This window comes from Pecten maximus, chromosome 19 (genome assembly GCF_902652985.1).
Source record: "Pecten maximus chromosome 19, xPecMax1.1, whole genome shotgun sequence".
Classification (NCBI taxonomy): Eukaryota; Metazoa; Mollusca; class Bivalvia; order Pectinida; family Pectinidae; genus Pecten; species Pecten maximus.
The window spans coordinates 20,251,071-20,323,159 of NC_047033.1; the positions used below are offsets into that span (position 1 = coordinate 20,251,071).

Consider the following 72,089-nt stretch of genomic DNA (forward strand, 5'->3'; position numbering starts at 1 on the left):
GAAGAGAGTACACTCCAGCTTTTTTATGTTATGACTGTATAACAGAAAAAATAATTAATGTTAATCCTTATAATTTAACTTCGTCTTATACACACCAAGATATTTCACTTTCTTTGGCGAACTCTTTTCTGCGATAAATTATTACGCAACGTCATCAGCCAATCAAAAATGACGTTACATTTCGCAACGTCAAAATTTTGTTATGGAGGTATAACAAAATTATTTCAGCCAATGAAAATGCGTGTTTCATACAAAATTAAATTATATATATATATATATGTATAAGACAGTAAGGTATATCTCTAAAATGAAAATTGATCAACCCTCCTCGGAAAAAGAAATCTAGCATGATTGCTATTAAATGATTATAACAGATGTTGAATTCTGATAGATAACTGCATATTTCTTTGTTATTTAATCGTCATAAAGAGGGTATTGAATGCTATCCTGGTGAATATATTACATATTTCACCAGTACGACAAAAATGGATAGTTTTCACTGGTGCTTTACGAGTGAAACAAAATCGGCATATTCTGTTCATTTTTCTAAAAATATGTTATATTCAATGGAAAACCATTCAAGTTTTTCTCAGTGATTCTTGTGATTCTAAATGATTCTTTGCGATTCTTGTGATTCTCAGTGATTCTTGTGATTCTTGTGATTCATTGAAATTTGTGTAATTCCTAGTGATTTTTAGTGATTCTTGTGATTTTTTAGTGATTCTTGTGATTCTTAGTGATTCTTGTGATTCTTAATGATTCTTGTGATTCTTGTGATTCTTTGTAATTCTTGTGATTCTTGTAAGTCTCGGTGATTTTTCTTATTCTAAGTGAGTTATAGTGATTTTCGTGGATCTTGTGATACTTAGAGATTCTAGTGGTTATTTGTAATTCTTGTGCTTCTTTGTGATTCTAGGTGATTCTTTGTGATATTTGCTATTCTTGTGATTCTTGTAATTCTTTTGATTCCTTTAATTGTGAGTGATTCTTCTGATTTTTGTGATTCTTGTGATTCTTAATAATTCTTTGCAATTCTTTGTGATTCTACTGATGACAAACAAGAGGTTTTTAAATGATTTAATGTCTTTAATATCACCATACCAAGCAATAAATATACACCGATGAAACGCACAACAGTACATTTAAGGCATCTCTTTATAAACACATACTTCATACCTTATATTCAACATGTTTTATGACCGGTGTCCATTTTAAGCTTCAACAACATCTTGATCTTACTTACTCTTTTTGCACCGTCAACAGACATAATCTTTCTTGGACAAAGCGAGTTTGTAGTAGTTAATGAAAACTCTTCTCAGCAATATAGCGCGGCTCGTTGATTGTGGTCCAAAGCCATTGGAGTAAAGTGACTTTGTAACGGACACATACATAGGCCGAGCCGTGATTTCGGATTCCTATAAATGTGTGATGACACATACCTGAGCTCCTCTTCAAATTGCATTGTCTGCAGATTTATCGACTGAGCTATCATAACATCCGGTAGGAACACTTAATCATACTGATTCTACCTGTTTAGTTGTACGCCATTTAACTCGATGTATTCATCAGTATTTGTATTACACAGACCTTCGCTTGGTTTTAAGCGTTTATCCTCTTTTCTATAATTTGTAATACCAATGGATTGAGTCGAATCAAACGAATAAGCACTTCGAAATGTCCACTTTTGTTTGTGGCATTTCTTGCTTTTCTGACTGTCTGAGCATGCGCAGGCACACAATTTGTTTCCATTAGTTTCTGAGCCGTCAATCCTTGTGCACTTACATGGAGCTAATGTCTGTATTATGTTTCCGCTAAATGCTAAATATATCCATGGGTTACAGCAACTGTTCAAACTCGCCAGCAACAACATTATCACCAGGGCATTGTCTGAAACGGAAAACAATTCTTAATGAGCAATTTCTGTCACAAATTGTAATTTAGGAAAGTAATTGTATTTGAACATAATCAGCATGACTTAAAAGTGTTCGTCCTATTGCGTCACATTTCATTTCAATTAGGAAAGCAAAAAAGTCAGAATGTAAAGTCTACTAAAGAACAATGTAGGCGTGCTTGTCATGACGGTTATGGAGCATGAGATATAATCTGACTTTGACCTTGATTTACATTGTGGGTTCGGTTATGAAACACCCGTACTCTTTCAGAACACTTGTTTTTAAATTTACAAGGTAATTCTATAATTCGTTGATAGTTTGCCATCGTTTTCGTTCGTTTGAGCTAGAATTAATTTTGTAAAAATATCTAAGAACAACCAAGTATTTTGTTTGTTAAATGGTTTATTTATGAAAAAGTGAGGAAAAAGTGATATTAAAAAAAAAAAGGTGGTCAGGCTCTGGTTAAGATTTTTTATGAGGGAAATATGTATTGGACTGGTTCTTATGCTTCAGTGGTACATTTAGAACTATATCTTGGGCAAAAGCAATGATCTCAAAAAGTACAGCATAACGAATGCATCAGTGAATGTATCGTAATATAACGATGGAACTTGATTTAGTCACTTAATTGAAACATTTATCAAGTAAATTGTATTAGGATATGATTATTTATGGTACATGTACAAAATGTATTTGAAAATAAGGCTTAGGCTTTAAGAATAGGATTGAAAGGGAACACAAAGTCAATATATTTCAAGTTTTAAATATTATCACAGAATGTAATTAGAATCTAAGCGGAATGTCATGTCCACGATTAACGAACACTTTCTCCTGTGGCGATGTAATTGTTTCGTGAACGACTTGAAAATGGAAATTGAGTGAGAAACATTACGAAAAAAACCTAGGAGATATCGAGATGTTTTGACTGACTCAGGTACATTTTTAAAAGGTAAATGTTTATAAACGTATCTACATTTTCCATTCAAAATTACAGCAGGGACGATAGCGAATGAATGTGTTTCGGTCGGAAAATGTTCGGATGTTTCCGTAATGTTCTGTGACTAATCAAAGCTGTGCAACAAATTCAAATGATAGACTTCATTCACAAATTGTATTTGGAACACAAAATCTCATTAATATTTTCGTTTGAAATAGATGGTTAAACATTTGCAAGGATTTAACAATTAATTACATTATAAAAGGAAAATTGTCATAATGTTTAATGCGGTTAAACCATTGCCACTAAAAGCCGGTTTTGGAGCTGTGAGCCAGAAAATTTGACATTTTGTTTAAATTCGTACTGAGATGATCAATAAGAATTACAATCAAGTCAAGGATGCTACAAAAATAATTTTGATTAAGGCCTTGTGTAATTGAAACCAGTAACTGAATCGAGCCCGATCGCGAATATTAACGAGACGAGGAGTTTGATAATAATAAATAACCCCCAAAGGAAATAAACCAATGTAATTATAAAATATTTTACACACTTCCTGATTGGCCAAAAATAAAGCCACATGACTCCCGATAAAAATTCATATTTACCAGCCAAAAATTTGAAAATATTTTATGAATTACTTTTTCTTGGCATTGTCCAACAATTTCTAACCAGTACATTCTAAGCAAACGAAACTTATCAGTAACTCTCAATGTTTAAACTTTTTCCATTGTTTTTGAATTTGAATTTATTTGTGTGTTGATAAAATATTCTGTTATATTTACAAATGCTTCACATATATGCTACTTGGATACACTGCTTCTCTTTCCTCTTTTGAATAGAAATATTTATATTAAAATAAAACTATCAAAGAATTTTGATTTCGGTTAAAACGTCGAACTTTGTCCTCGGTTAATGCTTTTCCGAAGTTGATAAATATATGCATGGACCTTATTAAAAGGTTATAATTGTATATTATCGAAATGATTTAGCTTTCAATATCTTCTAAAACAGCTTATCTATCTGTCTTCTGTCTACATTTGTGTGTGTCTCTCTCATGGTTTGCCAGTCTTTCTATCTATGTATATGTCCGTCCACTATCTCGACGTTTTTCTGTGTCTCTTGTTTAAATCATAACCTTTCTGTCTTTGTTTGATCCTGTGTTTGTCTTTGTGCTTGGTTTTAGGGATATGAACTAATTACTTTTTCAGAAAGTTTAGTTCTTTTATATTGCCATTCATTTGTTGTATATCATCTAAGAGGATAATTTGTGGTATATAAATCGTTAAAATATTGAGTATGACAGAGAGCAAGCAGGTTTCAAAGTACACAGGCACCAAAGATGTATGTCAATCAATCGTATGACAGGGACACGGATGTCAGAAGGCTAATACATATATATAGTCTATAATTTAGTGTATGATGAATCCATTTCGAAAAGTCGTTATTATATACACTCGAGTCATGATCGATACACGTATTACATGTAGATACACAGTCATGAATCATAGCCTCATTTTCAAAGACATCAGTATATAATAAGAATGCTCTGATTTCAAGCATGACTTTAACAGAGACACAATCAAAAGTTAAGGATTCCAAGACACGTGCAATACAAGCAAAGGACAGACCACGTTTATAACACTGGTACTATTTAAACCTCTGCTACCTCTAATACTTCAAATACCATTGATACCTCTAATACCACTAATACTACTGATACCACTGATACCACTAATACTACTGATACCACTGATACCTCTTATACCTCTGATACCTTTGATACCACTGATACCGCTGATACCGCTGATACCACTGATACCACTGATACCACTGATACCACTGATACCACTGATACCACTAATACTACTGATACCACTGATACCTCTGATACCTCTTATACCTCTGATACCTTTGATACCACTGATACCACTAATACTACTGATACCACTGATACCTCTGATACCTCTGATACCTCTGATACCTTTGATACCTCTGATACCACTGATACCACTGATACTACTGATACCACTGTTACCACTGATACCTCTGATACCTTTGACACCTCTGATACCACTGATACCTCTGATACCTTTGACACCTCTGATACCACTGATACCTCTGATACCTCTGATACCGTGATACCACTGATACCACTGATACCACTGATACTACTGATACCATTGATACCACTGTTACCACTGATACCTCTGATACCTTTGATACCACTGATACCACTGATACCACTGATACTACTGATACCATTGATACCACTGATACTACTGATACCACTGATATCACTGATACTACTGATACCATTGATACCACTGATACTACTGATACCATTGATACCACTGTTACCACTGATACCACTGATATCACTGATACTACTGTTACCACTGATACCACTTATACCACTGATACCTTTGACACCTCTGATACCACTGATACCTCTGATACCACTGCTACCACTGATACTACTGATACCACTGATACCACTGATACCACTGATACTACTGATACCACTGATACCACTGATACTACTGTTACCACTGATACCACTTATACCACTGATACCTTTGACACCTCTGATACCACTGATACCTCTGATACCACTGCTACCACTGATACTACTGATACCACTGATACCACTGATACCACTGATACCACTGATACTACTGATACCACTGATACCACTGATACCACTGATACCTCTGATACCACTGATACCTCTGATACCACTGATACCACTGATACCTCTGATACCACTGATACAACTGATACCACTGATACTACTGACACTACTGATACCACTGATACCTCTGATACCACTGACACTACTGATACCACTGATACCACTGATACCACTGACACTACTGATACCACTGATACTACTGATACCTCTGATACCACTGATACCACTGACACCACTGATACCACTGATACCACTGACACTACTGATACCACTGATACCACTGATACTACTGATACCTCTGATACTACTGATACCACTGATACCACTGATACCACTGATACCTCTGATACCACTGATACTACTGATACCATTGATACCACTGATACCACTGATACCTCTGATACCTCTGATATCACTGATACTACTGACACCACTGATACCTCTGATACCACTGATACCACTGATACCACTGATACCACTGACACCACTGATACCTCTGATACCTCTGATACCTCTGATTTCACTGATACCACTGATACTACTGATACCTCTGATACCACTGATACCACTGATACCACTGATACCACTGATACCTCTGATACCACTGATACCACTGATACCACTGATACCACTGATACCTCTGATACCACTGATACCTCTGATACCACTGATACCACTGATACCACTAATACCACTGATACCACTGATACCAATGATACCACTGATACCTCTGATACCACTGATACCATGATACCACTGATACCACTGATACCACTGATACCACTGATACCATGATACCACTGGTACTAGCGATACCTCTGATACCTCTGATACATCTGATACCACTGATACCACTGATACCACTGATACCATGATACCACTGGTACTAGTGATACCTCTGATACCTCTGATACCTCTGATACAACTGATACCACTGATACCTCTGATACCTCTGATACCACTGATACTACTGATACAACTGACACCACTGATACCACTGATACCACTTATACCTCTAATACCTCTGATATCACTGATACCTCTCATACCTCTGATACCTCTGACATCACTGATACCTCTGATACCACTGATACCACTGATACCACTGATACCACTGATACCTCTGATACCACTGATACCTCTGATACCACTGATACCTCTGATACCTCTGATACCACTACTGATACCACTACTGATACCACTGATACCACTGATACCACTGATACCTCTGATACCACTGATACCTCTGATATCACTGATACCTCTGATACCACTGATACCTCTGATACCTCTGATACCACTTATACCTCTAATACCACTGATACCACTGATACCATATATACCACTGATACCTCTGATACCTCTGATACCACTGATACCACTGATACCACTGATACCTCTGATATCACTGATACCTCTGATACCTCTGATACCTCTGACATCACTGATACCTCTGATACCAATGATACCACTTATACCTCTAATACCTCTGATATCACTGATACCTCTGATACCTCTGATACCTCTGATACCTCTGACATCACTGATACCTCTGATACCACTGATACCACTGATACCACTGATACCACTGATACCACTGATACCTCAGATACCACTGATACCACTGATACCTCTAATACCACTGATACCACTGATACCACTGATACCACTGATACCTCTAATACCACTGATACCACTGATACCATATATACCACTGATACCTCTGATACCTCTGATACCACTGATACCACTGATACCACTGATACCTCTGATATCACTGATACCTCTGATACCTCTGATACCTCTGACATCACTGATACCTCTGATACCAATGATACCACTTATACCTCTAATACCTCTGATATCACTGATACCTCTGATACCTCTGATACCTCTGACATCACTGATACCTCTGATACCACTGATACCACTGATACCACTGATACCACTGATACCACTGATACCACTGATACCTCAGATACCACTGATACCACTGATACCACTGATACCTCTAATACCACTGATACCACTGATACCACTGATACCAATGATACTACTGATACCACTGATACCATGATACCACTGGTACTAGTGATACCTCTGATACCACTGATACCACTGATACCTCTGATACCACTGATACCACTGATACCACTGATACCACTGATACCTCTGATACTACTGATACCACTGATACCACTGATACCACTGATACCTCTGATACCTCTGATACCACTGATACCACTGATACCACTGATACCACTGATACCTCTGATACCACTGATACCTCTGATACTACTGATACCACTGATACCACTGATACCACTGATACCTCTGATACCTCTGATACCACTGATACCACTGATACCACTGATATCACTGATACCTCTGATACCACTGATATCTCTGATACTACTGATACCACTGATACCTCTGATACCTCTGATACCTCTGATACCACTGATACCTCTGATACCTCTGATACTACTGATACCACTGATACCACTGATGCCTCTGATACCACAGATACCACTAATACCAATGATACCTCTGATACCTCTGATACCTCTGATACCACTGATATCTCTGATACTACTGATACCACTGATACCTCTGATACCTCTGATACCTCTGATACCACTGATACCTCTGATACCTCTGATACTACTGATACCTCTGATACCTCTGATGCCTCTGATACCACAGATACCACTAATACCAATGATACCTCTGAAACCTCTGATACCACAGATACCACTGATACCACTGATACCCCTGATACCACTGATACCACTGATACCTCTGATACCTCTGATACCACTGATACCACTGATACCACTGATACCTCTGATACTACTGATACCACTGATACCACTGATACTACTGATACCACTGATACCACTGATACCACTGATACTACTGATACCACTGATACCACTGATACTACTGATACCACTGATACCTCTGATACCACTGATACCACTGATACTACTGATACCATTGATACTAATGATACCAATGATACCTCTGATACCACTGATACCTCTGATACCTATGATACCACTGATACCACTGATATCACTGATACCACTGATACCTCTGATACCACTGATACCTCTGATACCTATGATACCACTGATACCACTGATATCACTGATACCACTGATACCTCTGATACCTATGATACCTATGATACCACTGATATCACTGATACCTCTGATATCACTGATACCATATATACCACTGATACCACTGATACCACTGATACCACTGATACTACTGATACCACTGATATCACTGATACCACTGATACCTCTGATACCACTGACACCACTGATACCTCTGATACCACTGATACCTCTGATACCTATGATACCTCTGATACCACTGATACCACTGATACCACTGATACCACTGATACCTCTGATACCACTGATACCACTGATACCACTGATACCACTGATACTACTGATACCACTGATACTACTGATACCACTGATACCTCTGATACTACCGACACCACTGATACCACTGATACTACTGACACCACTGATACCACTGATACCACTGATACTACTGATACCTCTGATACCTCTGATACCACTAATACTACTGATACCACTGATACTACTGACACCACTGATACCACTGATACCACTGATACTACTGATACCTCTGATACCTCTGATACCACTGATACTACTGATACCACTGATACCATATATACCACTGACACCACTGATACCACTGATACCACTGATACCTCTAATACCACTGATACCACTGATACCACTGATACTACTGATACCTCTGATACCTCTGATACCACTAATACTACTGATACCACTGATACCTCTGATATCACTGATACCTCTGATACCACTGATACCCCTTATACCACTGATACCACTGATACCACTGATACCACTGATACTACTGATACCATTGATACCTCTGATACCAATGATACCACTGATACCACTGATACCAATGATACCACTGATACCACTGATACTACTGATACCACTGATACCACTAATACCACTGATACCATATATACCACTGATACCACTGATAATACTGATACCTCTGATACCACTGATACAATTGATACCAATGATACCTCTGATACCACTGATACCACTGATACCATTGATACCATTGATACCACTGATACCATCGATATCCTATGTCCTATTTTAGTTGTTTTTTTTATGTGGTGTCTTACTTCAATATGATCCCTCTGCTACTTTGCTATATTGATAAGATAAGCCTTACTTCGCTTTGTTGTCTTTTCTGTTCCGTAATCATAATAAGAATTATAACATCCCCACCCCCATCCCCCAAACGGCGCTGTGAATAATATTACACACGTATGACATAAAGGGAGGCAACTACACTAAAGAACGCTATAGAAGGGTAAACACCATTAAAGTCCATGAAAGTTCGTTACTGAAGCATGAAGCAGGTGTCATTACGTTAAAATACTTTTAAAAATTGCTTTTGCAGTTTTTTTCTTTTGAACAGGTTAATCGCCACTCACGGCTCTACTAAGTGTTTTTTCACAATTTTGTGTGGAAGTTAAACTACATTAAATTATGCTGTAGTAGGTAATTACTAAGTACGTTAAGCTACGCTATTTAACGCACGTGCGACCTGGGTTAGATATATGACATATAAAACTTACTTGTAAGAGGTGCTGCTTCGTCATATAACCACCAAAGTTGAGAGACGAAAAATGGTGACCAACACACGATGTATGCCAGAATTATGACGAAAGTGAGTTTAACAGTTTTCAACTTTGCTCTTGAAAATCCTCTGAAGGAATGATTTCTTGGTACAAGAGTCACGTGATTCTGTATTTTACCATTCTGTAACGCAACTGACTGCATGTGGTCAGGAGTGTTGTCACGTGTGATATATTTCCCAGAATCCTTTGAAAGTCGGTACTTCCGCCAGACTGTATAACATATAGAACCGTAACATGCCAGAAGTATAAAAAATGGAATTATATATACAAACACCGTGAAAGACGTAATGTACAGCTGAAGCGTCCATGGAGGATCAAAATGAACCCAACAATCCATCACACCTGACCCGGCCTTTGTTTCTTGGTACTTAAACATTATCAACTGTGGTAAACTCATAATGGCAGCTATGGCGTAGGCGCCACCTATCATGACGTGAACAAGTCGGGGAGTCCATGTGTGGTTACTAAGAGGATGGCAGATCGCCCGGTACCTATCCACAGCCGTCATCACCAAGATATACGTCGACAGATACATGACAAATATCTGAGAATACTTGATGAAGCGACAGAGGAAGTCGCCGCCATACCATCTGTGAGTGATGTCCCAAATCAGCTGAGGAAGGATATTGAAGAACGCTACCTGCAGATCAGCTATACTCAAATGCATTATAAAGATATGCATTCGCGTGGATTTCTTCCTTCGGCGACAAAGAGCTATGAGAACACAACAGTTGCCGAGAATCGCAAGAGCGAATATAGCAGCTTGGACGGCGATCTCCACTCTAACAAGTTCTTCCTTCCGCTCGGGTGTGGTGGTGTTTCCATCCGGAACTATCGTCTTGGTAACGTTGTAAGTGTCATTTACCATTATATCAGCACCAACGAGTGTTTTCGACGGCCCCATTCTGAAAAAGAGAACGTTTACTTGTTCAAAATAATTCACATGTGACACAAAATTTTGTACATTTTTATATGATGACACACGAGGCAAAAGTACAATATATTTTCGATGGCTATGGATTTCTAGCGGGTTTCATCACTGACATAAGGACAGAAGAAGAGGATGCGTTCCGTCACGGAGGTAATTATCATATTCTCCCGTGTGAAGCCATATCCTGATCATATCCTACCTTCGTTTTATCGACTTAGAACGTTAGAATGACTGTTTCATTTTCATAATGATATTTTTGTTGTTCGTAGTTACATTTTATCTTAAAGAATGCTGATAGTTGAATACTTCAATTCAGTGGTATACTAAAGTAATGACGTCATGTGTTTGTTAGCAATGGTCATATACATTGATGTAATGGCGAATGGGGATAATCACGACAGCTTATAAAATCACTCCAATCAAATCGGTCTTTGAGACTATGAAACTCCGGAAACGAAATAAAGTATGAGTGAATGTAGTTAATTGAAAGGGTATATACATATAAAGAAATCCCTTGTATACGTATCTGGATTCATCATTCATTACAGCGGTGAAGCTGGGACAGACTGCTTTGATAAATGACTGCGTTCATTCTTCAATGCCTTATAATTGACGTTCAAGTGAATGTTTCTGACATGAAGTATTGGCAAGTGATTAATGTATTATGATTTAAGTAACTAAACACATGCGTACGGACGTCTTATTTCATAATATTAATGATTTACTGTATTGATGAATTTCAAAAAAATAAATGAATAAATAAAGAAAAATAAAATTGATGTCTGTCAAAAACAGGCATCATTTTATCATGATTAAAGTGCTTTGTGATCAAGAACGAAAGATGATCATGTCTAGGTTTTTTTTTTTGCTTTTTACTGTTTAAGCAAGCGTGCATTTTTGCTCTTTTTTTTTGTAACGATATTTTTCTTGTTTTCAAGGTTTGAACGTCCTGACATGAGGCTACGCCAAAGTTAATACTAAAACTCTATCAAATGAGGGCAAAACTCGCACAATTTGAATGGGCCGCTCTAAAAATTAGTCGAAGGAGAATAAAACTAGATGTTCCGGGATAGAAAGCGTCTTTATTAACGACAACTGTCATACGAATCCAGGTCAAATCCAACAAATTCTCGAATTGCAAAATAGGGATGATGATAATGGAACAACTATGTATACCATGAAGCATTGAACATCTTTGACTTAATATCGTACAAAGAAATAAATCTTTTACAAAACGAGATCCTCATATCGACCACGAAAATTTCCCATTGTCTACATCAGCCTACATATCTCGAAATTTTTGTTTTAGTCAATATTTGTCACGAAAATCGTGATGATGGGATTGAGTTTGTATATCGGATCAACTTGGTCATATACATGCCGTAAGTAGATGAAAAGCAGGGATGATGTTACTAGCCAGAATTAGAAAATTACCAATCATGGAGATGAAGACATCACGCTTATCGAACAACTAAGTCGTAAGCTGGACCTGATGGTCGCGTTCTAAGTAAAGATCGAAGTAAGTGGCAAATGTTGAAGACTCTGTAATGCCCTTGATTACAAGTTTTATTGAGTATATCAGATCGATATAGACAAAAAGGTGTTTTTTTCTCCCATATAATGGTGACATTGAAATACTGCTGATACGAACTCATATGTTTTAATATAATCAGCCTTTTATTAAAACAAAAACAAGTCAGTCGACAAACAGGAAGATATGCTTTATGCAAAACGTTGAAAAAGATTGGGATTTGCGTTAGAATAACCCCAAACATTCAACCATCTATTTCGAGGAAGGCAATGAAGTTTTCTAAGCACACCAAAATGCATGTGTACATTCCATCCCCCTATATGCATACAAGCATATCGTATTTTAAAACAGTAAGAAAAGCGTTCATTTTTTATTTTCTGCTTTATGAAATGCTATCATTACTTTTTGTCTATTTTACTTGTAAATTAGAGTTTCAATGCTGTTAAAAAATCTTCTAAACAATCTGAGCTTCTGTTTTCATCTTTTAAATTTAAATTGAATAAATAATTAAATGCATCCAGAAAAAATATATTGTGTCCTCCACTATACATTGTGTAAGCTGCCAGCGATGTACTATCTTTAAGAATAGTCCAGTGTATCAGGGACGAAGTTTTTGAGCTTTGTTAATTAAACATTTCTAAATTGAAGATACATCTGCATTCTCGTTGTTTACGTCTGAATTCTCGTTACAGATGATATGATGATTTGTAAGGCGTAACTACGTAATCAAGTGTTCAATAGAGTATGATGAATATCAATTGTTTTGTGATGCTCGTGTGTTATTGCCCGGCTACACGCAAGATTTACGATCTGAGTTGATGGTGTCGTGCCATTAATCTTTCACACATCGTGGCAGCGGAAGCCGAAGAGCTCTATTCCATCTGAAATACGTGTTTTGGGCTTTGCTTTTAATGACGTGTTTCACTTCTCGCAATTGGTAAGTGCTTTGCTGTTCACTGCGATACTGTTTTGTGTAATGCAACAACAACAACAACAACAACAACAACAACAACAACAACAACAACAACAACAACAACAACAACAACAACAACAATTACAAAATAAAAAAAAAATGTTTTGGGAAGTGCAGGTGGATCGGATAGTTCCATGATACACAGCATTGCAGATAGCTTATTCTCTTGGGACAGTGAAGTTGAATTTGTTTGCAAGTCATCCATTCACTACTGGTGGTTCTGTTGTCTCTAATATTCTATAATTTGATGTAATGATTTATTAAGGTTCAGTCTCATTTCTGGACTTAGAAGTATGGTGAAGAAGATGCTTTTTCTTCCAGAGCACATGGTCTCCTTTTTTGTGTTTGTCTATTATTTTTAGTCGATACATTTGTTGAAATTGAAAGTCCTTGCATTTAGTCTGTAGAGTTTGGGGAAGAAGCAATTTTTATCGAATAATACATCGTATATTTATACACATTACTAAGTGGATAACGTTCAAAGAACGTAGACATATTTTTTATTATCCTCTTAAAAGAGGACTTAAAAATTTAAAAACTTTATAGTTCTTGCTTAAGACAAAAACATCAAACCCAGCCAGCTTTTACACGAAATTAACCGGAAAACTGGTTAGTGCCATTCAAATTACTGCTAAGGACAAAAGCCTGATTGGGCAACCTCGAATGCCATTTATCATCGCAATTTGATGAAATATCACGAAGAAAACCATTAGACGCTTTTGATTATATTTTTTTCAAAATTTTATGTACATTATGTATGTTTAAGAAACTATTCTAAACATTATTAATCATATAAAATCTAAAGTATTATAACTGTTGCCCAACCTGTTGTCAAGCTGGTGTGATAGAACATTTGTAACCTTTAATTGCTTGAAATAAGGATTTTCGTTGTCGTTAAAATCATTTTATCAATGTATAAGATTAGAAAATGACACTTCCGATTGTAACGTCGCTTTTGATTGGCTAATACAGTGGCGTGATAATTTCTGAGACCAAATAGCCCATCAACAAACGTGTACAGTAGATTAAATTAAATGAATAACCTAGGATCTATTTATATTGTAATAAAGTCATAACACAAAAAACAACAGCAACAAAAAAAAAAAAAAATCAAAAAAAATCAAAAAAAAAAAAAAATCAACAACAAACAAAAAACAATACATTTTTTTTGTATTTAGTTTTTATTTTGTCTTGTTTGTGTTTTTGTTTTGTTTAAGGGGCACCATAACATATAAATTAAAGTCAGGTTAATTCTAAAAAAGTGAATATTTTCCTCCCCGACACTTTTTATTAATATTTCTTTTGATACCGTTTTCCATAGTTTGTTACAACTTTGTTAAAAGTTTAAATACTTCACTTACTCTCGAATAAGACATTGTTCGTTTAAAGTAATATCACGAACCCATGCATGGATACTTTTAATCCTTTCATTTCTCACACTGAATAGTTATATGTTTAAAATTATCTACCTCCAGGATAATGAAACGATTTTCAGGTTAACTTTGTGCTTATCCAATTGCTATGACGTTTCTGATAATGACGTAATTTGCAATTGGCTAGCAAAACAATGAAGAATCTAGACTGAATATCATTTCATGATCTCGTGGGCCGGATCTGATCTCGATAGCTGATCGATATTAAGTGCTGGATTGTTTGTTTCAGTTATGAAATCAACACAAGATAACACAAATTCCCAATAATTTCATTGTCAGTCCTTCGAGTAGTAAATAATAAGATGGAACGTCACTACAAAGCGATGCGCGAGACCGATGTATGGTATTATGGTTGTTTACTTTTGTAGATATCCTTATCACAATCTGTGTCGTGTGCCAATATACTTCCCTAAATGAGAAAGAGGTTGCCTGCGTCATTTGATGACGTCATCCCGATCAATATATATATATATATTGCCCCTGACATGTTCAGTGTGACTTGTTTGCACACATCAAGATAGAAATATGAATATTAAAAACGATCTGATTAAGAGTCCATGTATCTTATCAACTAAGACGTTTGTGTATACCATGTAAGTGTTGACTAGCACAGATGCATTCAGTTTATGAATGTTACAGCGAAAATGGTGCTTATTGGACAGTATGTAAACTAACTTCACTAACTAGTTTTAAGGTCTACTGTACATCAGATTATTCATTTAAATGTTGTGTAAATTACATATTAGAATCATGAGATCATGAACAATATCCATTTTAGGAGTTTTACTTTACAAAAACTTTCGAACCTGTCCAAAAGTACTCCTGTATATCTTTTTGATATGTATGTCAAACGTTTTAGGTACTGCTGTAAAACAAGTGCTGTAGTTGTACACAAACCTCATCCTTGTAGAATATGTTTTTTAACATTGGACCAGGGACCTACGTACAGTGTCTTATACGAAAACAACAAAACCTACAGCGTCTTATACGAAAACAACCAAACCTGAAGTGTCTTATACGAAAACAACCAAACCTACAGTTTCTTATTACAGAGACAACAAACACCACGTCGTCATCCCATAATATCCCCTTATACCAAACGTCATCACGAAAACAAATCAACAAACATTACAGCGTCATCTCACAAAGACAATAAATATCACTGCGTCATCACACAAAGACAACAAATATCACCGCGTCATCACACAAAGACAACAAATATCACCGCGTCATCACACAACAACAAATATCACTGCGTCATTACACAGACAACAAATATCACCGCGTCATTACACAGACAACAAATATCACCGCGTCATTACACAGACAACAAATATCACCGCGTCATTACACAGACAACAAATATCACCGCGTCATTACACAGACAACAAATATCACCGCGTCATCACACACAGACAACAAATATCACCTGCGTCATTACACAAAGACAACAAATATTACCGCGTCATCACACAAAGACAACAAATATCACCGCGTCATCACAAACAAACAACAATATCACCTCGGCATTACACACCCAACAATATCGCCGCGTCATCACACACAGACAAAAATATCACCGCGTCATCACACAAAGACAACAAATATCACCTGCGTTATTACAAACAGACGACAAATGGCAGAGCATCACCACACAGAGACAACAAAAATCACTGCGTCATCACAAAAAGTCATCAAATTCTTAAATGTCATTCAATCACGACAATCAAATTTATAGCGTAATCAAGAAAAGACAACAAAATTTACAGCGTCATCAAAGACATGGACAAAATTTATCACACACACACAAACGTTTCCAAACCCAGAGACATCGTAAATAACAGTTTTACGATTTCGCTCTCACACACAAACTTACTAGTGTCTAAAGCCAGAGACATCTTAAATTACAGTTTTACGATTTCGCTCTCACACGCAAACTTACTACAATGTAGTGCTTATACCGAGATGCATCCTTGATAACAGCTATTCGCCAAGATAACACTTTCCCTATGAGATAACAGTTATTATCGCTTTCTCTCATAAAACCGACATTTTACAAGTACGAAGACAAATGACCCTGATACAAATTAACTTAATAATATACAAACTTACCCAATGAAAATAGCCTCCATTTCCAAAATCGTTTTTCGTTCCATCACACAGATACAACAGGTAGTAAGAATACTATTAAGATGTGGTATACTGTCCTTTTATAGGAGCTCTCAAGTGATGTTTATTATTAGCGATCTGTTAGCGTTGTGAGTCCTACATCCTAATTCAATGTTATATAGAGGCTATCGACCATTCCCTCCTGACAATACTTCGAACTCGGGACGCGTAATTGTACAATTACAGTCAGATTACTGTCAAGTGGCCCCGATACGGGCGTAACAAAACTATGGAAGACAGTAGTGCTAGTAATTTACTACCGGTACAACGGAAAACCCCTTCGTGGTTCAGAAACGAAATGCTGATTTCAAGATATACAGGTGAATGATCAAATCATAACCAATAAAATCTTTCCTCGCACAACGGGGCGTGAACTTCTCGCTGTTGCGTGTTAAAACAGTTGCGCAGGACTATTGAAAACTAACGCACGTGACCTTAAAGGCTGACACAGATATATAGGTTTTTATTAAGTACAATGTTATGTCTATGTTGTATTTATAGAAACAGGCGACGTATATTCATATGCATTTGGTTATCTATATTCACTAGAATATACAATTATGGACTGCAGATGAGGTTTATCCCTGATTTACAAACCTGGTCTAAACAATATATACCGTAACCGAAAACCGAGATGAATATTGTGCAGACAATTAATTTATCATATGGCACTTCACATTGAGATTAATATTTTTTATGTAATGGATACATGGTAAGGTTCATTTTTGTGGAGTATTTCAAATATAAATGATATATACATTTTTAGAAACACCAGCTCTATATTGCGTTTATGACGTCATAATCTTTGAGACGTCACGATGCCCGTCACAACTATTCATACACCGAGTTAACTTACACATTTCTATTGCTATAACGATGTCTTTAACATAATTACAGATTCGTCACATGGCGGACTCGTCAAATCAGTGATTGAAATTAGTACAAAGCATTTTATTGAATGCGAGTATTCGAGAAGATTACCATATCTTTATACAGGTGACACGTGGCATGACGTCATGATAATTAAATATCGACATAACGTCGTTGTATTAATTCCCTGGCGTTCCCAATTGCTGTGAAAACCCGAAAGGATTTCGTTTTTGGGAAACGGATAAGATCGATTTTCGTTCCGATAGGGATTTTTTTTTTTTTTTTTGGTATGTGAGAAAGAAAACCAAACTTGGGTCTGTTCTGTGGACAGAAATATACATGTCTCAACCCGTGTGTCCGAGTTTGGCTGATCAGCGTAAGGTTAGCCACACTCTGTCCACGGAACAGGTCCGTGTAAGAATTTGTCGGGCTTCTCTTTGATTGTTATTTGCGTGTATGCAAATGTATTTCGATTAGTTGGAAAACTCATTGAGTAATTGATGATGACCCTCCATATGTCGATCTTGCTGGTAAAGTTTTGCTCAGACTGTTGTTAATTTTTCCTAATCCCAATAAAACCAATAAATTGTGTCAATTTCAGGCTTCCGTAGAACCAACAAACAGTTCTTATCTAACCCTTCTATAACAAGCATGGACACACTTGTTTTTCAATAATGGAATTGGTTTCATTCCACTTAATTACTTAGGCCGTGTGACGTTGTTATCGTTTATTTTGGTCGTGTCGACGCGTGATAGAGTGGCCTTTAGGTTTTGTCAACAGTATAGAAGTGGGAAACCCAACAAACCTTCTGCTGTATTATATTCTACAGTCATGATAAATTGGTATGTAAAGTGGGTTCTTTATAACCACGCTAGCGTGTGTATCATAGCTATATCTATCTATTAGTCCCCTGTGCCCATATTTACATGTCTTAAGTTCTTATGAAACAGCAGACGTTTTCTTTCCTGGAACACAACGGCAAATATTCATGAAACTGGTCTCATGCTCAAGCATTGAATCTGTGCTCTTCCAATCTTCCGTAAAAAAAAAAATAACAAAAAAAATAACAAAAAAATAACAAAAAAACCCCCAGATGAACCTAAACATATAAATACTATCTCATCTTGTCTTTCCGAAATTCCTTCAAATCACTGAAAAAAAATCAAATACCATTTGTTCACCAAAACATTTTAGTCTGAGCACAAAATGGTTAGTTTCTCGATTCATACCTATATTGTTTTCGTGAATAAAGGTAAATGTCGGTATTCTTTGTTGCTTTGTTCCGAACACTTGTACCAGCCAGGAATATATCAATATATTTCATGTTTGCCTTTTAATTATGAAATATATCCAAATTAATTGTTTTTATATTTTTTTAATATATCTTTATATTTGTTTGTATACTTGAGAGTAGGCACTAGAATGGATATATATTTTAGAGGTTTTCTTATTTAGTCGGTTTTCGCGATGAAAGCATTCCGCAATTTATTTTTAATTATGATTTGCCGATATCAATTACTTGGTTCGAGTATGTGGTGATATTACTTGGCTTGAGTATGTGGTGATACTACTTCGCTCGAGTATCTGGTAACATTTCTTGGGTCGAAGATCTGGTGATATTACTTGATCTAATTTTCAAGTAATATTACTGCACTCGAGTATCTTATTGATATAACTTGATCTGATTTTCCAGTAATATTACTTCTCTCGAGTATCTGGTGAGATTACTTGATCTGATTTTCCGGTAAAATTATTTGGTTCGATTGGTCCGGTGATATTACTTGTCTCGAGTACGAGGTGTTCCGGTGTCATTACTTAACTCATTCTCTGGTAATATCATTAGACCGTAATATGACGTCACATTTCGAACCAATTATGAGACATTACACTTCTAGTAAGACATTTTGTATGTTAAATGTCCATACATTCGATCACGTTTCTTTCCATTACGACATTAAAACATTTGATATCGACCTTGAAATGTGTCTACTTTTATATAGAGAATACATGGTCAGTGTCTGAAAATATAAGCTGTATGTTGGCGAGGGTAACGAAAGTCCCGAGCCAAAATACAGCTATTATTTTAAGACACTGACCATGTATTCAATTTATCCTACAACAATAAAAAAAATAATCATCAAAAATAATCATTTTGAAGTGAAACGGTGTCAAAAATGACAGAAATATGTTCGCCTTTTAAACGTTGTTTCACTTTGAAGTAGGTCAGTCGAATAGACGCACGTGCTAAGATTCCAAAATACAGCTGTTTTCCGTCACTGCCGTATACAGCAAAAATATATACGGTGGGTGTATTCCGACAATGCGATGGCAGTTGCAGGATAAAAAGACATATATATACTGACACTTCGTCATTGATTAATTTTAAACACATACATATTTTAGATTTAATTTCATTCTCATTATCATTGTCATTATCATTGTCATTATCATTGTCATTATCATTCTCATTATCATTGTCATTATCATCCGGTTTCCGGATACACTGTCATCATAGAAGTTCCCCGTGATAGGATAAAATTTATACAAATAGCACATCATATTATGATCTAATGACGACGTATGAGGATACTCGAATACGTCAGAATGCCAAGATGACGTGTGTTATAACCGTCACAGTATTAGTAAATGCATGAATCCACCGCTTGATACTGTGACAAGCTGAAAAAATACATCGTCGGATACCCACGGTTGATTGAACTACTGTACACTACGCTGCACCTGTCGCACGCTTGTCCAACTATTAAGCACAACAAATGTAAAAGAGCTAAATCTTTTAAGTAAATTTGTGTACGACACAAATAATTTGAGAAAATCTCTGATGTAATGATGTTGTCCATTCTCTAATTAATTGATATAATTATATGTGCAGTGTCCCGTATGTACGCCAACTGAATTTTGTACTATTACATCTGTACAATGCAAATGAGCTGTAAAGCTAAATGCAATAAAGAAATTTGAATTTGAATTTGGGTCAGCTCAGTAAAAAAAATCCCCGTTTCAATGACGCCACTCTATAAATAGAAACCAATATACATAACCCTTTCAGTATAAGAGATTTTCAGATAAGAGGGGAAATGTTTAAACAGTACATTGCCAATATTGCTGCGCCCATGGATGCGTGCATATTCTGTGATAATCACATAGAGAGCAAGAAGTCGTGTTTTAAACGAGAATAATCTATATAGCTAGTACGGCAATATTCGGGGATCTGAGGAACAGTCCACACGTACATGTACGTAGCATGGACTTTGTGTGTCAATAAGCTAAATATAGTATCGAAATTAAACAGCGATTTTGCGGTGTTTAAATAGGCTGAGATTCCTGATAATTGACTTTTCCATCACCTAAGTCTGTATTAATCGATCGGAATATATCTTTTTCAGATAAATTGTATCATTACTACTCTGCTGAAATAGTTGAAACCCGTTGATATTCAATTTCTGGAGCATGTTTTCGAGATCACTCGCCACCACTGCTGTTGATATGCAGCTTCTATAAAGCGTATGTTACCTTCAATCTAATTGACTGAAATTCCGATAGAAAAATTGACGGGGCCAATCAATAAGCCTCTGATGTAAACGAGGATTTGACACAGAGTTGACCCACGGGTGATAATAGCATAGTGCAATCAACCGTCGGTATCCGACGGTGGAAACATGATTTCCCGCTGAAACCTCTAACACTTGACGGATAGTGTTTCCAACGTGAAATAAACCCTCCAAACTGATTGAGTATCTCCAAAATCTGGACATTTCGATGGTCGGTTGGCACCGTGGTAATACATTTGCCCTCCACAGGCGATTCTGTGGCCGGACGAAAGTTTATGAGGTGATCTTGTCCTAAAACGTAGGTTTTCCAAAGGTTTCCGGTTTCCTCCCAAAGTAAAATAAGGCCCGTAGCACGGTTTCACACTGGCCAACAAGAGTGATTCATATACGTTGATATAACTTGTTTCACAGATGTTGTATAGAATAAAGTTTATTAATATCATATCCATATGTTTATCATATTTTGTATATAAATATCTGCTCTTCGCCATTGAAAGTTAGGTCTGTACCCTGTGCTACAGCATTAAGATCAAATAGACTATTTTAACATTTAAAGATGGTATCCCAAAATCAAGAACTGTCTTCTAAATTAAACAGAATATCTCCTAACATCTGTGAGCTAGTTCTCTCGTGTAACAAATTTGATATTGGCTAGCCACACAATTCTCCGGCATCGTAGACAGGCATTGCCACAACGATAGACACCGGGCGGAGAGACGCCATCATATTGTTATGCAATATCTCATGCATTATCAACCATTTGATATTATTCTGGACAAGTACTGCATACTATTAGCTTAGCTGAAAAAATAAATAAGAATGGAAAATAAATAAAAAAAAATTTGAGTATTACATCGGACTAGACCCAAAACATTCAGTCAGAAAATGAATATTAAGTTTTGAAATCATTAAAGCATCCATTATTGTCAGAATAGCTACTAACTGCTACAGTACATGGGAATTCATGTACTTTTTCCGTCAGCGTGGCGGTTTGGCAGTATTAAAAAAACAGAGTTAGTTGATCAATAGATTTTTAAAAATCTAAACACAATCTATCACATGACATTTAATTGCAGCCTATAAGTCTGAAAGGGGTAGCCGCGAAATATCAGCAACGTGCACGTGATGTCTAATAACTGGCAGTTAATTAAGTAAATCTGAATGAATTGTTTTTATTGAGACTGACAATTTTATTATATTTTATGTCTCCTAGTACAATGATTCACGTAATATTATATAACTAAACAATTATAACAAAACATATCAGTTAATTACCCTACTTGATATGTTTGTAGTTTGTGGTGTGTTATATTTGATATGTTTGTAGTTTGGTTTGTGGGGTGTTATATTTGATATGTTTGTAGTTTGTGGGGTGTTATATTTGATATGTGTGTAGTTTGGTTTGTGGGGTGTTATATTTGATATGTTTGTAGTTTGTGGGGTGTTATATTTGATTGGAGTTTGTTTGGTGTTTTGTGTTTTGTGGGTGTTCATTTTGTTGTTTGTGTGTTTGGTTTGTGGGGTGTTATTTGTCTGTTGTTGTTTGGTTTGTGGGGTGTTATATTTGATATGTTTGTAGTTGTTTGTTTTGTGTGGGTGTTATATTTGATTTGTTTGTAGTTTGGTTTGTGGGGTGTTATATTTGATTTGTTTGTAGTTTGGTTTGTGGGTGTTTTATTTTGATTGTTTGTGTTTGTGTGTTGTGTGTTCTCATTTGTATGTTTTGTAGTTTTTGTTTGTGGGGTGTTCTATTTGTATGTGTGTAGTTTGGTTTGTGGGGTGTTCTATTTGTCTGTTTGTAGTTTGGTTTGTGGGGTGTTTTTTGATCTGTTTGTAGTTTGGTTTGTGGGTGTTCTTTTGCTCTGTTTGTTGTTTGTGGGTGTTTTTTGTATGTTTGTCTAGTTTGGTTTGTGGGGTGTTATATTTGATATGTGTGTGTTTGTGGGGTGTTATATTTGATATGTTTGTAGTTTGGTTTGTGGGGTGTTTTTTGATTTTTGTGTTTGGTTTGTGGGTGTTATATTTGCATTGTTGTGTGGTTTGTGGGGTGTTTATTTGTATGTTTGTGTTTGGTTTGTGGGGTGTTTTTTGTTGTGTGTAGTTTTGTGGGGTGTTTTTTGATATGTTTGTAGTTTGGTTTGTGGGGTGTTATATTTGTATTTGTTTGGTGGGTGTATTTGATGTTTGGTGGGGGTGTTTATTTGATATGTTTGTCGTTTTTTTTTTGTTTGTGGTGGTGTTTCATTTGACTATGTTTGTAGTTGTTTGTTTGTGGGGTGTTATATTTGATTTGTTTGTAGTTTGGTTTGTGGTGTGTTATATTTGATATGTTTGTAGTTTGGTTTGTGGGGTGTTATATTTGATTGTTTGTCAGTTTGTGGGGTGTGTTTATTATTTGATTGTTTGTAGTTTGTGTGGGTGTTCTTTTGATATGTTTGTCGTTTGTGGGGTGTTCTCTTTTGCTTTGATTTTTTGTGTTTGTTGTGTGTTACTTTGCATATGTTTTTGTGTTTGGTTTGTGGGGTGTTATTTTGCTCTGTTTGTGTTTGGTTTGTGGGTGTTCTATTTGTCATGTTTGTGTGTTTTGTTTGTGGGGTGTTATTTTGTATTGTTTGTTTTGTTTTGTGGGGTGTTTCTTTTTCATTGTTTTGTGTTTGTGTGTGTTATATTTGCTATGTTTGGTTTGTTTGTGGGGTGTTTTTATGTTGCTCGTGTTTGTGTTTGGTTTGTGGGGTGTATTATTTGTATGTGTTGTGTGTGGTTTTGTGGGGTGTTTATTTGATATGTTTGTAGTCTTGTGGGTGTTTATTTGATATGTTTGTGTTTTGGTTTGTGGGGTGTTCATTTGTACTGTTTGTCGTTGTTTGTTTGTGGGGTGTTACTCTTTGCTATTTGTTTGTGGTTTTGGTTTGTGTTGTGTGTCTTTTGTTGTTTGTCGTTTTGTGGGGTGTTCTTTGATCTGTTTGTCGTTTGTTTGTGGGGTGTTTATTTGATTGTTTGTGTTTGTGTGTGTTTATTGTTGTTTGTCGTGTTTGTTTGTGGTTGTTGTGGTTCTTTTGATTGTTTGTGTTTGGGGTGTTTTTGTGTTGTTTTGGTTGTGGTGTCTTTTGCTTGTTTGTGTTTGGTTTGTGGGGTGTTTCTTTGTCTGTTTGTCGTTTGTGGGGGTGTTCTTTTGTCATGTTTGTGTTGTTTGTGGGGTGTTTCTTTGTTGTTGTGTTGTTTGTGGGTGTTTTTTGTCTGTTTTGTTTGGTTTGTGGGGTGTTTTTTGTTTTGTCGTTTGGTTGGGTGTTTCTTTGCTTGTTTGTTTTGGTTTTTTTGTGTTTGGTTGTGGGTTTCTCTTTGTTTGTTTGTCGTTTTGGTTTGTGGGGTGTTTTGTTTTTCTTTGTTGTTTTGTTGTTTGTGGGGTGTTTTTTGATCTGTTTGTCGTTGTTTGTGGGGTGTTAATTTGATTGTTTGTAGTTTTTGTGGGGTGTTATTTTGATATGTTTTGTGTTTGGTTTGTTATGTTGTTTTGTATTTGTGGTTTATTGTTTTGGTTTGTGGGGTGTTCTTTGTCTGTATGTTTGGGGTGTTATTTTTGTTGTTTGTGGGTGTTTTTGATATGTTTGTGTTTGTTTGGGGTGTTTTCTTTGTAGTTTGTGTGTTTTTTGTTTTTGTTTGTGGGGTTGTATTTTTGTTGTTGTGTTTGTGTTTGTGTGGGGTGTTTTTTGTATGTTTGTTTTGTTTGTGGGGTGTTATATTTGATCTGTTGTGTTTGTTTGTGGGTGTTATTTTGATCTGTTTTAGTTTGGTTTGTGGGGTGTTTTTTGTTTGTTTGTGTTTGTTTGTGGGGTGTTTATTTGATCTGTTTGTGTTTGTTTGTGGGGTGTTTTATTTTGCTGTTTGTGTTTGTTTGTGGGGTGTTTTATTGTCTGTTTGTGTTTTGTTTGGGGTGTTCTTTTGATATGTTTGTTTGTTTGTGGGGTGTTTATCTTTGATTGTTTGTAGTTTGGTTGTGGGGTGTTATTTTGATATGTTGTGTTGGTTTGTGGGGTGTTATATTTGATATGTTTGTAGTTTGTTTGTGGGGTGTTATATTTGATATGTTTGTAGTTTGTTTGTGGGGTGTTCTATTTGCTTGTTTGTCGTTTGGTTTGTGGGGTGTTATCTTTGATTGTTTGTCGTTTTGGTTTTGTGGGGTGTTTTATTTGATCTGTTTGGTTTGTTTGTGGGGTGTTATATTTGTCGTTTGTCGTTTGGTTTGTGGGGTTTTCATATTTGTCTGTTTGTGTTTGTGGGGTGTTATCTTTTGCTCTGTTTGTAGTTTGTTTGGGGGTGTTTATTTGCTTGTGTTGTTGTTTGGTTGTGTGGGGGTGTTATTCTGATATGTTTGTCGTTTGGGGGTTTTGGTGTGTTGTTTGTTGGGTGTCTCTTTGTAGTTGTTTGGTTTTGTGGGGTGTTATCTTTGTAGTTGTGTCGTTGGTTGTGGGGTGTTTTTGTATGTGTGTGTTTGTTGTGTGGGGTGTTTTCTTTGCTTGTGTGTACGTTTGGTTTGTGGGGTGTTATTTTGATTGTTTGTTTGGTTGGGGGTTTATGTTGTTGTGTGTAGTTTGTGGGGTTTATTTTTTTGTGTTTGTGTTTTGGTTTGTGTGGGTGTTATTTTGATTGTTTGTCGTTTGTGGGGTGTTTATTGATATGTTGTAGTTTGGGGTGTTATTTTGAATGTTTTGTTTGGGTGGGGTTTATATTTGATATGTTGTAGTTTGGTTTGTGGGGTGTTTATTTGATATGTTTGTGTTTGTTTGTGGGGTGTTATTTTGATCTGTTTGTCGTTTGGTTTGTGGGGTGTTGTTCTTTTGTTTGTTGTGTTGTGGGGTGTTGTTGTTTGTGGGGTGTTTTTTGTCTGTTGTCGTTTGGTTTGTGGGGTGTTATCTTTGTATGTTTGTAGTTTGGTTGTGGGGTGTTTCTTTGACTTGTTGTGTTTGTGTTTTGTGGGTGTTTTTTGATACTGTTTGTGTTTGTGGGGGTGTTATATTTTGCTAGTTTGTTGTGGGGTATATTTGAATGTTTGTGTTTGTGGGGTGTTTATTTGATTGTTTGTAGTTTTGGGTGTTGTTTGATGTTGTTTTGTGGGGTGTTATATTTGATTGTTGTAGTTGTTTGGGGTTTATTGTATGTTTGAGTTTGTTGTGGGTGTTATATTTGATTGTTGTAGTTTGTGGGGTGTTTTGAAGTTTGAGTTGTGGGGTGTTTTTTGATAGTGAGTTGTTTGTGGGGTGTTAATTTGATTGTATTGTGGTTTTAGGTTTGTGGGGTGTTATATTTGATATGTTTGTGTTGGTTTGTGGGGTGTTTATTGTTTTTAGTTTGTTTTGGTGTTTTTTGTAGTGGTGGTTTGGGGTGTTATTTGATTGTTTGTTTTTGGTGGGGTTTTGTATTTTTGTTTGTTGTGGGGTGTTTTTTGATGTTGTGTTTGTTGGGTTTATTTGATATGTTTGTAGTTTGGGGTGTTATATTGAATGTGTGTAGTTTGTTGGGGTGTTATTGATATGTTGTAGTTTGTGGGGGTGTTTATTGATATGTTTGTAGTGTTGGGGGGTTATATTGATATGTTTGTAGTTTGGTTGTGGGGTGTATTTGATATGTTTGTAGTTTGGTTGTGGGTGTTATTTGATATGTGTGTTTGTTTGTGGTGTTTATTGTATGTGTATGTTGTGGTGTTATTTGATATGTTTGTTGTTGTGGTTTGTTATATTTGTTTTTTTTTAGTTTGTTTGTGGGTGTTATTTGATATGTGTGTAGTTTGGTTTGTGGGGTGTTATATTTGATATGTTTGTAGTTTGGTTTGTGGGGTGTTATTTTGATTGTTTGTAGTTGTTTGTGGGGTGTTATTTTGATATGTTTGTGTTTGGTTGTGGGGTGTTATATTTGTATGTGTTGTGGTTTGGTTTGTGGGGTGTTTATTTGATTGTTTGTAGTTTGTTTGTGGGGTGTTATATTTGATATGTTTGTAGTTTGGTTTGTGGGGTGTTATATTTGATATGTGTGTAGTTTGGTTTGTGGGGTGTATATTTGATATGTTTTGTTTTGGTTTGTGGGTGTTATTTTGATTTGTTTTGTAGTTTTGGTTTGTGGGGTGTTATATTTGATATGTTTGTGTTTTTGTGGGGTGTTTTTTGTTGTTTGTGTTTTGGTTTGTGGGGTGTTATATTTGATATGTGTGTAGTTTGGTTTGTGGGGTGTTATATTTGATATGTTTGTAGTTTGGTTTGTGGGGTGTTTTATTTGATATGTTTGTAGTTTGGTTTGTGTGTGTTATATTTGATTTGTTTGTAGTTTGTGGGGTGTTATATTTGATATGTGTGTAGTTTGGTTTGTGAGGTGTTATATTTGATATGTTTGTAGTTTGTTTGTGGGGTGTTATATTTGATATGTTTGTAGTTTGGTTTGTGGGGTGTTATATTTGATATGTTTGTAGTTTGGTTTGTGGGGTGTTATATTTGATATGTTTGTAGTTTGGTTTGTGGGGTGTTATATTTGATATGTGTGTAGTTTGTTTGTGGGGTGTTATATTTGATATGTGTGTAGTTTGTGGGGTGTTATATTTGATATGTTTGTAGTTTGTGGGGTGTTATATTTGATATGTGTGTAGTTTGTGTGTGTTATATTTGATATGTTTGTAGTTTGTGGTGTGATATTTTTGATATGTTTGTAGTTTAGTTAGTTCGGTATTAGAATTGATATTTTGGTACTTTGTTTTGGCGGAATTGTTCTTGATATTATGTAGTTTGTGTTTTGAATATCATTAATATCACACCTCTTTGAAAGGAATTGTGAAATATGTATTTGTACGGGCTAAATTCGTCAAATATTCAAACAAGGATGTCTTATACAATGCAGAAATAACTTAAACCTTAACCACATTTGCAATACTATATCTAAATATGTATTTATATAACATTTTTGCTACACGTTTTTGTATTGACCATTTCACCGTTAGCATGTGTAAATACCTGAAAGTATCATTATTTTTTTGGCTTCGAAACTTGATATTTTTTTTTGCGAATCGTCCACAAATATATATAAACCACAAATAATGCATTTTTTTTGGCATATTTTACCATTAAATTATCAGAGACAAGGTAACCGCACAACTTCATTGATAATTTCATATACGATGTTCTCTAAGGAATGAATTGGACTCATTTTGTCGTTTGGATTGGTCCAAAACGCGAACCATTAATTTGTTCTTATGCCACGATTGTTTCTAACCTAGAGGATCCAATGTGTGGATTTAAGTTCAGTAACAATATCCTATAAAATCTCTTCTAATTGCTCATTTACTACCATTACTGCATGACAACCACCAAATCGGTTCTCGGAACTACTGAATTATTCTACACAGTTAAGACTATCGCTTTCGGCTACCTGTCATATTTTTTTTTCAATATTAACCGCAGAATCGTAATTTCTTCATAATTATCCGAAGACCGGTAATTTCTTCATAAGTGACAGTGGGCCTGTCATTTTCAAAACTCCACTCCAATCATGAAGCCATAACTATCTGGTAGATAAATCACACTGTTAGCGCAGGATCTAGAGAGATAACAGTAGATGAAGAGTATGGACAATTAAATGAAAACTATGGACAGGTTGATGAAGACTATGGACAGGTTGATGAAGACTATGGACAGGTTGATGAAGACTATGGACAGGTTGATAAAGACAACGGAAATTGTGATGAAGACTATGAACAAGTTGATGAAGGCTATAGAAAAGTTGATGCAGAAAATAGACAAATTGATGAAGACTAGAAACAAGTTGATGAATAATACGGACAGGTTGATGAAGGCTATGGACAAGTTGATGAAGGCAATGGACAAGTTGATGAAGGCAATGTTCATTGGACAAGTTGATGAAGTCTAGAAAAAGTTGATGAAGATTATGGACAAGTTGATGAAGGTTATGGACAAGTTGATGAAGGTTATGGAAAAGTTTATGAATATTACGGACAGGTTGATGAAGGCTATGGACAAGTTGATGAAGGCAATGGACAAGTTGATGAAGGCTATGGACCAGTTGATAAAGTCTAGAAAAAGTTGATGAAGATTATGGACAGGTTGATTAAGATTATAGTAACTGTTTCGAAGTAACTGTCGAAAGCTAAAGTAGGTAAATGAGTCCTGGAATGTGGGTAACTGTATACATAGTGTCAGCATGAAATCCGATTCTTAATCATAATTATGTTAATAAATTTGAAACAGAGACTTTGTTGTGAATATGATTTGGTTTATCACTATAATAAACATTTGTCTGTTTCTCTGTTTGTCTGTCTGTATGAGGTTCCTTCGAAGCAAGATTATCGGACATAGGTTTAGTAAATCAGTTTTACGCTGAACATGTTTTCTGTTTGCTCATCACTTTTTTTTTCATTCCTTAACTAGATATGTCTTTAAAGATCGGTTCCTGCGTATTTGCGCTTCCACGGTGACACAATATTTATGATGAAATACTTAAAGTTGAAAAAAACCCTCATAATAATATCACGATTAATATTTTAATCACGTTATTTCGGAGAATCATCATTCGCTTACCACTTTATTCGCTTTATAATAATTATATATAATATAACGGAACATCACGTGATGATTTCGAGCCAATGAGCTTCCATGCAGGTCGTGGAATGTGTGACAATAGTCAACGCTAACTTGTATATATATACAATAGGCGGAAGTAAAATTCCTACTGTGACATATTATCGTGGTCGACAGGGACAAGCTGGGCCGTATAAATATGACTGCGACAGATTGAGAAAACAGAGCTAGCTAGAGACAATGTAGATCAAAACATATCGACCACGTCTGACTTCATATCGCGAAAAGAGAGTAATAGAATCTAACATGGGTCTGTTCCGTAAACAGGGATATCTCAAACCGAGTGTAAGAGTTTGGCCAATCAGCACGTGGTCAGCTGGTCAGCCAAATTCATACACGAAGGTTGAGACATTCTTGTTCGCGGAACAGACCCATGTTTGATTATTTTCTCACATACTTGCATGCAAATGCAAATTTTTATGAAAGTTTTCATCGCGCCATCCGCAGTGCTCTTTTAAATGTGCGTCTGTAAACAAAAATCACCTGAATACATTTTTCCCATCCTACTAATCGCAAGAATGAAGAAAGAAATCCACGTGTACCCTTTTAGTTATGATACACAAACATATCCTTTGTATAGTTTTGTGGACCCTTTCTACAGGACACCTTTTTGATAGGAAGGTCGGAAATCAAGTTGACATCTCTTTTCACTGTGACGTTTTGATTTAAGAGTTTAAAGTAATCTCTTTACATGAGTGCAAGTTAAAAATATGTTACTATTTAAGTATCGTTTTAAATCGAAGGACCTGTTTGTACACAAGTTCATCCCCATTTTTGGACAGTTCCTAAGACAGTTCCTAAGAAAGGGTACTAAGACAGTCCCTAAGACAGGTCTTAAGACAGTTCCGAAGACAGTTCCTATAAAAGGTCTTAAGACAGTTCCTAAGAGAGCTCCTAAGCCAATTTAAAGACAATTCATGAGACATGACCTAAGACAGTTCCTGGGGAAATTCCTATGGCAACTTCCAAGGCAGGTCTTAAGACAGTTCTTTAGATAAATCCTTTGACAGTTCCTAAGACATTTCCTAAGACAGTTCCTAAGACAATTCCTAACACTGTTCCTAAGATAGTTCCTGAGACATGTCCTAAGACAGTTTCTTAGACATGTCATAAGACAGTTCCAAAGACAGTTCCTATAACAGGTCCAAAGACAGTCCCTCTGACATGGCCTAAGACAGTTCCTAAGACATGTATTAAGACATTCTTAAGACATGTCCTAAGACAATTTCTATGACATGTCATGAGGCAGTTTCTTAGACAGTTCCTAAGGCAGTTCCTTATACATCTGTATATGTCCTCAGACCGTTCATAAATCAGTTCCTATAATATGTCCTAGGATAGTTCCTAAGATATGTCCTAAGACAGTTCTTAAGACAGTTCCTAGCACATGTTCTAAGACATATCATAAGACAGTTCCGAAGACAGTTTTTAAGGCATGTCGTAAGACAGGTCCTAGAAAAAGTCCTAAGACAGTTCCTCAGACATGTACTAAAACTGTTCCAAAGACAGTTCCTAAGACAGTTCATAAGACATGTCCTAAGACAGTTCCTAAGACAGTTCCTAAGACATATCCTAAGACAGTTCCGAAGACAGTCCATAAGACATTTCCTAAGACATGTCCTAAGACACTCCCTAAGACATTTCCTAAGACATGTCCTAAGACATCTGCTAAGACATTTTTCTAAGACATGTCCTAAGACATCTGCTAAGACATTTTCTAAGACATGTCCTAAAACAGTTCCTAATACAGTTCCTAAGACATGTCCTAAGACAGTTCCTAAGACATGTCCTAAGACAGTTCACAAATCACGGTAGAACGGTGCCACGTGTTTAAACTTCATTAGCTTGATTCGGAAAATGCATCTTGCTTTAAGGGTATCTCTACAAATATGATATTGATGCAAAGCTCATAATTTAGACAACCCGGGAAAAATATTAAATGTCACATATATTTTCACCGGGGACAAAGATTAAGTATAAATACGCGGGAACCCATCGATATCTTTATCCAAAAAGGGATTTTCTTTGAAAGACTATTCAATCAGATTGGTCCGGCTGAACTGTAGCCAAACGGCTGTCCTAACACATATAAAAAAAATATCAAAACAAAAGTTTCGTATGCCTTTAGAAGTACCGCTTCATGTAAACACCAACCCCAAATCCAACCCCAACCTCTATACTATCCAGACAGTTACGCTCCATTTAAGTCACATACGTACCGCTCATGTATCGATAAACATTCAGTTAAGCACATTTTAATATATAGTTAGCTGGTTTACTTATCTATTTCAAGTTACAGCAAAGTAGTACACACGGCATTGGTAACAAAGTAGTACACACGGCATTGGTAACACAGTTTGATAATGACGTTTTAATATTACGAATACAAAGTCTGTGTCGGCGTCGGCCCTATCGTCGGTGGGTAACTACATTTACCGACCGCTTGTCGGCACAGTCATGATTTTGATCATTTTTAGTAGTTTGTAGTTGTGAATTATAACGAGAACGACTGCTGCACGTCAAAATATTTATCATAAATCATATTTAAGTTTTCTCCGATGGATTACATTTTGTGCCTAGCGAGCAGGTGTGACATTAACCATTATATCATGATTGCAACTGCCATATACCCATCGATGTTTTTTTCATTCTGTGTCCTCTGCATAACCATGCAGCGAAAATGTCATGTATCAGATGTAAAGAAGCTACCTCTAGGAAACAAACAGCATAATTGATTTCCAACTCTATTTCAATACACAGAACTCTCTAAGTTCTCTAGCCATATAAGAATGACCAGATCATAGGCTAGCTTCTACTCGGCAGCTGTTTGCAAAAAAATTCAATTGATTAATCCTTTTCTTCTTCCGACATTTCTTAATCCTCTAATGCGATATTATGCACAATATCAATACTGATTCGCGATGCACTTCAAAGAAGGTGATCTCTCTCTTTCGTTTACAATAATGTCTTTTAAAGAATAAATGAAACTGAAAAGAATGCAACATTAGAAAGAGACCTCGTGTGTGAAGCAATACTTTGTGAAAGAGATGAACTCACTGCTCCAAATCCTAGCCATTTTTTATATGATGCTAGGAGAATAAAAGTAATTAAACATTAAACAGGTTACTGGTTTTAAATGAATGTCACATCATATACTTTCTGCATGTTAGCGATAAGATGGAATGATCTTTTGAAAAACAAGAGCAATCATATTGAAAAAAAACAAAACAATTAACGTTGAGTAACATATATTCAAATTAACCGGACACTATTCTGAGGTGTATTTACATTAACCGGACACTATTCTGAGGTGTCTTTACATTAACCGGACACTATTCTGATGTGTATTTACATTATCCGGACACTATTCTGATGTGTATTTACATTAACCGGACACTATTCTGATGTGTATTTACATTATCCGGACACTATTCTGAGGTGTATTTACATTAACCGGACAATATTCTGAGGTGTATTTACATTAACCGGACACTATTCTGAGGTGTATTTACATTAACCGGACACTATTCTGAGGTGTATTTACATTAACCGGACACTATTCTGAGGTGTATTTACATTAACCGGACACTATTCTGAGGTGTATTTACATTAAACGGACACTATTCTGATGTGTATTTACATTAACCGGACACTTTCTGATGTGTATTTACATTATCCGGACACTATTCTGAGGTGTATTTACATTAACCGGACACTATTCTGAGGTGTCTTTACATTAACCGGACACTATTCTGAGGTGTATTTACATTAACCGGACACTATTCTGAGGTGTATTTACATTAACCGGACACTATTCTGATGTGTATTTACATTAACCGGACAATATTCTGAGGTGTATTTACATTAACCGGACACTATTCTGAGGTGTATTTACATTAACCGGACACTATTCTGAGGTGTATTTACATTAACCGGACACTATTCTGAGGTGTATTGACATTAACCGGACACTATTCTGAGGTGTATTTACATTAACCGGACACTATTCTGAGGTGTATTGACATTAACCGGACACTATTCTGATGTGTATTTACATTAACCGGACACTATTCTGAGGTGTATTTACATTAACCGGATACTAATCTGAGGTGTATTTACATTAACCGGACACTATTCTGAGGTGTATTTACATTAACCGGACACTATTCTGAGGTGTATTTACATTAACCGGACACTATTCTGAGGTGTATTGGTAATAACATTATCCAGACACTATTCTGAAGTGTATTTACATTAACCGGACACTATTCTGAAGTGTATTTACATTAACCGGACACTATTCTGATGTGTATTTACATTAACCGGACACTATTCTGTGGTGTATTTACATTAACCGGACACTATTCTGTGGTGTATTTACATTAACCGGACACTAATCTGAGGTGTATTTACATTAACCGGACACTATTCTGAGGTGTATTTACATTAACCGGACACTATTCTGAGGTGTATTTACATTAACCGGACAATATTCTGATGTGTATTTACATTAACCGGACAATATTCTGAGGTGTATTTACATTAACCGGACACTATTCTGAGGTGTATTTACATTAACCGGACACTATTCTGAGGTGTATTTACATTAACCGGACACTATTCTGAGGTGTATTTACATTAACCGGACACTATTCTGAGGTGTATTTACATTAACCGGACACTATTCTGATGTGTATTTACATTAACCGGACACTATTCTGTGGTGTATTTACATTAACCGGACACTATTCTGAAGTGTATTTACATTAACCGGATACTAATCTGACGTGTATTTACATTAACCGGATACTAATCTGACGTGTATTTACATTAACCGGACACTATTCTGACGTGTATTTACATTAACCGGATACTAATCTGACGTGTTTTCCCATCAACCGAATACCATTCTGAGGTATATTTACATTAAATTGACACTCTTATACATTAGAGTATGGCAAGGATATATGTATTACGATAATCGATAGGAAGTTCCTCTATCAGAGTTATATATTCAGTCCATATTAAGTGAAATAACTGCAAATTGGATGTCTGTGCCACGTGTAAATGATACTCATAGATATAATTGTAGCAAATCAAACTCATTAAAGATATTTTATCCCTCAGTACCTCATTTGGGTCACTCTAACAACCTCTCTATCGGACACGTGTCAAACATTATTCCCAATTACACACACTGGCTGGCCTTATTTTATCAGGAACACAGTTAGCGCAATCTTGGTTGCACCACGCACGTCATAGGCGATTCCTGTTTAGAAAAGACAACATCGATCGAGTATATTAAAAATATTATCATATCTCAAAAAAATTTGCAAAAGTGTTGTTATGCATATTTTTTCGTATCTGCATACAATTTCCTGCACAAGAGGGAGTCGGAAACCAGCTTTAAAGCAAGATTAGACTTGCTGTGTCTTCAGCAAAGTAATAGAATCAAAGAGTAAATGTCTCCTTTCTGCACTGAAAGCATTTCGCCTATTTATGATATTGCTCATTACGCATTGCTTCTACAGGAAACATTCTGTTTGAGCTAATTACAATTTCTTTGCACTGTTTCAACAAGAAACATTCTGTCAGAACTAATTACACTTTTTTTGCACTGTTTCAACAAGAAACATCCTGTTTGAGCTAATCACAATTTCTTTTCACCGTTTTAACAAGAAACATGCTGTGTGAGGTAATTACACTTTCTTTGCAGTGTTTCTTAAGGAAAAATTCTATTTGAGCTTATTATACTTTCTTTGCACTTTTTCTACGGGAAACATTCTGTTTGAGCTAATTACACTTTCTTTGTACTGTTTCTACAGGAAACATTCTGTTTGAGCTAATTACACTTTCTTTGCAGTGTTTCTACAGGAAACATTCTGTTTGAGCTAATTACACTTTCTTTGTACTGTTTCTACAGGAAACATTCTGTTTTAGCTAATTACACTTTTTTTGCAGTGTTTCTGCAGGAAACATTCTGTTTGAGCTAATTACACTTTCTTTGTACTGTTTCTACAGGAAACATTCTGTTTGAGCTAATTACACTTTCTTTGAACTGTTTCTACAGGAAACATTCTGTTTGAGCTAATTACACTTTCTTTGTACTGTTTCTACAGGAAACATTCTGTTTGAGCTAATTACACTTTCTTTGTACTGTTCTAAGGGAAACATTCTGTTTGAGCTAATTACACTTTCTTTGTACTGTTTCTACAGGAAACATTCTGTTTGAGCTAATTACACTTTCTTTGTACTGTTCTAAGGGAAACATTCTGTTTGAGCTAATTACACTTTCTTTGAACTGTTTCTAAAGGAAACATTCTGTTTGAGCTAATTACACTTTCTTTGTACTGTTCCAACAGGAAACACTGTTTGAGCTAAGTACACTTTCTTTGAACTGTTTCTAGAGGAAACATTCTGTTTGAGCTAATTACACTTTCTTTGTACTGTTTCTACAGGAAACATTCTGTTTGAGCTAATTACACTTTCTTTGAACTGTTTCTAAAGGAAACATTCTGTTTGAGCTAATTACACTTTCTGTGTAATGTTCTAAAGGAAACATTCTGTTTGAGCTAATTACACTTTCTGTGTACTGTTCTAAAGGAAACATTCTGTTTGAGCTAATTACACTTTCTTTGTACTGTTTCTAAAGGAAACATTCTGTTTGAGCTAATTACACTTTCTTTGCAGTGTTTCTAAAGGAAAGATTCTGTTTGAGCTAATTACACTTTCTTTGTACTGTTTCTAAAGGGAACATTCTGTTTGAGCTAATTACACTTTCTTTGTAATGTTCCAACGGGAAACACTCTGTTTGAGCTAATTACACTTTCTTTGAACTGTTTCTCAAGGAAACATTCAGTTTGAGCTAATTACACTTTCTGTGTAATGTTCTAAAGGGAACATTCTGTTTGAGCTAGTTACACTTTTTTTGCAGTGTTCTAAAGGGAACATTCTGTTTGAGCTAATTACACTTTCTTTGCACTGTTTCTAAAGGGAACATTCTGTTTGAGCTAGTTACACTTTTTTTTGCAGTGTTCTAAAGGGAACATTCTGTTTGAGCTAATTACACTTTCTTTGTAATGTTCTAAAGGAAACAATCTGTTTGAGCTAGTTACACTTTCTTTGCAGTGTTTTTCCAGGAAACACTCTGTTTGAGCTAGTTACACTTTCTTTGCAGTGTTTTTCCAGGAATCATTCTGAGCTAATTCATCATTCCTGTTATCTGCTTATACACGACTATGAGGTAAAATATGAGTCCGCCAAAATATGCACAGTTACAGTATTTTTTGATGTGCAGCAATTTGCAAATGCTGTGAATGTTAAGTAAAAGATAATTTAGAATTGGTTTGTTTTTGTTTAACGTCCTATTAACAGCCAGGGTCATTTAAGGACGTGCCAGGTTTTGGAGGTGGAGGAAAGCCGGAGTACCCGGAGAAAAACCACCGGCCTACGGTCAGTACCTGGCAACTGCCCCACGTAGGTATCGAACTCGCAACCCAGAGGTGGAGGGCTAGTGTTAAAGTGTCGGGACACCTTAACCACTCGGCCACCGCGGCCCCTCGCGAGAGGGAAATATATGCTGATTACACAGAGTTTATTTGATCGCGAGAATTTTTCACCACGCGTATTATTTAGATATCAATTTGCGTTATCCCGAACTACAAACGAAGGTTGTTCGATCGCAAACATTACCCCCAAGCGTATAGTTTACATATCGAAATCGTGAAATTAACCCCTCGCGAAAATAACAACGTTTACAGTACATTCTATTTTGTCCTGAATATATTGATTTGCTTCTATTGTCCAGACATAAAACTATATACTAGTAACATTAGTTCAAGGGGAACATTATCGCGGCTATATTACTATACTTATCAAATTCTGCAAATAAAACTTACAAAGTCTTGTTATATTTGTTCACCAATCGAATCAAAAAGCAAACATTATGCCGAGTTTGAACACAACGAGGTGATAATCATGCTGATATCAAACAAACAGTATCTTGACCGCATGGGCGAACTATTTTCTTTTTGACATATTCTATTTCCTTGCGTAAAATGATGTCCGATGGTAGTTGATATGCCTATTGGTTTCATTTTCACAATTCAAACTTTCATTCTAAATTATCTCTTAAGCCTCATTTGATGTAGCTTTGTATGGTGTGTATCATCGAGGAAACAGAAGACGCTCACTATACCAGACACCTGGTCCTGTCTTATTTTTTTTCCGTGTACCTTTTTCAACAATAACATTTGTTGTGTTTTTTATCAATGACTTAATTACAACGGCGTTTCACAAGGATTAAACATAACAGATAACACTGATTGATTGAAACGCTAATACCCCCCCACTTTATTGGCGCATTACGACACTCTTTAGCCAAACAAATGTAGGCTATCAGAAAATAACGCATTTCATGCAACATGTCAACAAGAAAAGCAAAACCTTATTACATACAATTTGTCTGTGTTTTTACGTGGCGAGATAGAAAACTTGCGAAATTGCTAAACAAATAGATATGAAGCTTTGTAACTGATTTTTATGATGACCTCATCATAAAAATCAGTTACAAAGCTTCATATCTATTTGTTTAGCAATTTCGCAAGTTTTCTATCTCGCCACGTAAAAACACAGACAAAAATGCCTTGGCCCAATGTGTTATCTACAGAAACGATTTTTTGTTTGGCGAGCGTTTGATATCCGTACTAATATGTCTATCACATGCAAGCGAGGACGACCCAACATCATATATGCCATAAATATATAATTAATATCCTTTCACAGACATGGGCAAATTATTTGTTTCTATTTCAAGCCACATATTGAAAAGCAATAATGAATAACGTTGTGTTGTGTCCATTCTGATGGATAAAGTTCAGCTGAAGTGATTGACATGCAAACAACACAAAACAAATTAATTACACAAATTGTCCACTTTTCGTTCTTTATTAGCTCTGTTGTAATGACACGGGTCAAACATGTGTTAATTAGCTATGATTTTAATACATTTGATTAACTTTTGGAAATGAAAAGAGCATAATCAGAAACAAATTTCAGCAGTGTCATCACGTTTTCTAGGAAATTTTCACAGCCAAGCAGTTAAATATGAAAAGAAAAATCAAGTCAACTTCAAAACAATGAAAAGTCGATTGAATTAAGAAGTTAGGAAAACGCGATGAAACAAGACATTTACGAAAACATGGGGTAACCACACCTCAATACTAAACTCTTTAGTCGAAAAAGACATTTACATGAAAAGTGATTTTTTTCAGCAATTGAAAAGTCAACATTATAGACGACTTCCACAATGATCATGTCAGGGTATCGGGCCGACCATATCTGCGCCATTGAAACGTTCTTTTTTAATAACGCCGATGTGGCGCAGCGGTATAAGCTGCGGGTATTTCTGGCTAGGCGATTGGGTGCCGTAGATCGTGAGTTCGAGGCCCGGTCAGGGCAAGAGTCAAAAAGTTGTCTTCCTTCGTCATTTGTGTTGCTAAGTTACATGTATATATAACTTAGCAATACAAATGACGAAGGAAGACAACTTTTTGACTCGTGCCCTGACCGGGCCTCGTATATATATATACAAATGTATTGAAATTGTAGGATTTTGTAATGTCTTTGTACCCATGTTCTGAGAAAGTATTTGAATAAAATCAGCTTCGCATACAATAATATAAAATCAACGTCATAGTATTTGAAATTAATAAAAGGGACAACCGAATTAAAAAACGGAATTTCTCAGTCAAGACAAAAGCTTATATATATAATTTATGATTTTCCACATGCCTAGATAAAATGACAGTAAAGACACAAGATTTAGTGTTAATAAGAAAACAAAAAGATTGAGCTGTTATTATAAGAAAGTTAATCCCAAGAAAACTAATATATATATATATATAGCCGTGTATCACAGAAACACAATGATGATAGCAAAAACTCGTCCTAATATGACCCCATTGGCTGCAAATACAGTATAACCCTCTAGAAGCAATCATTTTATCTGTAGCAAGCCTCCATTATGTTATTTAGGATCCGTTGTTGTATTCGCTCATTGCTAAAAGCTCAAAAATAATTGGCTTTGAATAACTACTTATTATCCGAACCAATGTTTTATGGCGCCTACTCATTACCTATCTACCGTCATATTTAATGTGTTGTGTTGTCTACCACATTAATCAGAAAAAATGGTCACCCTGTAGGCCAGTATTGATCTGCTCTCGGCTTTGAATCAACCGAGATGTTTTTCTTAATCACGTCAATTGTTTTTGCTCAGTTACGTCACCCGAAGCGAGACCGCTTTCTCTTTTTGTTAGAATTCCGTGCGATGTTAGCTGTGAAACTCTGTTAGCTAGGTGATACAGTATAGCTTGCTTGTATAATATAATGCCGTTTAGATAGGTTTGTCTCAAAAAGACATTAGGTTTGGTTAAGATGATTTGCTTGAAGAAACCAGAATAAATAATACATTCAGTGTGTGCTTAGGGTGCAGCTTCCTAGTGTGTCTGTCTTCATATATCACCTCCCTGTCTTAAATTGCACAGCACAAATGTTGAGTAAACAAAAGGGCCATTAATGTAGCCGATTATCACCTTTCAGTACTCAAAATGAATAAATTCTTCAGGTACCGATTTCAAGATAAGATCCCTGTGGACTCAATTTCCAATTACGTAAGCGATTTCAAAAGTGGGTAGCCGAGCTTATATTCAGAGCTGATGACATTAAAAATGAATACAAAAACATATCTTGTTTTTATATCCATTATCACGTTTTTTGTGTCTTTAAAGGCTTAATATACATTTTGACGATCGTTTTCTATAATTTGTTGAAGACGTTACGAGTCCCATTCGACTGTTACATTAATATGTCATCAGCGCATAACGTAAAAATGACGTCGCAGTTTGTAATGTGTCTTTTTCGCCAGATACAAAGGTGTGATAATTTCTAAGATAAAAGACTCCATCAACAAAAGTGATAAGGGTACTACTAAGTTTATACACTAACGTTAACGTATATATTTTTGTTTATCCTTAAACACCTGTCCATATGGCTGTAGTAAATAATGCACATAGGTAAGTTTTGCCCTTTTTATAGCAATTGTAAAACATTACATAGCAAACATAATACTCGCTGTTCTTTGTAGGTAACTTATTATGGTAGGAAATCGGGGCATCCGTGAAGGACCCATGTGGTCGGGACAGGAGGCCCAATAAAACCATTCCGCCATTCGACAATACCTATAATGGTTTTATAGGTAGAAAATGTGTATATATAAATATACGAAAAGATAATGGACACGCATTCATCATATATCACTTAATTTTTCTGACATTCTTTAGATTTTGATTTAATCGAAATGTTTGACTAGTTCATGATTTGAATAGTTTACTATTTGACTGCTTGATTATTTGACTAGTTTACTATTAGACTAGTTTACTATTTGACTAGTTTACTATTCAACTAGTTTACTATTTAACTGGTTTACTATTTGACTAGTTCACTATTCAACTAGTGTACTATTTACTTCCTCCTTGTTATCAGTATGACGCCCTTATAAATGCGAGGTGAGTGAAGACATCCTCTGTGTAATGAATAATTCCCCGTCTGGCAGGTTTGTATCCATGAAATACCAGACAAACCTAAATATATAACCCAACGTCAGTATACGGTACTTACACTTGAATTATCTATATACATGCAGTCATGCATGCTAATTAAGTTTAAACTTTATTAAATGGTATTATTTTCATCGAATTTTGTTGGCGTTGTGCCAAGTCAAAATTTGGTTCACATTTGGTATTAAATAGATTATGCTTCACATTTTAAGAGATAATTCGAAACCAGTGCCAAGATAAAAAAAACATGTAGAAGCCAAAGTTATAATGCCGGTATTATTAGCAGATGTCTCAACAATGAGTAAATTTCCTGGCCTTTGAGGTCTCAGACAAATGCTATCGATCATGTACGACATATGGAACTAATATTGATTGGGCAGACAGATTCTTTATTTCCTCAATTTTGAGATTACATGTCTTTTATCAGTGAACTAATTAACATGAATAAAGTAAAGAAAACGTGATAGATATATGTTACATTGCTACATTATAAGCGTTGCAGATTATTTACATAATTCAGTGTCACTGGTATCTCAAACACAGAAATTTATGCCTCAAGAAAAGTGCTAACTTCAAATAGCATCTGTTCTACGCAGTGCGCAACTCCAGTGATGCAGTTCTCCCACTCACTATCGTCTATATTCATCACCATTCTACTTCCTAACAGAAACAAGTACTGCTCATCTTCTTCCAGCGAATCAAATTTAACGTAATCACTAACTTTCAGTGTGTTAACAACATGCTCCAATAGCACATCTCTACTGCTGAATAGATATGGACATTGCACAAGAAAATGCTTTGCTATGTTGTCTGTTTCTTTTCGACACAATTTACAAGTTACTCTTTCGGCTTCTGTCCTATACGATAATTTTATTAATTCCGCTATTGTCCACGTTAGGTTTGGATACTTCAAGCTCAATTCCCAAAGGGGATTTGGGCCAATGTGTGGATGTATACTAGTATAGCACTTCAGTAGATAATTGTTCTCACTTTTATAGCACCACTCATTGAAATAAAACTGTTCGGTAACGTTTTTAACAAAGAGTTTCCACTGTCTTGAGTTGCATGTCAAAGATGAAAGAACGAATTCAAGGAAGAATGAGTGTATTCCAAATCGTATCATGGTGTCTGATATGTCCCGAATAAAACTGGTTCTACAAAGAGGGTTCTTTCCAAATATAAAGTTACACACCCGGATAAGGAATAAAGTTTTCCAAACGAAATCAGTGCTAGCATTGCACACCTTATTCCAAAAGAATAATTTACGTTTCTCGACTTAGCACCAAACATCGGGAAGTCCAAGCGCTCTTGTTGTTATTGCAGAAGATGAAGTTTTTTCGAAACCCTGACACCTTCTAGCTGCATACCTCTGTGTTCGCTCGAGCTCTTTGCTAGATGATTTAGTTGGATCTGCCCATAGCTCTCATCCATACAATATAGTTGGAAGGACAACTGATTTGATGATCCGTACACTTTTTAAAGGATTCATTCCGTTTTGATGTATGCCGACACTAATAAGACTATTAACAGCTTTACGACCTTTCTTGCACGAACTCGCGATTTGCAAGTCGGGTTTAAGGTTATGGCATAAAGTTATTCCTGCGTACACTTTTGACGTTACCCATCCAATTGCGGTATTTCCTAAGGAACACGATGTCGTAGGCTCACTTTGCGGTCGTTTCCGGTTTGAAAACTGCATAAGTGACGACTTTGTTGAATTATAATTAAGTCTCCATAGCTTTGCATAGTCATGAACAATGTCTAGTTGCATCTGTAGACTTTTTATCGACGCAGCTAGAAGTAATGTGTCATCTGCTAGGAAGACACACGGAATATGGACACTTTGCACATGTAACCCAAGGCCTGAATCTTCCAATCTAACCGCCAAATCGTCAATCATAACCAGGAAGAGCCAAGCAGAGAGCGTGCGTCCTTGACCGACCCCTTGCTCTATAGGGTACGCATCGCTCGTTTCCCCGTCGTAAAGAACGCACGCAGTCACATCAGCAAACGAATTATGCAGAATCCGCCAGAATTTACCATTTATGCCTAATCGATATACCTTCACGAGTAATCCATTTATCCAAACACTGTTGAATGCTTTTGCGTTGTCCAGAAACGCGGCGAAAACTTTTGAATTGCGCTCCAAAAAATGGCAGATTGATTCTTTTGCAGTGAATGCAGCGGTGATACTGCCACATTGAGGTCTAAATCCCTGTTGTAGCTTGTGTGGGAATCCAACTTTTAAACAGTATTTTGAAATTCGCTGATACATGATTTTTTCAAATATTTTTTGCAGTACAGGAGTCAACGTAATGTCTCTGTAATTATGCATGTCCAGACGATCTTTCTTTCCACCTTTGAATAGTGTAATGACGATTCCCTTCTTGAAGTGTTTAGGATAATCCTCCAGATCAATAATAATGTTAAACAAAATGACTAGGACTTTCTTCAGCACAGTTCCTCCATAACGAATATGTTCCACAATAATGCTATCATGACCACCTGCTTTCCCATTTTTCATATCGCCAATTGCTTTTGTTAATTCATCAAACCGAATGTTTTTCTTGCATATAGTGTTCTGGTTATTAAAACTGTTCATGTACATTTGTCCGATGTTACGCTGTACTTCCTCTTTGAAATCAGCATCAAAATGTGGTTGCGTACCCGGTTTCGCCAGGTTTTTATAGTGTTCAGCCCATGCTTTCCTGTTAGTATCCGAATCGCGACTGATCTCATTTTCGATACGCAGTTCATTTGACGCAAATTTGTGGCATTTCTTTTTCCTGACCGCCTTGTAGAATGTTCCAATATCTATTTCGGCTGCCTCTTGTAGTTCCTCCATCTGTTTTTCTTCATATGTTTTCCGCGCTTCGTCCAATGATTTTCTAAATTCGCGCTTTGACTCTTTATATACTTTGTACGATTCATAGTTATGTCCTCTTGGACGTCCTTCTTTCAACCAATTTGCACGACGTTGCCGCATAGCATTATGTAATTCCTTAACATGCCCGTAATTCCAATAAGGTTTAAGAAATGGGCGGTATCTCTTTATTGGTAGGTTTGCGTTAGCAGCCTCCCGTATCGTAGCTACAATATACTTAACAGTGCTTTCCAGCTGATCAAAATTGATACTGGAATCACGAAGATTTAGCATATGTCTCAATCTCTCGTCTAACTGTGCCACATATTTAGTTTTCTCTTCAAATGTAGCCCTTTTCCAGTTAACTGTCCGAGGGGCGTTTGTATGCGTTCTAGTAACACATAATTCCGCTTCATAATCAATGGTAACAGGTAGGTGGTCGGATACGTTGAGGAAGTGATCATCATGTGTTTCACAAGATGCCACCAAATCACACTTACTGCTTTCAACCAAAATATGGTCAATAAGAGAATGGTGTTCCCCGTCGTATGATACAAACGTAAAGTCACATCCTAAAGACCAGTCTTGTGAGTTCGCAGATAAAAGTTGTTTCTCATGGATGAAGTTTTCAAGTATTAATCCCCTTTCATTGGCACGCTCATGATTTTTTTCGCCGAATTTCTTTGAAATATGCGCGTTCAAATCTCCAAGTATAATAATTATAATGCTTAATGAACATTTGGTAAGAATGTGTTCAGTAGTATTGTAGGTGATATAACACATTGATGACGGTGCCACGATTAAATCAGGCAATTTACGGGCCCCGTTATAAAGTCCTCACCCTGACATGACGCACACATGAACAAAGTATTGCTGCAATCCGGTCAAATTATGCGTACAACGTACAAACCAGTTAATACTTTCCATGCTTAAGGTCAGGAAAAGAGAAGCAATGGAAGTTTTATAGATTTTGTTGTTTTATCTTCAACGGTGAAAGCTTAAAGGAAGATTACATGTGAGTCAGTGTTAAGTGGAATATTCAAAAGGATTGTTACTGAGACAGAAGAGAAAAGATTATGACTCAAAACAAAGGCCGCCAGTTACTTTCGACCTAGAGAGCTTTTGAATGCTAGCATTTATATATATTATCCACTAAAAAGGCAACTTCACAATTTATAAGAGTAAGATTTTATAATTAAAACAAAATGTAATCGACACAAAATAACTATAAGCGCCGTTCTTGATCCAGAAATTATCAAATTGTCAATGTCGTCACACTCACAGGGGCTCGTTTCCGAATTTTCAGATATGCAGGACACGACAACATTAAAAGTCCAGTATTTGTAAAAACAATCGGGAGTATCGACATGGTTTCCGTGTGTATGTATACTTGATGTCAAAGGCCTAGGGCCTACTGTACCTTACCAAATCGAGCCCCTGTAAGGTTGAAAATCGTCTCCTAAGATGTGACCTGTTAGACTGGAATCTGTTTCGAACGAAATATCCCTGGAATCGTTTTCATCCACTGTCAAGACGACTTTCATTTAGAATTTAAGAACTGATATTCTTCTGAATATAACGTAAATCCAATCGATTGAAACTTAAGTGTTTCCGAGAAATCGAGTCTGTCTTGTGCAAAAAATTCAAGCCGTTTTTCGGCGCAATGCTATACGGTGTTCACACCGTACATGTATAGCATTGCGCCGAAAAATGGCTTGGATTTTAAACAATAAGAAATTATGCAATTGTGAACAATTTGACGATATCTACAAACGTATAAGAAATAGAAAATGAAGCCAAATTTGTGCAAAACCATTTTATGTATTTGCTATTGATAACGACACGAGGGACTAGATTATTTTTTCTGGAAATGTCAGCCCATAGGTGTTGAGCACGTTAATAAGTCAAAGACCGATTATAGACTAATAGATATTCTATATATTAGTCTATAATCGGTATTGACTTATATCTATACACGTGCTTAGCATATATGCTCGATCCAAAGAAATAAATTGATATTAAATACAGCAGTAGATTTTACAGTACATGTACGTTTCTGCTATCATTACCTCTAAGTTTGGTACATATGCTTTCCCGACCGTTATATTTTTTCTGCGTTGAATCACAAGTGCCTGACTCGTATAAAATGATAACATATAAGGGTACATGAGATTTTATATGTACTCTTATATGTTATTATTTTATAGAACGAGACAGGCACCTGTGGTTAAATCTTTGCGTACGTTTTCACATGCAACGAGGTGTAACATACGCCGGTTACAACTGACAACGTTTTACTGATCTTAGCGTAGTATTAGCGGTTTTCACGACTTACTTAATATAATTTTGTGATTCCTAGATCTTGATTATGGTGATTTCGGATGTTGACACAATTTATTATCATCATTAACAGTGAAATACTTATATTATGATCTGAAAACTTGTAACTCTCACGCCGGAAATGACAATTATCATTGCACATGCGTGCTTGCAACTCTCACGGTACTTGCAAAGTACACGCCACAACGTCAGTGATAGGGTAAGCGGCAAATTTAAACGCGTCATAACATACAGTACATAAAAAAAATCTTTATGAATGTAAATATAGGTATTGAACTGTTACCAATGTAGATATACATTTCATGTCGCCCTAACTGTGATATGGTGGTAGTGAGGTGGTCATATAAAATGTAATAATCAGACTGTGATATGATGGTAGTGAGATGATTATATAAAATATAATGATCAGAACGTGATATGTTGGTAGTGAGGTGATCATATAACATGTAATAATCAGACCGTGATATGATGGTAGTGAGGTGATCGTATCAAATGTAATAATCAGACCGTGATATGACGGTAGTGAGGTGATCATATCAAATGTAATAATCAGACTGTGATATGATGGTAGTCAGGTGATCGTATAAAATGTAATAACCAGACCGTGATATGATGGTAGTGAGGTGGTCATATAAAATGTAATAATCAGACCGTGATATGATGGTAGTGAGGTGATCGTATAACATGTAATAATCAGACCGTGATATGTTGGTAGTGAGGTGATCGTATAAAATGTAATAACCAGACCGTGATATGATGGTAGTGAGGTGGTCATATAAAATGTAATAATCAGACCGTGATATGTTGGTAGTGAGGTGATCGTATAAAATGTAATAACCAGACCGTGATATGATGGTAGTGAGGTGGTCATATAAAATGTAATGATCAGACCGTGATATGATGGTAGTGAGGTGATCATATAAAATGTAATAATCAGACCGTGATATGATGGTAGTGAGGTGATCATATAAAATGTAATAATCAGACTGTGATATGATGGTAGTGAGGTGATCGTATAAAATGTAATAACTAGACCGTGATATGATGGTAGTGAGGTGGTCATATAAAATGTAATAATCAGACCGTGATATGATGGTAGTGAGGTGGTCATATAAAATGTAATAATCAGACCGTGATATGATGGTAGTGAGGTGATCGTATCAAATGTAATAATCAGACCGTGATATGATGGTAGTGAGGTGATCGTATAAAATGTAATAACCAGACCGTGATATGATGGTAGTGAGGTGTTTCATATAAAATGTAATAATCAGACCGTGATATGATGGTAGTGAGGTGATCATATAAAATGTAATAATCAGACCGTGATATGATGGTAGTGAGGTGTTTCATATAAAATGTAATAATCAGACCGTGATATGATGGTAGTGAGGTGATCATATAAAATGTAATAATCAGACCGTGATATGATGGTAGTGAGGTGGTCATATCAAATGTAATAATCAGACTGTGATATGATGGTAGTGAGGTGATCATATAACATGTAATAATCAGACCGTGATATGATGGTAGTGAGGTGGTCATATCAAATGTAATAATCAGACTGTGATATGATGGTAGTGAGGTGATCATATAACATGTAATAATCAGACCGTGATATGATGGTAGTGAGGTGATCATATAAAATGTAATAATCAGACCTGTGATATGATGGTAGTGAGGTGGTCATATCAAATGTAATAATCAGACCGTGATATGATGGTAGTGAGGTGGTCATATAAAATGTAATAATCAGACCGTGATATGATGGTAGTGAGGTGATCATATAAAATGTAATAATCAGACTGTGATATGATGGTAGTGAGGTGATCATATAAAATGTAATAATCAGACCGTGATATGATGGTAGTGAGGTGATCGTATAAAATGTAATAACCAGACCGTGATATGATGGTAGTGAGATGATTATATAAAATATAATGATCAGAACGTGATATGTTGGTAGTGAGGTGATCATATAACATGTAATAATCAGACCGTGATATGATGGTAGTGAGGTGATCATATAAAATGTAATAATCAGACTGTGATATGATGGTAGTGAGGTGATCATATAAAATGTAATAATCAGACTGTGATATGATGGTAGTGAGGTGATCATATCAAATGTAATAATCAGACCGTGATATGATGGTAGTGAGGTGATCATATAAAATGTAATAATCAGACTGTGATATGATGGTAGTGAGGTGATCATATCAAATGTAATAATCAGACCGTGATATGATGGTAGTGAGGTGGTCATATAACATGTAATAATCAGACCGTGATATGATGGTAGTGAGGTGGTCATATCAAATGTAATAATCAGACTGTGATATGATGGTAGTGAGGTGATCATATAAAATGTAATAATCAGACCGTGATATGATGGTGGTGAGGTGATCATATAAAATGTAATAATCAGACCGTGATATGATGGTAGTGAGGTGATCGTATAAAATGTAATAACCAGACCGTGATATGATGGTAGTGAGGTGATCATATAAAATGTAATAATCAGACCGTGATATGATGGTAGTGAGGTGATCATATAACATGTAATAATCAGACCGTGATATGATGGTAGTGAGGTGATCATATCAAATGTAATAATCAGACTGTGATATGATGGTAGTGAGGTGATCATATAAAATGTAATAATCAGACTGTGATATGATGGTAGTGAGGTGATCATATAAAATGTAATAATCAGACCGTGATATGATGGTAGTGAGGTGATCATATAAAATGTAATAATCAGACTGTGATATGATGGTAGTGAGGTGATCATATCAAATGTAATAATCAGACCGTGATATGATGGTAGTGAGGTGATCATATAACATGTAATAATCAGACCGTGATATGATGGTAGTGAGGTGATCATATCAAATGTAATAATCAGACTGTGATATGATGGTAGTGAGGTGATCATATAAAATGTAATAATCAGACTGTGATATGATGGTAGTGAGGTGATCATATAAAATGTAATAATCAGACCGTGATATGATGGTAGTGAGGTGATCATATCAAATGTAATAATCAGACTGTGATATGATGGTAGTGAGGTGATCATATAAAATGTAATAATCAGACTGTGATATGATGGTAGTGAGGTGATCATATAAAATGTAATAATCAGACTGTGATATGATGGTAGTGAGGTGATCATATCAAATGTAATAATCAGACCGTGATATGATGGTAGTGAGGTGATCATATAAAATGTAATAATCAGACTGTGATATGATGGTAGTGAGGTGGTCATATAAAATGTAATAATCAGACCGTGATATGATGGTAGTGAGGTGATCATATAAAATGTAATAATCAGACCGTGATATGATGGTAGTGAGGTGATCATATAAAATGTAATAATCAGACCGTGATATGATGGTAGTGAGGTGATCATATCAAATGTAATAATCAGACTGTGATATGATGGTAGTGAGGTGGTCATATCAAATGTAATAATCAGACTGTGATATGATGGTAGTGAGGTGGTCATATCAAATGTAATAATCAGACCGTGATATGTTGGTAGTAAGGTGATCGTATAAAATGTAATAACCAGACTGTGATATGATGGTAGTGAGGTGGTCATATCAAATGTAATAATCAGACCGTGATATGTTGGTAGTAAGGTGATCGTATAAAATGTAATAATCAGACCGTGATATGGTGGTAGTGAGGTGGTCATATAACATGTAATAATCAGACCGTGATATGATGGTAGTGAGGTGATCATATCAAATGTAATAATCAGACTGTGATATGATGGTAGTGAGGTGGTCATATCAAATGTAATAATCAGACTGTGATATGATGGTAGTGAGGTGGTCATATCAAATGTAATAATCAGACCGTGATATGTTGGTAGTAAGGTGATCGTATAAAATGTAATAACCAGACTGTGATATGATGGTAGTGAGGTGGTCATATCAAATGTAATAATCAGACTGTGATATGATGGCAGTGAGGTGGTCATATCAAATGTAATAATCAGACCGTGATATGTTGGTAGTGAGGTGATCGTATAAAATGTAATAATCAGACCGTGATATGATGGTAGTGAGGTGATCATATAACATGTAATAATCAGACCGTGATATGATGGTAGTGAGGTGATCATATAAAATGTAATAATCAGACTGTGATATGATGGTAGTGAGGTGATCATATAAAATGTAATAATCAGACTGTGATATGATGGTAGTGAGGTGATCATATAAAATGTAATAATCAGACCGTGATATGATGGTAGTGAGGTGATCGTATAAAATGTAATAATCAGACTGTGATATGATGGTAGTGAGGTGGTCATATCAAATGTAATAATCAGACCGTGATATGATGGTAGTGAGGTGATCATATAAAATGTAATAATCAGACCGTGATATGATGGTAGTGAGGTGATCATATAAAATGTAATAATCAGACTGTGATATGATGGTAGTGAGGTGATCATATAAAATGTAATAATCAGACCGTGATATGATGGTAGTGAGGTGGTCATATAAAATGTAATAATCAGACCGTGATATGATGGTAGTGAGAGGTGATCATATAAAATGTAATAATCAGACCGTGATATGATGGTAGTGAGGTGATCATATAAAATGTAATAATCAGACCGTGATATGATGGTAGTGAGGTGGTCATATAAAATGTAATAATCAGACTGTGATATGATGGTAGTGAGGTGATCATATAAAATGTAATAATCAGACCGTGATATGATGGTAGTGAGGTGGTCATATAAAATGTAATAATCAGACCGTGATATGATGGTAGTGAGGTGATCATATAAAATGTAATAATCAGACTGTGATATGATGGTAGTGAGGTGGTCATATCAAATGTAATAATCAGACTGTGATATGATGGTAGTGAGGTGATCGTATAAAATGTAATGATCAGACCGTGATATGATGGTAGTGAGGTGGTCATATCAAATGTAATAATCAGACTGTGATATGATGGTAGTGAGGTGATCATATAAAATGTAATAATCAGACCGTGATATGATGGTAGTGAGGTGATCGTATAAAATGTAATAATCAGACCGTGATATGATGGTAGTGAGGTGGTCATATCAAATGTAATAATCAGACTGTGATATGATGGTAGTGAGGTGATCATATAAAATGTAATAATCAGACCGTGATATGATGGTAGTGAGGTGATCGTATAAAATGTAATAATCAGACCGTGATATGATGGTAGTGAGGTGATCATATAAAATGTAATAATCAGACCGTGATATGATGGTAGTGAGGTGATCATATCAAATGTAATAATCAGACCGTGATATGATGGTAGTGAGGTGATCATATAACATGTAATAATCCAGACCGTGATATGATGGTAGTGAGGTGATCATATAACATGTAATAATCAGACTGTGATATGATGGTAGTGAGGTGATCATATCAAATGTAATAATCAGACCGTGATATGATGGTAGTGAGGTGATCATATAACATGTAATAATCAGACCGTGATATGATGGTAGTGAGGTGATCATATAACATGTAATAATCAGACCGTGATATGATGGTAGTGAGGTGGTCATATCAAATGTAATAATCAGACCGTGATATGATGGTAGTGAGGTGATTATATAAAATGTAATAATCAGACCGTGATATGTTGGTAGTGAGGTGATCATATAACATGTAATAATCAGACCGTGATATGATGGTAGTGAGGTGGTCATATAAAATGTAATAATCAGACTGTGATATGATGGTAGTGAGGTGATCATATAAAATGTAATAATCAGACTGTGATATGATGGTAGTGAGGTGATCATATAAAATGTAATAATCAGACCGTGATATGATGGTAGTGAGGTGATCATATCAAATGTAATAATCAGACTGTGATATGATGGTAGTGAGGTGATCATATAAAATGTAATAATCAGACCGTGATATGATGGTAGTGAGGTGATCATATAAAATGTAATAATCAGACCGTGATATGATGGTAGTGAGGTGGTCATATAAAATGTAATAATCAGACCGTGATATGATGGTAGTGAGGTGATCATATAAAATGTAATAATCAGACTGTGATATGATGGTAGTGAGGTGATCATATAAAATGTAATAATCAGACCGTGATATGATGGTAGTGAGGTGATCATATAAAATGTAATAATCAGACCGTGATATGATGGTAGTGAGGTGATCATATCAAATGTAATAATCAGACTGTGATATGATGGTAGTGAGGTGATCATATCAAATGTAATAATCAGACTGTGATATGATGGTAGTGAGGTGATCATATAAAATGTAATAATCAGACCGTGATATGATGGTAGTGAGGTGATCATATAAAATGTAATAATCAGACCGTGATATGATGGTAGTGAGGTGATCATATAAATGTAATAATCAGACCGTGATATGATGGTAGTGAGGTGGTCATATAAAATGTAATAATCAGACCGTGATATGATGGTAGTGAGGTGGTCATATAAAATGTAATAATCAGACTGTGATATGATGGTAGTGAGGTGATCATATAAAATGTAATAATCAGACTGTGATATGATGGTAGTGAGGTGGTCATATAAAATGTAATAATCAGACCGTGATATGATGGTAGTGAGGTGGTCATATAAAATGTAATAATCAGACCGTGATATGATGGTAGTGAGGTGATCATATAACATGTAATAATCAGACCGTGATATGATGGTAGTGAGGTGGTCATATAAAATGTAATAATCAGACCGTGATATGATGGTAGTGAGGTGGTCATATCAAATGTAATAATCAGACTGTGATATGATGGTAGTGAGGTGGTCATATCAAATGTAATAATCAGACTGTGATATGATGGTAGTGAGGTGATCGTATAAAATGTAATAATCAGACCGTGATATGATGGTAGTGAGGTGGTCATATCAAATGTAATAATCAGACTGTGATATGATGGTAGTGAGGTGGTCATATCAAATGTAATAATCAGACTGTGATATGATGGTAGTGAGGTGATCATATAAAATGTAATAATCAGACTGTGATATGATGGTAGTGAGGTGATCATATAACATGTAGTAATCAGACCGTGATATGATGGTAGTGAGGTGATCATATCAAATGTAATAATCAGACTGTGATATGATGGTGGTGAGGTGGTCATATAAAATGTAATAATCAGACCGTGATATGATGGTAGTGAGGTGATCATATCAAATGTAATAATCAGACTGTGATATGATGGTAGTGAGGTGGTCATATAAAATGTAATAATCAGACCGTGATATGATGGTAGTGAGGTGATCATATAACATGTAATAATCAGACCGTGATATGATGGTAGTGAGATGATTATATAAAATGTAATAATCAGACTGTGATATGATGGAAGTGAGGTGATCATATAAAATGTAATAATCAGACTGTGATATGATGGTAGTGAGGTGGTCATATAAAATGTAATAATCAGACCGTGATATGATGGTAGTGAGGTGGTCATATCAAATGTAATAATCAGACTGTGATATGATGGTAGTGAGGTGATCATATCAAATGTAATAATCAGACCGTGATATGATGGTAGTGAGGTGGTCATATAACATGTAATAATCAGACCGTGATATGATGGTAGTGAGGTGATCATATAAAATGTAATAATCAGACTGTGATATGATGGTAGTGAGGTGGTCATATAACATGTAATAATCAGACCGTGATATGATGGTAGTGAGGTGGTCATATCAAATGTAATAATCAGACTATGATATGATGGTAGTGAGGTGATCATATAACATGTCATAATCAGACGTGATATGATGGTAGTGAGTTGGTCACATAAAATGTAATAATCAGACCGTGATATGATGGTAGTGAGGTGATCATATAAAATGTAATAATCAGACAGTGATATGATGGTAGTGAGTTGGTCACATAAAATGTAATAACAGACCGTGATATGATGGTAGTGAGGTGATCATATAAAATGTAATAATCAGACTGTGATATGATGGTAGTGAGGTGATCATATAACATGTAATAATCAGACCGTGATATGATGGTAGTGAGTTGATCACATAAAATGTAATAATCAGACCGTGATATGATGGTAGTGAGGTGATCATATAACATGTAATAATCAGACAGTGATATGATGGTAGTGAGGTGATCATATAAAATGTAATAATCAGACCGTGATATGATGGTAGTGAGGTGATCATATAAAATGTAATAATCAGACTGTGATATGATGGTAGTGAGGTGATCATATAAAATGTAATAATCAGACCGTGATATGATGGTAGTGAGGTGGTCATATAAAATGTAATAATCAGACCGTGATATGATGGTAGTGAGGTGATCATATAAAATGTAATAATCAGACCGTGATATGATGGTAGTGAGGTGATCATATAAAATGTAATAATCAGACCGTGATATGATGGTAGTGAGGTGATCATATAAAATGTAATAATCAGACCGTGATATGATGGTAGTGAGGTGATCGTATAAAATGTAATAATCAGACCGTGATATGATGGTAGTGAGGTGATCGTATAAAATGTAATAATCAGACTGTGACATTATGAGCTTACCAAAACTGTCATTCTATAAGTATTGTTGGATTGGAGAGATAGAGGATAACTTTACTATAATCCCCAACAACCCTGATACTCGAAATTGCCGAGATATTATTGTCGTTTGCGATTTAAAATATCGCAAAAGGTTGAAAGCCGCTGAAGCGCTTACAATCGTTTTCTAAAAATAGAAACATATGAACCCAGCAAACATTAAACACGAACTTGTCGGAGTAAATATGGCATTTGTTATTGTGTTTAGTTCGAGCAAAATGCTTCAATGAATGAAGCCGCGCTAGAGCGCTGACAATCTCCGGTTACGTACATTTACGTACGTACAAGATAAAGGAGAAGAAATCTAACCTATAATTCTCGTTTTCATTTAAACATCTTTTACTCAAATATTGAATACCAAAAAATGCATCAATGATATACGAATTACAAGAAATAATGGCAAGAAATGAGCAATTTATTTATTTTCACGAGAATATCGGAGCTATATTTTGTACTGCAAAGAATTACGTTGACCGGTAACTGGATCTATCTATTACACATATGATATCGGTTAATGTCTGAAGCGGTATTGTTTTACCTGTTTACATGTGGCTTACGTTAATGTTCATGGTCCTGTTGACATAAGACAACTGGAGAAACAAGTAGCGGAATTTCCGGAATTTTTATCCCCGTCAACAGGTACAGTTCGTTACAATATTTACAAATAAACATCAGATTGAATCTTTACACAAATTCAGACATGTTTTATAAGTAGGACTTTTCTTTTGATCGTAAAACTCGGCATATGTTATCAACACATGGATGCGATGCAGTTCAAACAATCAAAATGAACGTAAACGCTTTATGAGGTTTTTATATTTTACAATTTCAAGCGAGTTAAGTTTGCGTGGTGTGCGGTTTACCAAATCGAGTAAATGTCGGAAGCCGATGGCGCAATGACACTCTGAGTTGTGTGAGCGAACAGGACGCCTTTTTTTTCTTTCGGGTTAATTCAAATTACTTGCTTTTCATATGAAGTTTCATAAATAAAGTAATCAATTGTCAGTGTGTAAGATTTCAATAAAAATAATTACCCTGAAACATATCAATATATTATCAAACGTGCACTTATCATTCGGTATGGTAGATCAGTAATGTAATGCCGTTTTACTCGTTTTATATTATCTAAAACAATATAACTGTCTGCTTTATGTGAGAACTCTTAGGAGCTATCCTCAAATGAGATAGAATTGTATGTGTTTTCATATTAAAGCATTCGACTACTTACCTTTTAGACCGGTTTCATTTAAGCATTGAACTGTTACCAGATGTTGTATATAGTCGATAAGAAATACAATTTGGGTGACAGATAAATGGAATGTCGTCCATTAGACCGAAATGGATATATATCAGCCACCCAAATGATATTTATATCGACTGTTTACTAGGATCTGGTAGCAGTTTATGCTTACAGTTACATTAATATAGTGGGTTTTTTTTGTGACTGAAACAAAAACGCGTTTCAATTTCCCGACTTAAAGCCACATACTCCAAAAGAAATATAAATGTTTACATTGTGACTCTTTTACAGTTTTCATACTTAATATATACCTAACAAATTATCGCGAATCAAAAACCTGAGTGAAATGTATATTCCCAAAATTGATAACTAGGTCCGACGGAGGAAGTTTCTATTCAAATTCGTCCCACAATGCAACGGGTGGGTTATCAGTCAACAAAAAATGGCGGAATGCCGAAATCGTGGGCCTGCCAAAACGCAGACAGATTCTGCCAAAAAGAAACGTAAAAGGGACTGGAATCGGCAAAACTTAGGATTATCTTAGGAAAAGAATTGATTCGTTGGAACTTAGCAAGAGAATAAAAGGGAATCGTCGCGGATTCCGATTTTACCGGACGTCTATATTGGATTGCTGGTTAGGTTTTTCCGTATTCCTCGAACAATGTCGACTTCATCGATCTGAATTGTATCGATGTTTAGTTGTATCAGTCTCTGGTTGTATGTATATTGCTATATTGGAAAAAAAAGCTTAAAATATCAGTTATTACGAGAATAGTTTGCTTATCTGTTCAAATGAGGGCATGATTAGCCAAGTTCGCGTATACTCGATATGTTAACAACGGCCATATGTGTAGTTTATGTGTAGTGTACGTTAACGTTGCTGTAGCCTCGTTCTCGGCTCCGTGACAAATCTCGCGATAAAAATAAATGCGGCGAGTTCTTTTTATACACTGATGTCTCAAGGATTCCCCCGGTCAAGCGTCCAGGCCAGTGGTCATTTTAATATAAGGAGAGCGTGAATAAGCATTTTCGATTACCATTAATACATGTTTGCAATTAGCATTTTAGGTTATTTTGGAGTATGCGGCTTTAACATATAAATGACGTCAGTAAGATCAAATACAAAAAATAACAGCTGAATTTCGCAGAAGAAATGATGTACAATGTAGTTACTCGTGATATCGTGAAGAACATGCTCATAAAACTATTTTTACCCGTGTAGGAATCGTAAAAAATTGAAAACAATTGCATAATTTCTTATTATTTGAAATTAAAGTAAAATTTTCCGCGTTATCATTTGGAAGTGATGAGGCGTATGGATATTGCGCGGATATCATAGACTCGGCTGTTTCCTCATAAATGCTTATGTTTCTTTCAAATGAATTAACGTTATTTTTAGCAGAATATCAACACTAACATTATAAATGAAAGTCATTCTGGCAGAAAGTGACACCGGATCAATGATATTTCGTTTGAAACAGATCCATGTATAATCGGTGATTAGCAGACCACGTCAACAGGGGCTCGGATTCAAAATTTGCAGCATATTAGGAATTTGACATCAGTGAATAACCACGGCACTAAAATCCAGTATAAAATATGTCGATGCTCCCGTTTTTCACGAGGTGTTTATAAAATACTGGGCTTTAAGTTTAGTTGTGGAATTGCCTTTCTTAAAATTGGAAACCGAGCATTGACGAAGTTGAGTATGATAATTTTGTATTTAGAAGAAAAAAACCCGCTACATTTATTTTAAATTTATAGTCTAAGTTGGTTAATTATTTTTCATGGTGGCTTAAATGACTAAATACTAGCATCTAAAAAGCTTTTTAGGCCTGTTGATACCGGAAATGACTGGCAACCATGTTTAATAAGTTTCACCTAAAACACTGGAAGTGTATTCCTACACTTATCGAATACGTTATAGTAAACTGTCTCGTATGCTACAATTTGGATTACTTACGACATGCAAGCAAATATAACACAGAATGTAACTATATTTCTTTAAAAGAACAGACGAGTTCATGTTTTTAGAAATATAAACATGCTGTATCAACACATTTTTTTCCAATCAAGTTCTTTGATAATTACTATTCAATTACAAACCATATCTTTGTTCTACGTTCTAGAATTTAGCAAAGTCTTCGTAGAAGAAGCGGATGATACAGAGCCATGCGTAATGGATTGTGCTTTGTCGATCTCATGAGGTGTTGAGTTGAATTAGTCTTTTGGGAAATTCAGCATGACGTATATCAGTGTTCTATTTCATAAACATAGAAGATGAATAGTTATTAAATTTCACGGGGCCAATATTTTGCAGCTGTCCCGATCGAAGCTTGTTAGAGGGTAGTAAATTTCGTCCAACACCGCTTTGGAAATGCTTTGCAATAGACACTTTGAAATGTACACATACTTCATCATAATATTCGCTTGGTGTTAGATTTAATGATCGCGAATGAAGCGAAATTACTTATCCCGCGTGTATTACTAACTATACAGTATAATGCATAATTCTATATCTTAATTAACTATATGAATATCTATGTTCCTGAGAAACGTTTTAGTTTGTTTGATATTCTCCGTATCAAATTTCAAAATTTTATTTCGAAATGAATATTATCATCCTATCATTGGAGATATAGCACTCTTTACGATCGCTACGTATCACAATGGTATTAGGTAGTGTTGTACATGTATTGCTGTATGTAAAACGGGTACACAACTGCAGAGCTGCATGCAAATCACCCTCACCTTGATTGAATCCATGTTTCTGAGGATGCCTCATGAATATTTTCTGTTGGTAGAAAGTTTAGTGGAATTTATAACCAATGTAACAACCTTATATAATATCTGAAGTAGATCCTGTTTGCTATAAGCTCACACGCTCTGTTTCGGTAGAACTTTAAACAAGTTTCAAAGACCATGTCACACCTCTAAGATTCATATCATGTCTTCATCTCGCCGATGTAGATGACCGCTTTGGCATGTTTAAATGGACTTTATATAAATCAATGTCTGCGTTTGCTTGTTTCAGGTTTAATCGATTTTGATTTAGAATCGCAGTTTACTCCACTTATCGGCATTCCTTGGATTTGTATCCGCCAATCTTCTCATATCCACCTTCAGGCTCATATCCACCTTCTGTCTCATATCCATCTTCAGTCTCATATCCACCTTTAGGCTCATATCCACCTTCAGGCTCATATCCACCTTCAGGCTCATATCGACATTCAATCTCATATCCATCTACTGTACCATTTTGTTTCCTGTAGATCCCATACATATCATACACGCATACTGTATCCAAATACATCCTCACTATTTAACGCATTCTCAATACACTATCCTGTTCAGATTAATGGTATTTAACGATATAATGCTACTGATTAAATTTTTAAGAAGTCAATTAAATTTTAACACAATTTTAATGATATCAAACCAATCCTACGAGTCTTCACAAGACATATATCACTCGATTTGACATGACAGGTGCAACTCCCACAGATAAACATCTAAATCAACCAAATATCAGTAAAATTAGAATTCATTTGGCTGCTACCAAAGGCCAACACTGTGCGACATATGTTTTCCATCTGTTCTTGCGGAAAACTATTATATCTCACAGTGAACCATTTTACAATTTATCGACAATTTGTATTCCGTATGGCAGGAAATAAGTCTGAACTATATGCACTATTCTGACTGCTACAGTGTATGAGCTGTGATCGCTGATGTTTTAATTCTAGACCGGAAATTGTTTGCGCTGTAAAGAACATTGAGCGAGATCTCGCGCTACTTTGTCTCAAGGCTCAGCGCTATTTTCATTCGGAACACCCCTGGCGATACCATTTTTCTCACATTCGGTACTTGTTGGCACATAACGTTCGAAACAAAATAAGACACAGAAAATAAATTGTTATAAAACATTGTCCATGTTCTAATTGCTCATGGAGATACACATTTGTAATTACCGACAGTGCTTTCAACAAAATTTCATGTACACAGGGCAATACTTCCCATTTCCCTGTTAATGGCCGTGTCGGTTCTTATATCTACACAGGGGCCCACTTCACTTCCAACAAATATTTACAGTTCAATGAGTATAGTCTTTACGGCAACCGACATTTAAAACCCTACGACTGCGCAGTTGGACTATTGTCCAAATGTCTCTACAGCCGTAGGTTTTATGGTAGAATAAGCTTTGATCATGAAAATGTTTATTATTACTGAAAATGTCCTCCTTTACAGCGAAGGTAGATAATGGACACGGCTCTGCCAAAGGCAGTGCGTAGCAGGTGAAAGAATTGGCGTAATGAAAGTCATTTACCAGGCGTGGCCAATACAGGAACTGCTGTTTCAACACAACTGTAACTTACTAGTGAAGATTTTTTTTTTTATCTTTGCCACTACTTATATACGTATAGAACTGTGTTAAACATTTTAATCCATCTATTGTTCAGTATGGGCTGGTAAACAGTCTCCCTGACGGGGTTAATTACGTCCGTATACATCAGTAATAGATAATACAAGGCTATTGAACATTGAACTGTTGATCTATAACGAAACAGTCCTCGCAAGACGTCAGAAGCATGCCTTCTGTCTCAGACTACCGAATGACATTCATGTGCTAATAAAATACAGTAATCAATGTTAGTCTTACACAAAGCAGGTATTAATGTAACCGGGAAATCGTCAAATGTCATATGTTCCCGAAGTCGTATTCAAAGTAATTCGTTTGATTTGGTGGATTATCGGTCAAAGAACAAGACTTTTGGAATGAAATGGCACGAGATAATTGATTTATTGATCTTACGATATCTTATAAATATTCATAAACTAGTAATCAAAGACGTTTTAAGCTCTTCGCCATCTTTTTCTCTCCCAAACGTATCACGCACGAAGGGTTCACCATTCATGCGCGTGATAAGTGTGTGATTTATCTATTACCAACTTTCCATTTCTTGTAGTAGCATCCCTGCTTCCACATATTCTCGGTTTCTCTGTCATAAATGGTTATATATGCTTTTAGTATCCCTATTTCTCTGTAAGATGTGGATAGCATAACCAAGGAAATGATATTTTGGTAACTAGATCGGAACGACTTCAATGTTCAGAAAATACGTAACTATTTGACATTTTTCAAATATTTTTAACAAATTATTTAGCAAAAAGCTTTATATGTGGTCTTCGCCGATGCTGATGAAATTGAACAAAATGAAATTTTAAGATTAATACATCCCTCATTAAATTTTACATAACGATGGGTTCCGAAAAATGTGCAATTTCAAACATTTGCAAACATTTGAAAATGGAAATGGCTTCAGCGATCTCAATCAAAAGCTGACACTTTACGCTACAGAATCTCATAATGCAATGTGAAACTGATCTGATGTCATCGAAAATAGTAGAACTAAAAGATGTTGACAAAACAGCACTGCTAAAAATCAGGAAACAATTACAGTCAACCCGATGTTTCTTCGGGAGGTAAGATATATCATTAGAACGGAGAAACCCTCACCCTACTTAATACGTGATTGATATAGGCGGGTGAAAGTCTTTTTATATTGTACGCTATGTCCGGTACCGGACTGTACCCGCACTATGATTATTTTTACTTCAATAACGGCTTAATGAAAGAAAATTTAATTGTCTTTAATAACTAAATTAAACATTTTTCTTTGGTAAAGCCGTTGTTGAAAAGACAAATACATAGCCCGGATACTTGACTCTGTCTCGAGACTGGCGTACACATTCTCATCCAAAGCAATTTTAAAAGTCGCCCTGCTTTCGAATGAATCGCGTTACTCACTCGAGCAAAGTTTACGTCCGAGCTATTTACAGGATAATATTTTCCTGGTAAAGCTGTACAAAAGACTGTCCAATAAAGCAAACTGACATCTGCAGACAAAAACTATTTACATTTGTAAAAATATGCTCTCGCTATTTTATATCGTTGGCGAGGATCCTTTTAAACTCGGACACATATCGCAAAAAATAATGAAGCTACCTGTTGATGCAGGTTATAGGAAATCTTAATGGATTTAAAGCAAAAAACGAAATTTTTGAATTTGTGACTGGGCTTTGACCTAGCTTGATTTACATGGTGTCCTTCGTTGGAATCGAATGTTTACCTGCCTAGAACCCTTATTTCCCTCATTAATGATGCATTTGATATCAACTAATCGATAATAATTTCGGAAAATTTTGGATTTTCATGCCGAAGTTTTCTAGTTGCAAAGCATAATTGATAGGTATAATATATGAGATAGAACATGTGTATAATGAAAATGCTTTTTAGTCACCTCAATGAGTTCCATTTACTAAAGTATTTTCGATGGTGTCAGAAAAGGTTTAAAGGCACATTCCTTCGTTCGGACATCGGCAAAAATGCACAATTTCTATTGATGAAATCTATGTCCGAACGATGACTATACGAGTGTGTGTGCCTACATGTAATGAAATAACGCCGAAATGTACAAGAAACAGGTGTATCGTATACAAATACTGTATGTCTTTGCGGTAATTAGTGATACTTCGGGTCGAATTAAGAATTTTCAGGAATTAATACTCGAAGAACTTTGGTTTATCTTGAGAGTAAAACTGCCTCATTAATGTAAAGATTATAATTTTTACAACTTGGAAAAAATACATATTTTCTAGTAAGTTTAATTTTGACGACCTTATTAAACTTTATTCTAACGAAGGAAAGCCCCCTTTTAATAATGTGCTTTAGAACAAGATTTTATACCCGTGTGATGCTTTCTGAAGAAGACTGAAAATGTTACAGTAAACGTGTGAACGTGTATTGACGAATTGATGATATAAATAGTATAAATTCATAAAAAAAACGACTGTATGATTCATGCCAATATCAATATCAATATGCATGGGAATTATTGTATAATGATGAATAATCGACATGTTTCATGTGATCCAATAAAGTGTAAAGAGAGATGATTTCGTCTTCTGCGCACAATATGTCTATAAATACAAATCGTTAGTATACATCTGGTATAAATGTATAGCTTGTCACGTGTAGAAGGCACATCTCTGCGCTGTGATAGCCAGCTGACAGATCAACGTTTAAACGAGCGGAGTATGGGAACCATTATTTTATCAGTTCTTCGTGCAATTTAAAGAGACATTTCATGACTAGCTGCCGGAAGTTGGTAAACAGCGAGGGATAGGCAAGTGAAACAAAGTTCAGAGATGAGAATACAATGAAGGAAACTAATTAAAAAGATAATGTTGATGTATTTGATCAACGCCTGCCGATTATGTGATGGGAGCCTGAAGTTGGTTCCGAGTTCCGAGTTCCGAGTTCCGTTTAAGTAAAACGGAACTCGGAACCAGTTCCGAGTTCCGTTTAAGAAAAACTGAAATACTATGTATTAGCTTTATTGGTTTTGGTCCCAGTTCCTAGTTCCGTTTAAGATAAACGGAACTCGGAACCAGTTCCGAGTTCCGTTTAAGAAAAACTGAAATACTATGTATTAACTTTATTGGTTTTGGTCCCAGTTCCGAGTTCCGTTTAAGAAAAACTGAAATACTATGTATTAGCTTTATTGGTTTTGGTCCCAGTTCCGAGTTCCGTTTAAGAAAAACTGAAATACTATGTATTAGCTTGATTGGTTTTGGTCCAGTTCCGAGTTCCGTTTAAGAAAAACTGAAATACTATGTATTAGCCAGTTCCGAGTTCCGTTTAAGAAAATATTCTATGTACTTTATCTCAATATGAGACCCGAATCTGAAGAAGAAAAACTACATGTGTCAAATGGATGCAAAGTCATTTATCATTCACGTATGAATTTTAAGGGACTTGGTCCTGGTTTTCAGTTCCGTTGAAGAAAAACGGAACTGGGAACCAGCTCCGAGTTCCGTTTAAGGATAACAACACGACTGGTGTTGTAAAATTACGAGAAATTGTTGTGTTGTAACCTCCAGGAGACAATATTACAACGCAGTTTTCGTTCATGGTACATTTCCTTTTTTTACCCTTTCGTAAATTACAAGTAGTTTGTTAAAGCAGCTTTCTAGATATCGCGAAATGTGGGTCCATGGAGGGAGATATGAGTTTTTATTTGTAGTTAATGTATCTATATGTGTGAAGTTAAAATACACAAACAAAGCAATAACTGCAAAGTATATTTCATACACCATTTTGTTTTTCAATATGGCTTCTACTGTTGAGGTGAAATGTCTATATGACGACTGGGAAAAAATCTTTAATTGGTATTACTGAAGTTTTATTCAACACAAATAAAAAAAATACAATTTCATTGAATAATATTGAACAGTTCTTTCATTGGCACCTGGAAACATAGAAATACGCGGGGTAGCAGGAAACTTCTAAGGAGCTGTTGCCAAAGGCCTTCCTTGTTATTCGCTGTCAATGATTAGACTAATTGATTAGATTAAATCTACAATTTGTGATATCACTAATTCGAATATATGGTATCATTAAATGATTTAACGATATCATGAATTCTAATTGATGATATCATTTAATGAATAAATTACATCAACAATTCGTATTGATATCACTTTATTCCTTGAATTAATGATATCAATAATGGAATTACTCATATAAATAAATCGAATAAATGATAACCATTAATTTTGTCGCCCCCGTAAGTTTCGGAGAGACATATTGCTTTGTTCCCGCGAGGAGGGGATGCTTGGGATTGCATTTGAGTTTTGTAAGTCAGAGCTCACATGATCTGCTACTGAAAATATTAAATTTATTCATACGTTTGTTTCCGTGCGATATTTTGTATTCTTGTTAACAAATCGTCTCCATTAAAAAAAAAAAAAAAAATTGTATTTATTTTGTTTTTCAAGATTTTCAGCATAGTCAAATACAAAAATATAACCCATAAACGCTTATCTTAAACGGAACTAGGAACTGGGACCAAAACCCGTAAAGCTTATACATAGTTGTTCCGTTTTTCTTAAACGGAACTCGGAACTGGGACCAAAACCCGTAAAGCTTATAATTAGTTGTTCCGTTTTTCTTAAACGGTACTCGGAACTGGTTAAACGGAACTCGGAACTGGGACCAAAACCAATAAAGCTAATACATAATCAGTTTTTCTTAAACGGAACTCGGAACTGGTTCCTAGTTCCGTTTATCTTAAACGGAACTCGGAACTGGGACCAAAACCAATAAAGTTAATACATAGTATTTCAGTTTTTCTTAAACGGAACTCGGAACTGGGACCAAAACCAATAAAGCTAATACATAGCATTTCAGTTTTTCTTAAACGGAACTCGTAACTGGGACCAAAACTCGTAAAGCTAATACATTGCAGTTCCGTTTTTCTTAAAACTAGGAACTGGGACCAAAACCAATAAAGCTAATACATAGCATTTCAGTTTTTCTTAAACGGAACTCGTAACTGGGACCAAAACTCGTAAAGCTAATACATTGCAGTTCCGTTTTTTTTAAAACTAGGAATTTGGACCAAAACCAATAAAGCTAATACATAGTATTTCAGTTTTTCTTAAACGGAACTCGGAACTGGGACCAAAACCCGTAAAGCTTATACATAGTTGTTCCGTTTTTCTTAAACGGTACTCGGAACTTGTTAAACGGAACTCGGAACTGGGACCAAAACCAATAAAGCTAATACATAATCAGTTTTTCTTAAACGGAACTCGGAACTGGTTCCTAGTTCCGTTTATCTTAAACGGAACTCGGAACTGGGACCAAAACCAATAAAGCTAATACATAGCATTTCAGTTTTTCTTAAACGGAACTCGTAACTGGGACCAAAACTCGTAAAGCTAATACATTGCAGTTCCGTTTTTCTTAAAACTAGGAACTGGGACCAAAACCAATAAAGCTAATACATAGTATTTCAGTTTTTCTTAAACGGAACTCGGAACTGGGACCAAAACCAATAAAGCTAATACATAATATTTCAGTTTTACTTAAACGGAACTCGGAACTCGGAACTCGGAACCAACTTCAGGCTCCCTTATGTGATTGTCGTAAAAAGCATACAAAATGAGACGTTGTATTCAAAGGAGGCTCAAGGTCGCCATTTCTATTTAATAAGTGGGCTGCAAATAACGAATTATATTCCTGAGAAATTGATCAGCCGGCGATGTATTCATTTTCATTTTGTCGTCTGTCAAACGCTAATATCTTAAAAAACGTTGACAAGAACCAGCACGTCGTGTCATAGTACCGACCAAATGTACATGTTGATATTTTGTTCGGAAGATTAGATTTTGTCAACTAGATGATAACGTCCCCGATTAATATCAAATCTTTCTCACAATCTTCATTACAACGCTTTGAATTTAATTGATACACATATCTTTTTGATTATCACGACGGTTATGATTGCCGAACAGAAAAATGGGGGATTCGTTCATTTGAAACAGTTCAAGAATAAATTGCTCCAATTATTACAGATGACAATTGATTTTATATTAAAACATTGTGCGATATTCAATTCCTTTTTTGATGCTAGAGCATATTGCATAAAACTCGGCCAATAACAAACATCCAGTTATATCACAATTTCATATTTGACACCGAATTAAAAACAGAATTGTCAGAGGTTTTATTTTATGTGCAATAACATTTTTACAGATAACCTTGGAGATTGGGTTCGTCGAATTGTCACATTCATGACATGAAAGCAATTCTGTGTCGGATATATAATGGATGTGTTATGGAACTTAATACTAAAAACGTGGTTATTTTCGGAGGAGGAGGAGAGGGGGGGGGGGGGGGGGGGGGGGTAATTTTGCGATTTTGATATGTAAACTATACGTGTTGGGGTAATTTTCGCGATCGATCCACATTCGTTTGTAGTTCGAGATTACGCAAATTGATATCAAAATAATATGCGAGGGGGGGAATTTTCGCGATCAAAAGGGCTCCGTGTATATAGCGTAAAATTCCCCCTCGCGTAAATGTTCACGTTTACAGTTTGATAGTAAGCTACAATGTACATTGAAACTATATGTCGTTAATTACAGTAATTGCTAAGCAGAAGATAGTACTTGCTCTTCAGGAACACCTGGTTCTTTAGTAATTGGAGTTTTGACCTAATGTGATAGAAGTTATATGACATATTTGATTTGATTTGGTTTGATTTTTACCATCTCGTCACACTATTTTCGAACTTGGTGTCAATAGGATCATGATAAAGACGAAACATCCTTCAGAGTAGATCAAATCTGTTAGCATCTCGGACACTACATAAGACAGTACTAGTACGCTTCACATTGGTCATTAGTCTGATGAAGGTGACAGTGTAGTCATCAAAACTTCACACTCTTAAATATCATATTGGTTGTGTCATATAACTTCTATCTTATTTACTTTACCAACTGAAGAAAATGTTCCAGAATAAAAGTTTTAGGGATCAAATCGTTTACTATCTCGGACACTACATAAAACAGTGCTAGTACGCTTCACACTAGTCATTAGTCTGATGAAGGTGACAGTGTAATCATCAAAACGTCACACTCTTAAATATCATATTGGTTGTGTCATATAACTTCTATCATTTTCCATAAAGTTTTCATCTAGTTTAATCAATTCTGAGCTAGAACCACAAGAAAATGTGCCAAAATAAAAAAATTACAAATATACCTTTTTTTTTAAAGACGAGATTCACCAATAATTCACATCCACATATATATATTGTTACGTACATGTAAATTACAACTTCTATTTTACATGACATTTAATATTTTTTAAATATCTAAGGAAAGTCTGAACTACATACATACCATATATCAAAATTACAACATTTCGTACACTATAAAGAGAATTATTTTTTTACTGTTGATAAATCTTTGTTACGCCGTATACAACAACTCCCTGTAACTGTAAATACGGTTCTGTAAAACTTTCAATGGTAGTATCGTTTGACTGTAACGTTGGTTAATATTATAGCCTGATTCTATCAATAAACATACAATTAGCTAGACCCAACGTACAATATTTTTAAATGAATAAAGGTTTTTAGAATACAATGTAGTATTGTATTCAAATGGACGATCATTGTTTTACAGTTTCCTGCTTGGGCTATAAAAAGCATGACACTTGTCACGTGGTCCGACGTCGTCTATAATAAAAACTGAACAAACAGCTTAAGAGACACAGAAATAATCAATCACGAACCTTTGTTGATTTGTTGATTTTGACTGTGATTCATATCCGACCAAGACAAATATTAAGATGATCTTTTTCTTGCAAGACACTAGATTCGGTGTTTGCGATTTCCGTCGATGTTTTAATGTCGATTGGAATAAGAAACAATGAATAATGTCAAGCCTAGACCTTGGATCTAGAGATTACGTGATAAAAAATATGTTTCTAAGGAATGAAAAAACATAGGGTGTGGAGAAATCCCGGTTACCTCCATGTTGCATAAAGTGTACTACATGTACGTCAATCTGCCGATTTTACACGTGAATATTCATTGTCATGATGTATTTCCCCTGCAAACGAGAATCATGGTTTTGTTGGTTTACTACACAGTTGGGGAGCAGACATCTAGGTTATAAATCGACCTTTATCCAGATTATCCACATATATGGTGCGATATGTTGAGATGGTCTTCAGCAATTAAAATGTTATCTCGCCATGAATCTAAGGATCTATAAAACTCAGGATCTGACTGGAAATAATCTGCCGGCATCCGTTTGCTTCACAGATATAGCGCTTTTATTAATACCGACCTGTTTCTGCTCTGCCTCTTATTCCGTGAGTATTCGCAATGCCTTCTGCGATATTTTAATGACTTCCTCTCCCACCATCGCATGCCTATGTTTCCGTATGATGTAGTTAGGGCATTTTCAGAGATAGAATTGATCTGGCGAGTTAATGTACCAGGCAAATGCATTTTGGTAATACTTGCAGGCACCGGATCTAATTAGAGATGTCACTTGCGTTTTCAATGGTTTATTTTTATTCTGTCTGTCAAGTAAAATACCAAAAAATGAAGCGCAGGGTTTGATGACGACCTACACAAAAGACTAAGTTTTTCCGCAAAACATCATTTATATTAGCGATTTTTCATGCGATCGTTCGTAACTATTTTAAAGAGATATTGTAGACTATTACGAATTTGTTTTCAGCCGAATATTCGAACCGCAAACTTGAAGATGTGATTGAAATCATGTTCTTTCCAGTGAATGGCGCGCGACAATTTTGAAACACGGTCAGTGTTTGGTCAAGATCAAAATTATTGCGCCACAAAGAAAATATCCCACTGTTGTAAATTTAATATTTATTGATTATACAAATTTTCCTCTTTATTTTGAGGACTGATAGTCCATTTTGCTGCTTACATGGACTGCAATGACAATCAATCCTGATATTTATGTTAACCAATTAAAAAGTCCTGCCGCAAGATAGCAAATTTAGTGGAAACGTTATGACATAGTTATAAGTTCGCCATTTTGAAATATTGTTCTAGTTAGCGTTTATTATGTGCACACCGGTGGAGCAGCCGCCTGCCAGCTAATCTCGTTGCCAAGGCAACAAAAATATAGTTCCAAAAACAGTCTCACTATTTTGATGTTGGTAAACATACAAATGCCATTTTCAAGAAAAATGCTTAATAAAAACAAATATTCATTTTATTTCAATGACAAGAACTTCATCATATTCCCATAGATTTGAAATAAATCCGCAGTGCTAAAAGAACAGCGCGTGTGTGATTTGGTTATTCGAGTCACAGGAGCTCCGTTTAAAAAAAATCGAGTTATACAAGATGGTAATGATGAAAAACACTAGAATTCAGTATCTATGCTCATTCTAAAACCTTTTCAAACTTTAAAAAATAGATAGTTTAAGCGTTCGCATGTTCACAAATGTCATTACTCAAAAGTTAAAACCGAATCCCTGTGATCAATTTGCCGAGATGATTTCAAAGCTCGAGGAAGCGTGGATATTCGCTGCAGATTAGAAGGTACTTTGTGCGATATTCTTGAAATTATGGATTCCATGGTAGTACTGGCGTTTTGGGATGTAAATTCTGATAAAAGTAATTAGCATTGATTTGAAAACTTGCGGTATTCGACAACCCTCCATTGTCGCAGTGGTGACTCACAGGGAAGCCTTGCGATTGTGTCCACGCGCATGGATACTTCTCCATTTTTGTGCTGTCTAACTAACATGGTACCAGCTTGGTTTTTTTCATTAAGGTATTGTTCCTGCGACAACTCGTACATTTTATATGAAATTCATTACCGCATTCAATACAGAGGCCATAAACTCGATGTTATCAGGAGTGCCAGTGTTCTGTAAGATTATATGTATATACATTGTATATATACGGTCTGCATTTTACTGGCTTTTTGTTAGCATATATATCAGCTATTCCGCATGTGTTTATATAGATGTATACTAAATGTTTTATAATTTACAAAATGAAAGTGTATTCAAGTCAGAAGTCATATAAAACTAGATCGTCAATGTAAACAATATCCGAACATATTCACACGCCGGCATATAGAGTGATTCGCAAGTCAGAACAAAAGCACGTGACCCAAAATCTTGATAGGAAAATAAAGCGATCGGAATTGTTTACTGGTTTCGTTATTGAAGAGCAAAGTGAATTTTTTATTTAGCTGTATAATCCCGTTCAATCTGTAAGTAGTTGAAATAAAATCATAATGGCAGTTTACAGTTTGTCAAAATAAACAAATTAGCATTTGTTTTTTATTTTTTTTAGTATCACATTCGATGAATTACTGTTTTGCCCTTCCCGTGGGATGTATATACATCTGTATGTTTCATGGTTTTGTAAAAACAATATTGTAAATCACTTGAATTTCGCGAACTTACCTCCTTCGATATATTCACGAATGCATAATTTCGCTAACTATGATTAAGAAATGATTTTAAATTCGAAAATTATTAGCTATTAGAATCGTGGACTGTGCAGGACTCCCACACTTATATTTATAACCGATAGCTTGCGGTATGTCTTATTTTCGTACAAAAAATCGTGAAGGATTTTAGTTCGCGATTGACTCTCC

At 35.7% G+C, this 72,089-nt stretch overlaps 2 protein-coding genes across 2 annotated transcripts; both read right to left on the reverse strand.

Annotated features, from left to right (window-relative positions):
- Positions 1 to 1,070: 1,070 nt before the first annotated feature.
- LOC117317975 (cephalotocin receptor 2-like) lies at positions 1,071 to 17,386 on the reverse strand. Its single transcript, XM_033872946.1, has 3 exons — positions 17,255 to 17,386; positions 10,212 to 11,179; positions 1,071 to 1,887 (listed from the first exon to the last, which is right to left on the reverse strand). Exons 1-3 carry the CDS (start codon positions 17,296 to 17,298, stop codon positions 1,526 to 1,528), a joined length of 1,374 nt encoding a protein of 457 aa, XP_033728837.1. The 5' UTR covers positions 17,299 to 17,386; the 3' UTR covers positions 1,071 to 1,525.
- Positions 17,387 to 29,652: 12,266 nt separating this feature from the next.
- LOC117317455 lies at positions 29,653 to 60,296 on the reverse strand. The gene is made up of 3 exons (XM_033872266.1): positions 60,143 to 60,296; positions 43,671 to 45,569; positions 29,653 to 29,819 (listed from the first exon to the last, which is right to left on the reverse strand). Exons 1-3 carry the CDS (start codon positions 60,294 to 60,296, stop codon positions 29,653 to 29,655), a joined length of 2,220 nt encoding a protein of 739 aa, XP_033728157.1.
- Positions 60,297 to 72,089: the final 11,793 nt, after the last annotated feature.

Coding starts and splice junctions, on each gene's coding strand:
- LOC117317975 (XM_033872946.1), bottom strand. CDS start 17,298: ATGGAACGAAAAACGATTTTGGAAATGGAGGCTATTTTCATTGG. Junction 11,180..17,254: donor ATGGAGGCTATTTTCATTGG/GTAAGTTTGTAT, acceptor TCTCTTTTTCAG/AATGGGGCCGTCGAAAACAC. Junction 1,888..10,211: donor CGAAGCAGCACCTCTTACAA/GTAAGTTTTATA, acceptor TTTCCGTTTCAG/ACAATGCCCTGGTGATAATG.
- LOC117317455 (XM_033872266.1), bottom strand. CDS start 60,296: ATGAGCCTGAAGGTGGATATGAGCCTGAAGGTGGATATGAGCCTAAAG. Junction 45,570..60,142: donor AAGGAATGCCGATAAGTGGA/GTAAACTGCGAT, acceptor TTATACTTGGAG/ATTTGAACGCGCATATTTCA. Junction 29,820..43,670: donor AAACCGGAAACGACCGCAAA/GTGAGCCTACGA, acceptor AACTTTTTCTAG/ACTTTATCAACTGGTCCATA.